This window comes from Cinclus cinclus, chromosome 5, assembly GCF_963662255.1.
Source record: "Cinclus cinclus chromosome 5, bCinCin1.1, whole genome shotgun sequence".
In the NCBI taxonomy this organism is placed as follows: Eukaryota; Metazoa; Chordata; class Aves; order Passeriformes; family Cinclidae; genus Cinclus; species Cinclus cinclus.
In genome coordinates this window covers 62,939,944-63,000,891 of record NC_085050.1, presented here as the reverse complement: position 1 = coordinate 63,000,891, position 60,948 = coordinate 62,939,944, and the positions used below count along the sequence as shown (strand labels likewise).

General features: G+C 42.7%; 2 protein-coding genes across 6 annotated transcripts in view; one reads left to right on the top strand and one right to left on the bottom strand.

Annotated features, from left to right (window-relative positions):
- Positions 1 to 248: 248 nt before the first annotated feature.
- Positions 249 to 22,616, top strand: SMARCA5 (SWI/SNF related, matrix associated, actin dependent regulator of chromatin, subfamily a, member 5). Of its 3 annotated transcripts, XM_062493096.1 has the most exons (24): positions 249 to 623; positions 2,948 to 3,022; positions 5,276 to 5,442; positions 6,062 to 6,162; positions 6,817 to 6,917; positions 8,901 to 9,080; positions 9,436 to 9,591; positions 9,693 to 9,824; positions 10,091 to 10,159; positions 10,528 to 10,637; positions 10,914 to 11,140; positions 12,604 to 12,725; positions 12,814 to 12,966; positions 14,182 to 14,318; positions 14,770 to 14,914; positions 15,303 to 15,422; positions 15,660 to 15,770; positions 16,320 to 16,433; positions 17,043 to 17,165; positions 18,384 to 18,516; positions 19,485 to 19,603; positions 20,703 to 20,915; positions 21,341 to 21,451; positions 22,328 to 22,616. In XM_062493096.1, exons 1-24 carry the CDS (start codon positions 489 to 491, stop codon positions 22,391 to 22,393), a joined length of 3,120 nt encoding a protein of 1,039 aa, XP_062349080.1. In that variant the 5' UTR covers positions 249 to 488; the 3' UTR covers positions 22,394 to 22,616. The 3 variants fall into 3 exon arrangements, with proteins under 3 accessions (XP_062349080.1, XP_062349078.1, XP_062349079.1); XM_062493094.1 differs by lacking the exons at positions 249 to 623; positions 2,948 to 3,022 and adding an exon at positions 4,861 to 4,887 and having other exon boundaries at positions 14,182 to 14,314; positions 14,766 to 14,914; XM_062493095.1 differs by lacking the exons at positions 249 to 623; positions 2,948 to 3,022; positions 5,276 to 5,442; positions 6,062 to 6,162; positions 6,817 to 6,917 and having other exon boundaries at positions 7,364 to 9,080; positions 14,182 to 14,314; positions 14,766 to 14,914.
- Positions 22,617 to 56,762: 34,146 nt separating this feature from the next.
- The window catches only part of KLHL8 (kelch like family member 8), a 14,474-nt gene continuing 10,288 nt past the window's right edge, over positions 56,763 to 60,948 (bottom strand). For all 3 annotated transcript variants that reach the window (XM_062493908.1, XM_062493909.1, XM_062493911.1), the window contains 4 exons: positions 60,776 to 60,944; positions 59,857 to 60,016; positions 58,693 to 58,894; positions 56,763 to 58,289 (listed from right to left, as the gene is read on the bottom strand). In XM_062493908.1, the coding sequence (XP_062349892.1) occupies positions 58,166 to 58,289; positions 58,693 to 58,894; positions 59,857 to 60,016; positions 60,776 to 60,944 (655 nt within the window). In that variant the 3' untranslated portion in view covers positions 56,763 to 58,165. The remainder of the gene's footprint in view (positions 58,290 to 58,692; positions 58,895 to 59,856; positions 60,017 to 60,775; positions 60,945 to 60,948) is intronic.

Here is a 60,948-nt window from a genome sequence, read left to right as displayed (position 1 = left end):
AGTTACAAGGACGACTTCCGCTCCCTGCCCGGCCTCGGGGCCCCCGCAGGCCCGGCGGGATCGATCCCGACGGATCCCAGCGCGTTCCGTCCCGGGAACTCCCGGCAGCGCGCGGCCAGGCCGGGCCGGGCCCGGCAGCGCCCCCACCGCCGGCGGCGCGCGCGCCTCGCTCCCGGCCGGCCCCGCCGCGCGAGGCGGGGCGGGGGAAAGGGGGGAAGTCTCGCGAGCGCGGGCTCGCGGCGCGGTTCGCCTCGCGCGGTGGTTGGCGGCTCCCGGCGGGACGGGCCGGGCAGGGCCTCGCTCCCTCCGCCGGCCGCGCTCCGGGAACCGGGAACCGCAGGCCGCCGCCGCCGCCTTTTCTTCCTCCTCCTCCTCCTCCTCCTCCTCCGCCGGCATCCCGGCTGCCGCCCGCCCCTACCCGCAGCGCGCAGCCCCGCCGGACGCCAGCGCGAGCCTCGGCGGAGCGCCGTTTCCTCGCGGCAGGGATCATGTCCGCCGGGCAGCCGCCGCAGCCGGACGAGCTGCCCGCGCCGCCGCTGCCACCGGGCGGCAACACCGGCGAGGCCGCGGGGACGGGGCCGCCCTGCGCCGCCGGCTTGGCCGGGGGCGACATCAAGATGGAGGTGAGTCGGCTTGGCCCGGCGGGGCGCCCCGCTGCCCCGGCGGCAGGTGGGACACCCCGGGCCGCGTGGGGCCGCGGGAGACAATGGAGGAGCGGCCGCGGGGCCGCACCTGGCAAAGCCGGGCCGCGCTCCCGCCCGGCCGCCCTCCCTCCCGCCTGCAGCGCGGCCCGGCGGGGTGGGGGTGTCTGGGGAGGGGGTCCCAGCCCTCCGTGCCCCCCCTCCCCGCCGCGCAGGGGGCCCCGGAGCCGCGCTGTTCCTGCCGCCGGGACACGGGGGAGGAGGCGCTGCGCCCGGGTCACGCCGCTTATTTGTTTTCTAAAAGGGGCGGCCGGAGCCCCCCGCGCACCCGCAGGCTTTCCCTCCGCTCCTGCCTCCCCGAGACCCTGCCCGGCCTTTGCGCTTCCTGCTCCGGCGGCGAGCCAGCCCGGCGTCTATAAGGCACGAGCGATGTTTGTCTGCTGAAGTGCTTAAAAACTTTTTTTCCTTTTCATTTTTTTTTTGGGGGGGGGTTGGGCGGAAGGCGGTTTGAGGGTTGTTGGAGGGGTTGTTTTGGCAGCAGGTGCGTATATTCCAGAAATTTTAAGGAGTTGGAAGTGATTGCCTGGAGATGCTAATTCTATCGCAGCGATTGTTTCTTTAACGATAGCAGGAAACTGGTCGGTCCTGCTTTCAGTGCTGGGTGCCTTATACTCTGAGTCACGCTGGGCTGTTCAACCTACTTGATCTAAATAAATTTGCAAATGCCATGTTTTTCGGCTGAATAAGTAGCCAAAGCACTGTGGGAAATGAATCTTGCTCGAACCTGCAGAAATAGGGCAATTCCGGGCTGGAGCTTAGCGTGTGGAGGCTGAGAAAAGCGTGCTCTCCAAGCGCCCTTATGCGAGAGCTCTCTGTGCTGCCAAGTCCGTTCCTTTTTTACCTTGGGAAGGGATTTCCTGGCATACAGTGAAGCTTGAGTTGGAATGCCTTGGAGTCGTGAGCATCTGAAAGACTGCTTTCCATGGTCTCCAGCTAAATTGCAGGGTTTTGTCATCTGTGCAGCAGATGATGAGCTCAGATGCTCCGCTGCTGTGCTTTCCAGGTTAGGCGTTGTGGGAGAAAGGGGAATTTCGAACAGAAGTTCCAACGGTCCTCTGCCTGTGCTCGCTGGGTGTTGGCTCAGTCCAGTGAGGGATGAATAAGAGGCTTTGGTTATGACTTTAGAAGAGCTTTAGCTATAACTTCTTATGCTCTATTCTTTGTTTTGACTAGCAAATTAAACATAACATTGTGTTAGGATTTTTCAGTTTCCACATGTCTCACCTGCCAGAGGTTTGTGAGGAAATACCCACTGACAAACATCCTGTTTGTTGCCAGGCTTTGTTTCATTTGTTTCTTAACTTTTCCTGTTCCTTTGTTCTGTGTTGGCCAGTGAAGATTGAATTTAGCTCCATTCTTATTTGGCTCAGTTAAACAGATGGTTAATAAACACTTGAAAGCATCTCATTTCTTTCATTTTCTCACCCTTTCAAGAGTTGTTTTGTAATATGTTACCTTAGCATTGTTTATCAGGGAAGGATCATCTCACTGCTTTTAGTTTTAACAACAGAAGATGAGAATACATATGGGAGGTGATGTGGAAAGTGTTAACCTAATGGCAGAAGAGACAAGGATAAAAAAAATCCCTGATCCAAAAGAGTAATTGAAGGTAGTATGTTCAGGAATTGGCAGGAAAGGGAATGAGGGAGGATTGCCCTCTCCCAGCCAACTGGTTTTTCTGTTGTCAGTAGTACCACGGGTGATAAACATTATTTGATTTAGTAAACTGCATAGGAGAAAAATACAGTTTCCTAAATTCCTCCTCAGCTTTCAGGACAAAACTGCAGTCTGGGTTCTTGCTTAGATTTATTCCTTTGATACAGAGTGATGATGGTTTGGGATAATCTGTCAAAAACCTCGAAATTGCCCTCACTTAGGAGGGAGGTGGTGCTTTCGCAGTGTGCCCCAGAGCCAGCTTCAGGAGGGCTTGGCTCAGCACCCTAGAAGTGGCACACTGATCTCCCGGACCACAGCTGTCTCCCTCATTCATGTTGATGTGATGCTTTAATGATGGAGCTAAATCGGATTACAGAGACTCAGCTTTGTCCCTCACCCTGTGGCAGGGATCTTTGATCCATCTCCAGGTAATTGTGTAGGAAATAATAGAGAGCTGACTACTATCTATTCACGTCAGGTGCCACAGCCAGCTTTTGCTGCTTGGTACAATGTGAAAAAAGCTTGTTCTGCTTTACGTGGGTATCTCCCCTTTTTCAGAAATATTTCTTTTTAATTCTTTTTCATCTCAGGAGTCTTTTGACGATGCATCTCTGGCAAAGCAAAAAGAAATCCAGGAAACAGATCCTACATATGAAGAGAAAATGGTATGTAATATTTGGGGCTGTGTACTATTCAGTACTTAAGCACTTGCTTAAAATAGATTTGAGTTCTCTGTTTGTTATATTCTGTTTGAAATATCTTAACTGGATTTATGAAGATTTTTTTAGGTGTTAAAAATATTTAAGTAACTTGAAACAAAAAGTTTCCAGAAAAATGCTCCTTGGACCGTTCTCCTTTCCAGCATTTTAAAGTTACTTGTAGAGCACCCCATCCTGTCAGCAAGGGAGATTGTAAAGAGTTGAGCATTCAGCTTCTCAGTCAGAAATGGAAAGATTCTCTGGGAATCTCTTTGTGAAGCTTAAATTAGAGTCCTCAGGTTTCTGAAGATTGGTAGTGATTCTGTGCTTCACATGTTAGCAAGGAGAAAATTTGCTGTTTTCCTCAATTTTTATTTTTTCATAGTTTATATAATGTAAGAGGTGGAGTTGCCCATTCCTCACTATTTCATAGCAGTTTCTTTCTCAGTTGCTCCCTGTTTGCCTTTCTTCCTGTTTGTAATTCCAGTGTCTCTGACTCCACGTGGAATTTCTTCATAGGAAAGTGAAACTGATTCTTATAATTTGCTGCTTCCTGTGTTATTTCTTCTTGCCACTGAAAATAACTCAGTCATCTTCTGCATATTTCTTTGTGCTACTTTCTGGCACACTGAAGGAAGTGAACTTGGAGTTGTCTCCTTTAGTCTCTAGACAGACACAATAACAAGGGCAATTGTTTTAGAGATGCATTGAAAAAGAAAATGGGAAAAGTGTCTCCATTGGTATAAGGATAGCTCAGGGTTGCAGAGTACAGCCTGTTCTTTTCTGTGTCCTGTCTAAAAGACACAGATGATGTTCGTTAGTCCCGTAAAAGAACATCCTCAAGTGCAGTGCACACAAGTGTGGGGATGTGTGTGCAAGGCCAAAGCTTGCAGAAGATTCCTCACTAAAATTTTAGAATCGGGCACCTTCTGCAATGCAGTCTGTATCTCTTCTGCTTCTCTCTTGAACAGCCAGTAAGAAAAAGAACTTAAAAAGAAGGGTCGGCAATTTGGATGGTAGTGAGATCTTGCCTAGTTAAAACCTTATAAAAAAAAGAAATGCTTATAAAGTAAACAAACAAAACCGATGAAGAACAGGCAGGAAAACTTAAATTTACTGGATGTAGATTGTGGCTGTGTCACTCAAGCTTAAAATACCCTTAGAGTGAGTCTGGGTCCTCTGTGATACATTGAGACCTCTTTTGTGGTCTCTTTGTTCTCTAACTCTTTGTCTTCCCAGTCTCTTCCATCGTGCGGGATCTGCTTACACTAAGGAAGAAAACACTCACAGAGCTGCCATTGCTTAGCAGAAGCCTGGAACATATGTTCCTTTTTACTATGAGAACTGACTTCCTGTAGCTGTGCTGCAAGTTGCTAAATACTAGGTTATGCTGTGGCAGCTGGCAGAATGTCAGAGTGGTTACTGTTAGCCTTGGAGCTGTTTTTGGCTTGTTTGTCTGTTCAAAGTTTTGGTGTGGCCTTGGCAAGGTGTGTTGATTCCAAATGGAACCTGTCTCAAAGAAGCTGAACCTTTCAGATACTAATATTGTCTGCTGTAATCTTCATTTTGCAGCAGAAACAGCAGCTCCTATCAAAGGGGGCAGGCCCGGTGAGTTAGGCTGGGCATGTCTAAGGTCTCTGCTACTGAAACAGATGTTCTGGCTTGTTGGCTATGAGCTGCTCTGCTCTTACTGCCCCCTTTGATGCCAGCTCTGTTGCTTATCTGACAGCCCAGGGAGGTGCTGTACGTTGCTGAGCAGGCAGGTCAGCAGTGCAGTAGGGAGCAGCTGTTGCCAGTCTGGTGAGAGATGAATTAAAACAATGAAGAATCAGGTGTGTGATGGGCGGGGGGAAATTTCTAGGAGTGGGGCTATCACCTTTGATAGGAGAAAGTGGTTAAGGGGACTTTGGCCTTATCTAGTGAGACTTGTGCGATCTATGTGCCAAAGTCAGGTTTTAGTTAGATTTTAGTCTTGGCACAGGTCTGTCTCACAGCTTTGATCTTGTTGCATAGCAGTGATGAGCCTTGGCCCCAAAAAAAGAGTATTGAATCTGTCAGCAGCAGGTACACTGATGTTGCTCGTGTCTTCTTTGGTGTTGTAGTGATGTGTATAAAGTAATGTGAACATCTATTTCAAAAGTATTTGTTTGTTTTTTCTTTTGAATTAATACATACTGGAGTGTCTCACACTTGTTCCATTTAATTTTCCCTTGTCACCAGCAAACAGACAGAGCAAACAGATTTGAGTATCTGTTGAAGCAGACTGAGCTCTTTGCTCATTTCATTCAGCCTGCTGCTCAGAAAACTCCAACTTCACCTTTAAAAATGAAACCTGGACGTCCACGAATAAAGAAGGATGAGAAACAGAATTTACTGTCAGCTGGAGAGTGAGTGATGACACATAGGCCAACTTGTACTATAAATAAGATTTTATTGTACTTCAAAAGTGGAAGTTGAACTTGCTAAGCTTTTGTCCTGTGTCAATGTGTATGTGCCCTTTTTTTTAATTGCCCACCTGTAAGTTGAGGGTTACTTAAGAATTCAAGGAGTTGCAAGAGGTTTGTGCTGATGCTAAAGCTTTCCAGCATGAGGAAAAGCAGGGGCAGAAAAGTAAGGCGGTCGTGGCTCTAAATGGTAAGAGCTCATGGAGAACATCACACCCTATGCAATGTCTTGCAGGCTGCTTGAAAACTGTGAGTCTAGAAATTTGGATTACCTTCATTGCAGCTTGTTTGGCAGGTGCAGCAGAACTTAGATGCAGTGTTATCCCCTATCTTGTAATTAAAGGCCTGTAATTAAGTTCTGATGCACACATTAATCCCTTTCCAGTCACTTCAGGCTGATATTTGAGCGTGCTGAACATAAATTCTAGTAGAGTCTTGCTAGAAATTTCTTTGGGTGGTAGCATTCTGTATTGCAATATATACCCTAATATACATTAGATTTTATTTCGCAGCAACTTGATGTCTTTTCAGTCTCTCCACAAACTTTCTTGGACTTTTCCAGCTATCGACACCGTAGAACAGAGCAGGAAGAGGATGAGGAGCTGTTAACAGAAAGCTCCAAGACAACAAATGTCTGCACTCGATTTGAAGAATCTCCATCATGTATGTTTCCTTCAAATTTTTTTTTTCTTTTTTCCCCTGTTCTTTCAAAATGTTTAAAATTAACTCATTTTGCATGCTCTCTAGGGATAGTGAAATAATTTGGTGGGACAGGAGAGGGAGGAAAAAAATCCAGCACCAATCTAATGGTATAAAATATATTAGTGAGGAACTGCTTGTTTTTATTCAGGCTAGAAAGATGGTGCAGTGAATCTTGTCCTTTAGAAATCCAGTTGTTATATTTCAGTTAATAGGAAAGAGTTTTTAAGTCTGTCACCATTTTTGCATATATAACCTATATTCTGATATCATTTAAAGCACCTGACAGCTTCCAGTTCATTTAATGGAATTCAGTATTCTGTTGTAATGTTTGACTGTATTCTGATTTGGACAGTGATGATAGACTTAGAATTTCCATTTGCTTTGGTTTCTTGCAGAAAACAAAGCTGTTGGAGCAGCTTGCAGAAACAAAATTAACATGTTGCTGTCTCTGTTCTGCATTGTCCTTGAATTTATTACTTGATTTTGTTCTGTAGCTTTGTTAATCACTGTTTGTGATCAATTGATCACTTTGTTAATCAATTACTACCCAACAGGTGGTGAAATTCTTTCCTAAGTTTTTGTATATCTTTTAGTATATTCTTTGGTATCTTTTAGATGTGAAGTGGGGAAAGCTGCGTGATTACCAGATCCGAGGACTGAACTGGCTCATTTCTCTGTATGAAAATGGCATCAATGGCATCCTGGCAGATGAAATGGTATGCACAGATCCTGTGCTTAGGATCACTTAAGAACACATGCAATACAATGCCATTTTAGTCCAGCAGTGTGTGTGTGTGTGTGTGTGTGTGTGTGTATATATATATATATGGGAATTTTAATAACACAAAATACAATGTTATAGTCTGGCAGTCTTATTTTTCTAATGTGTTTAAAGTCACTAATTTTACAAGTGTCAAAGGCATTTTAATTTAAATAAATAGTGCAGGCAGGTTTCAAAAATAGACCTATGGAAAGGGAATCTGTCAGCCTTTAGGAATATGAAGTTGGTGGAGGGAGGTTGTTCCACGTGTTGACATGTCCTCTGTTTTCTTTCTCTCTAAATTGCAGGTGTTTTGTTATGGTATTCTCCAGCTGCCCTTGTGAGGAGAGTGTCATATATGAAAAGAGCATCAAATACAGAAACACTTCCTATTGTTAGGGCCATGTGTAGATACCAGGATTGAGTGTCCTCTATTGACTGATGTCCACAGAGCAGCTACAGGAGTGGGAATTTTCTGGGAAAAATGATGCAAAGATAGATGTAGCTAGAAAGCTGTGTTAAAATTTCTCATACACCATGACCATGGGCATTTCAGTTGGCACTGGCCATAGTAGCTTTTGCTTCTGTATTTTATTCTTTCCCCCCCTCCAAAAGATAAGGGACGAATGCAGAAGAAATTGTAGTAGTTTCAGAGACAGGTGTTTTTTCCCCTTAATGGTTTTAGATTATTTCTTTTTCCTAAGAAGTAGAAAAGAAGAAACAAAAATGTGAAATCAGATTAATTTCAGTGTATTGCATTTCCTGTAAGTTCTGTATAAGAAAAACTCATTTGTCTCCAACTTGAAGTTAACTTACTGTTTAGTAACATGATTCACTTTTAAATACATCAAGTTCTTTTTAAACATAAAAGCTTATGAATAGAGGAATTTTTTGGTTAAGAGGAGCAGGGTTGTTTTAATGAAAACACCTTGGAAGCTTTATGAGTACTTGGATTTGTGGTATTCCAGTATCCTTTTTGTGTTACAGATTAAATATTGTTATTAAATATTATTGTTTAGTCTTAGGTATTAATAATATTGAAATTATTAATGCATTTCACACATCCTATAAACACTTTTCCACATCTTGTACCTGGTGGATTTTGGTTATTTTGAAGACAAGGACTCGAATTTTAGAACCAAAAATTGTTTGTGCTGATGGTGCTTGGGGTTTTATTTCCCATGCATTTGAACTTTTTTTTTTTTAATTACTCAAAGTATAGGAATGATCTCGTTTTTCAGTTCTTCCTCAGTTTTGTTTCAGTTAAAATTATATGTTGAAGATACTGTGTTTTACCAGACACTCAGTATTTGTTTTCTTCTTTGACATATGCATTTTTTTACACTTGTTTGGCTATTTCCTCACAGGAACTGATGTAATTTCTGACCTGTGGAAGCCTCCTTTTAAAAATTAATTAAGAACATATTTACGATTATAAAGTATTGATAATATAGTACTGATAATATATAATATTACTGTGATAGTGTTAGTAATATAAATTGCTTGATTAATGGAATAAATTAAAAATTCCTAAGTGTTCTTAATTTATTCACTTTTTGTCACGCTTAAGAGAATACCTAAATCTAATTTGTAAAGTTTGGTCTCTAAATAACCTGAGTCAGTCATAGTCTACAAAATAAAGTTTTAGGAAATAATGTTTCTTTGTACTTTTAACAAGTTGTCTTACTTGAAAGGTAAGGCAAAATTCCAACTGCATAATCCAAGGTTTCAAAAATTAAACTCTTGCTACTTTGTTTTAATGAAATGTGGGAAGCCCTGCAAGCTTTTCCTAGCCAAGACTTTGATACCCTTTTTGTATCTCCCTCATTTATTTAGGCTGCTGTGCCTTCCATGCTGTACTCGGAGCCCACTCTTGGGTTTTCTTAAAGGTGTTTTGCGAGAGGTTTTCTTTTTTCTAACACATCAATGTGTCTTGCAGGGTCTTGGGAAGACACTGCAAACGATTTCTCTTCTTGGCTATATGAAACACTACAGAAACATTCCTGGACCTCACATGGTGTTAGTTCCTAAGTCTACTCTGCAGAACTGGATGAATGAATTCAAGAGATGGGTACCAACACTTCGAGCAGTTTGTTTGATCGGTGACAAAGACCAGCGAGTGAGTTTGGATATGGTGGATTTTCCTGTGTATTCCTGTGTAAATCCAGCATGTGATCTTGCTGTCCTTTCCCTTTCCTTCCCTGGGAAGGATGTTACTTGGATTTGTAGTGGGTTAAGACCTAGAGTGTTGCCTACCTGGGGTATAACCAACTTAGAATTCATGTGTGTTGCCCAGCTATTGCTTCATAAGTTTATGTTCATTGTTTCTTGTTCAAAGATTCGCAGTCTCCTTTATGAAGGCAGGACACTGCCTTCAGGAGACTTTAAATAGGAAAATTGTAACAGTGCTACTGTTTTCTTTTTGCTTTAACTTTGACAGAGCCTCAGTAACTAGCTGTCACCTTGTTATCTAGGCTGCCTTTGTGAGAGATGTGTTGTTGCCTGGAGAATGGGATGTCTGCGTAACATCATATGAAATGCTTATCAAAGAGAAGTCAGTATTCAAAAAGTTCAACTGGAGATACCTTGTTATAGATGAGGCCCACAGGATTAAAAATGAAAAATCCAAGGTAATTTATTTTACACCGAAAAAGAAGTTTGTGTGGGTTATTAGGTGTTGGTGTGGGGACTAGTAATGTTTTATATATGCTCATGGCTCAATGTCCTTCAGTTATCAGAAATTGTGAGGGAATTCAAGACTACCAACCGACTGCTATTAACTGGAACTCCACTTCAGAACAATTTACATGAACTCTGGGCACTTCTCAACTTCCTTTTGCCAGATGTCTTTAACTCAGCTGAGGTAAGTCTTCATTTTTGCTAATCAAATTATTTTGCTGGTTTTCCAGATTTGAGAATAGACCTGGATATGTATAATTAGGGATGTCAATTATTGGTAAATGACAGATTGAGTTAGAAATGTTTGTGTTATTGAGCTTTTCATAAAATAGGCCAAATATGTAATTGTGTTCTTTTGGCTATATAAGAGCTGTATTTTTTCACCGTCATTGTGATGCCATTGCACCTTCAAATGAAGTATCTTATAAACTGATTATTTTGTTGATACAGGATTTTGATTCATGGTTTGATACCAACAATTGTCTAGGGGATCAAAAACTGGTGGAGCGCCTTCATATGGTGAGTCCTTCTGCCTTTTGTGCAAGTGTTACGTTTACCTAAGTTAAACCCTAAACAGTTCTTCTAATGCTTCTGTGATAAACTATTAGGATAAGAGAGATTAGTCCACAAATTTTCAGTCAAGCAAATTGAAGTCAAAGGACACAGAACCATATGAAAGATGATTTTGACCTAATCTTTGAGTCTTTCAAAGAAAGTACATGTATATCCCATGTATAGCAAATAATCTCTCCATATAGGTTGATTTTTCAGATGGTCTGATAATAGGTCTGGTATCTGTGATAGAGAATATCTGCTCTGTGTTTTGTCCATTGACCTGATCAGTGTTTCAGTTTCTAAAAATGCATTTAATGCTGAACCTCTTTCAGGTGCTACGACCGTTCCTTCTCCGTCGCATCAAGGCTGATGTGGAGAAAAGCTTGCCTCCGAAGAAGGAAGTTAAAATTTATGTGGGCCTCAGCAAAATGCAGCGAGAATGGTAATTAATGCATGTGCTTGACTGAGCTGTGGTTAAGGCTTAGAAGGAACGTGCTGTTTGTGACTTGAAGGTTGTGTGAAACTCAGTTTGTTCTTTCTGGTGTACTCCCAATTTATACCTATTTCTTTGTGACACTGCTGTGACAGAACTATGCATGTCAGGGAGATTTACCGGATTAAATGAAGGGTAGGGTGAGCTTTTAATAGTATTTGTTGCTTAAAGATGGACCAACTTCATTTTAGAGTGAGCAGGTTTTTTTTCCTTTCTCTGCTGTAGGTATACCCGGATCCTGATGAAGGATATAGACATCCTGAACTCAGCAGGGAAGCTGGACAAGATGAGACTGTTGAACATCCTGATGCAGCTAAGGAAATGTTGCAATCATCCTTACCTCTTTGATGGAGCAGAGCCTGGCCCACCTTACACAACAGACATGCATTTGGTCACCAACAGTGGCAAAATGGTAGTTCTGGACAAATTGCTACCCAAGTTGAAAGAGCAAGGTATGCATCTCCTTTCTGGTGTTTTGAGAGTTTTTGGTTCAGTGATATTTCTGTGTATTCTGAGCAAAAGCCAGCAGACTTTAGCCAGGATTCTTTTTGGTTCCCAGTATGATACCAGCTTGGATCAATAGTCCATTATGGCTTTTTGTGCTGAAGTGTTTTGATTTCTTATTCTGTTTTTCTCATCCCAGCTTAGACCACAGAAATATCATTTGATCAGGGTTTTAGGTTTTCTTTCTAAGTCTTATTAGCTGTTTGAAATGTAATTGTATAGTACTTTAGCCACAGCTTTGATTTGCCGTGAAGGACCATTTCAGATTCAGAGTCCTCATGCAGGGTTAAAGTCAAATCCTTTGTGAAATGTTGGTCTTTCTTCCTCCATGTAATTTTGAGAAGCATCTGAGGTTTTTCAGCGTATGCTGTAAACGCTCAATCATTGAGGGAACTCTTGAGTTGTTTTAAAGTTATTAGATGGTAGGGACAAAGCTTTGAAATGGATTACTGTAAAACTCACTTGCCACAGAGTTTTTGACACTGGAATAAATTTTGAACTCATTAAATAATTTTTTTGAGTGTGCTTCCTGTAGTAACTTTGCTAAAAGAGTTGGGGGTAAGTTTGTGAGTGGGGACATTTTGCAGAAAAACAAAACCACATCCAAACCTCAGTCTTCTGTAATATAAAAGCAACCTGTGCCTTGTATCTAGGTATCATCCAAGAAGCTGTAGCCGTATAACTCAGGACTAAAAACCAAACAATTCAGTGGTTACTGTGCTTTTTTTGATCTTGGTTTCTTCCTGTTATCAGGTTTATTGATGAGGTGTTGTAATTAATACTGGCCTGGTCTCAAATCAAATTACCATCTTTAGCAAAAGAGTTCAGTATTCACCCTTTAGTCCAAAGGACAAAAAGAAGTTGAAGCTTTGTTATATCCTGTGTTTTACTTAAATTTCTCCAGTTGATTGGAAATGGTTGAGTGTGTGTGCATAAAGTACTGAATGTTTGCTTTTCTTTTTTTTTTTTTTTAAGTTGTTCTTGGCAGGTAAATAAACTGACAAGTCTTTAAGAAGAACTCACTTCATCTCTAGAGATCTTAAATCCAAAACTAACAAATAATTCAAAATTTTCTTCTTTATACTTGATGCTTTTTTATACTTGTGTTACCATCTTACTCTGCTGTGTCTGGGACTTTTTTGTTAAGAAGTACAATACAAAATAAAAGGGAAAAGGCAGCCATTAATTAGACAGTGACATATCAGAGTAAGACAAACATGTCCCATGGCATGGACGTGCTGTCACAGCAGCAGCTGTAGCCCTGCATTGTAGTTTGTGATCTGAAATTCGCACTACTTTTCTTCTTAGTACATGGAATTGCCCTTCTTCCTTTTCTGGTAGTGCAGACTTGCAGAGTTTGGTAAATTTTATGTTTTGGAGAAAGCATAATTAACCTTTTTTACCCAAACAGGCTCAAGGGTTCTAATCTTCAGTCAGATGACAAGAGTCCTAGATATCTTGGAAGATTACTGTATGTGGAGGAATTACGAATACTGCAGACTGGATGGACAAACACCTCACAATGAACGACAGGTGTTTACAATTTTAAAGATTGTATTTATGTAAAAATACTACTTGTAAAACAATTTGTTTAACTGATTTGTTCTTTTCATTTACTTAGGCTTCCATTAATGCATTCAATGATCCTGACAGCTCAAAATTTGTGTTCATGTTGAGTACACGAGCAGGAGGTCTTGGAATCAATCTGGCTACTGCTGATGTTGTAATTCTCTATGATTCAGACTGGAATCCACAAGTAGACCTCCAGGCTATGGTAAGAATCCAGATGGAAATTCCGTTTTTCTTTTATTTTTCTCCCAAAACTTTGCTAGAAATGTGTAATTCCAAAATAAATCAGTGTTTTCCCACTTTAGCCCAGGAGTAGGATTTGTAAGGCAAATTTTCAGTTTAAGTGCAGCTTCCACTGTGTGGAACCATTAGTCCTTAGTTACATTTGGTTATACAGTGTTTCATGCAGTGGGAAATGCTGTGTGTATGCTACACCTCTTAGTATAAATTAATGAAGATAGCCCCCTTGATTAAGTAAAAATGAAATAAATCTAGGTTGTTAATCCCAAAACTATAAAGAATTAAAACTTCACTGTTGTGGGGAGTGGAAATGAATGTATTTGCACTGTTTCTCCTGAGATCTTAAAAATGAGATAAAAGAAAAGTTGAATTAAACTTTTCAAAAACTGCTTTTATGTTGATGGTGATGGAAGGAGAAAATTAGAATTTTAGCAACTATCTTTAGGGGTTTTTTAAAGTAGATTTGCATGCATCTCCATCCTAGATACATGTCAAGGACGTTAGTGACCACCTAAGAAAGCAAAGCCATTTAAAAACTGCCAGTGGTTTTTTTGACAAATGAGGCCTTTCAGTAACAAGTTTTGGAAACCTTTTTCAGTTAACCTGTAGTGTCTCAAGTACTCTAGCAAAAGTTACTTCCAAAAAATGATGGAACTGATGTCTAGAAGCTCAAGTGAGGCAGTACCAGCTACCACTACAGGTGTATGTTGAGAATACTGATTGGCACAGTGGTTCATATTTTGCTAGTCAGGAGAGGGAGGGTATGGTATTTTTGTTGAACTATTCATGGCACTACAGAAGGAGTTTCAGAAAGGCAGCTTTTGATCAGCACAGAGATGATTTCTTCATGCTTTGATTTTGCAGAAGGTTGCTTAAGATCAGAAGCATCCAAGTCTTCTCCCCGGTGTGATTTAATGAAAACCCCCAAAACCTGCTCTTTTTTAGCTATGACATGTAGAGACAGACTCATTGTGGATGTTATTGAAAAAAATCCCCAAAACTTGCAATGTAGATTAAAAAATGTAGTATCTTGGATAGCCATGGATAGCTATAAACATTTAAGTGACCTATGCTGTTCCATTTTGTAAATCTGTGTGCTGGAAATAATGAAACTCTTAAGCCTAATGATGTAGTCATGCCGGAAGGCAAGTGCTGAATTTTTTGTCACTGTTTTGGGCAGGATCGAGCGCACAGAATTGGGCAGACCAAGACTGTGAGGGTGTTCAGGTTCATTACAGACAATACCGTGGAGGAGAGGATAGTGGAGCGTGCAGAAATGAAACTCCGCCTGGATTCCATAGTCATCCAGCAAGGCAAGTGTGTGAAGGCACTTCATATCTAGGATGAAATTCCCTCTTCTCTTGTTGTAAACCATGGTGGAATCAGCCTGTAAGAACCTGTGGGTTCTTTTTCCTCAGCTGAGCTCTGAAAAGAGGGTGCAAAGGCCTTGGAAATTTATTTTACTGTAGGAGAAGGCATTTCCTCACTAACTTTTTGCTTACCTTCCAAGTGATATGTGCATGAAAGTGGATATAGCCAGATTTGTTTTTTTAAAGCACTCAGCTTCTCCTTTAAACTGGGGAAATTAATACCTTTCCATTTTCTAATAGGTGGAGAAAAGTAAGGTAACCTTGGCTGGCTTGGTTGGAATCAGTAATATATAGCTTGTATGTGGAAATATGAGGGGGAGAAAAATCCCATATTGCTTCTTCCGTAACAAAAAGTCTTTAGTGAATTGCTATCCTGAAGTGTTTTTATCTTTAGGAAGACTGGTGGATCAAAACTTGAATAAACTTGGAAAGGATGAAATGCTGCAAATGATCAGACATGGGGCGACACACGTGTTTGCCTCAAAGGACAGTGAGATTACAGATGAAGATATTGATCACATTTTGGAAAGAGGGGCAAAGAAGGTGAGGTGGTTTGAAAAGGGGAAGCCCACGCATAGATTTAAATGTGTTGGCAAGATAATAGTGAGTCTGTGGATGATAACTTGCTTCCAAGCTGGAGAGAAAAGGGGTTTTGCTGTGGAGGGTTTTCGTGTTGCTCAGTTGTGCTTGTTTTTTCTGATGTTGTCAATAAGATGTTTTATAGTCAAGTACCTTCTAGAATGGCTCCTCTTCTTTCTGGCAATGGGATGTTTTAAAATGAAGTACCTTGCAGAGTGGCTCCTTTCTGGGAATGAGGTGTTTAATAATGACGTGCCTTCCAAAATGGCTCCCGTTCTATCTGGGAATGAGATGTTAAATAATGAAGTACTATCCAAATGGCTACTGTTCTTTTCTGTATCCCCCGTCCAAGACTGCGGAAATGAACGAAAAACTTTCAAAGATGGGTGAAAGCTCCCTTAGGAATTTTACTATGGATACTGAATCTAGCGTGTATAATTTTGAAGGGGAAGACTACAGAGAAAAGCAGAAGGTAATGTTTTAAGTTTCTTTTGGAGGAATGCACTAAATTGCATGTTTTAATCATACTTATTTAAGAGGTTTTGCGTAAAATACGGTGTCTTCTATGATAATAGTTTAAATAAAAACATTTATAACACTTATAATGAAGTAGATGTAGATCTAATTTTGTATAAAACTTGTAGCTGGTCAGATGATCTTGCAAAACTTAATTTTTGTTTTTTGGGGCGGTGGGTTTTGTTTTTTATAGTTGGCATTCACAGAGTGGATTGAACCACCTAAAAGAGAAAGAAAAGCCAATTATGCTGTGGATGCTTACTTCAGAGAGGCTCTTCGAGTCAGTGAACCAAAAGCACCCAAGGTGAGTTGACTCATTAAAAGAAATAAATTGTTTAAATATGCATGATAAATGGCTAAAGCTGTAAGCAACAAATAGGTCTTTAGTCATGAGAACTGCTCTGTTCACTTTTATGAAGTGGAGAGACTATTTAAATTTAGAAAAAGAATTCCAAAGGACTTGAGACAAACTTCTCTGAGAAAAAACGTAACACCAGTATGAAACTCGTAAGGTCTTAGAAAGGTAAGGTAAGCTTTTTCTAATTCTTATTGAAGCAACTGTAAATTTTCCTGTGGAAAATTGATGTTTTAAACATGTGTGACTTTTTCCCCAGCCACCTCCTCCTCCTCCTCCTCCCAAAAGACCACTCTTCTCCTCTCAGTGGTCTTTAGCTTTTAGAATTCTTTGTGATGGTTGGTGTCTCTTGCACGGTGTGACTTTTTTTCCCCAAGTTAAGACACTGCATTTTTGTAAAAATAAAGCTTTTTGTTTGCTCATTAAACTTAAATCAGTTCTTACAAGGAAGCAGGATCTGGATGTGAAAGGGAACCAAATGCAAACTTTGTGTTTCAGGCTCCACGACCTCCAAAACAGCCAAATGTACAGGACTTCCAGTTCTTTCCTCCTCGCCTGTTTGAACTATTGGAAAAAGAGATTCTCTACTACAGGAAAACAATTGGTTACAAGGTAACTGTAGAATTTTCTTGACCAGAGGGATGGAGCACCTCTCTTAAGAGGAAAGGCTGAGAGTTGGGGTTGTTCAGTCTGGAGAAGAAAAGGCTCTGGGGATGACCTGACTGCAGCCTGTCAGTACCTAGAGGGGGCTTACAGGAAAGCTGGAGGGGGACTTTTTACAAGGGAATGGCTTTAAACTGATAGAGGGCAGTTCAGGTGGGATATTGGGAAGGTATTCTTCACTGTGAGCTTGGTGAGGCACTGGCACCATTTGCCCATAGAAACTGTGGATGTCGCATCCCTGGAAGTGTTCAAGGCCAGGTTGGACAAGGCTTTGAGCAGCCTCATCTAAGTGGATGAGTGCCAAACCCCATGGTAGGGGGTTGGCAAAGAGGTGATCTTTAAAGTCCAGTCCTTTATGTGTGATTCTCTAAATTCCCACAATGGAACTGCTTAATGCAACAGTGGGAAAATACATACTTTTCCAGTCTTTCACAATAATTTAAATGGAATGAAATAATGTTCAGCTGCAGAAAATATTAGGTTATATTAACAGAAAGGTGACAATTAGTATTATCTGTGAAAAATTAATTCAGTCTTACAAAGTGCAAAACCTTTCAGGTACCTCGTAATCCTGATCTCCCAAATGCAGCCCAAGCACAAAAGGAAGAGCAGCTTAAGATTGATGAGGCTGAACCTCTTAATGATGAAGAACTAGAAGAAAAAGAGAAACTTCTAACCCAGGTATTGTTGAATCTTCAGTGAGACTGAAATCAGCTGAGGGCTTCTTTTGTATTTCACAGCATTATGGAACATTTCTTGGTCACATTGTTAACACATCTGCAAATTTTGGTTCTGACTGAAAAGAGTTTCTAGCATTAGGTTTGTCATAGGCCTCTGTCATAGGATATATTTGAGGAGCATGCACCAAGTTAGTGCATTTGGATTTTCCTGAATCCTAGTCTGGGACTGACTGGACTGTGATGTCTTTCCATGGCACCTTGCAGAATGGCTGCAGAGCTGGTTGTGCTGCATTCCACATTATTTAATTCACATCTTCTGCCTTAGTCTCACACCCATATGGAAGTGAATCTCAGAGTCTGAATGGTCAGTTTTCCTAAACTACATCTGGTAGACAATAGTGCCCCTCCCTAAAAGAGGGAGTGAGCTGAGTAGGTATGTAATTAGGAAGCGTGTATATTTAAATAATTTAAAGCAGGTGAATGCCTGATATGCCTGATTTGGATATTATATTTACACATTGTATTTTGGCAGGGGATCGGAATTACAGGACAGGATTTCTTGCTTGCGTAGTAATGAGCTGGAACAGCTCACTGTGGAGACACCAGAATCACAGAGGTCAGGAATCAGTACAGTCCAGTAAGCTGTGGCTAAATCACGACATGGCTGGCAAAACTTGCTACTTCCCATTACTTGTAAAAGTTACTGGTAATATGAAATGAACCTACTTTGGCTGGTAACTTCAGCAGTGCTACTTGTGTCCCTGCTGAGTAACATCATCACAAGATAGCTTTAGTGCTTCTGAGGGAGAGTGACCAATGGCTGAGGGTGTCTGTGAGGCACTTGGGGGGCCTTTTTGACAAAACAAAAGCCTTTATAGACACTGCTTGCTTCATTCGAGCCATTTTTTTTTTCTTAGAAAGCAATCCTATGCAGAGACTATTAGGAGGAGGGATTAATTTATCAGCTGAAAACTTAGCAGAAATTACTAGGTAACTAAAGAACTAGTGCTAGTCATTATGCAGTATTTAAATGGATAGACTACAGTGACTGCAGTATAAAAACATTTCTTCTACTAAATTAAACTGCAGAGAAAGAACAGGTTTGACGCTGTGGAATGATGGAAGTGTTACAGGCAATTTAAAGAAACCTGTTGAATCACATTTGGAGATGGACAAATCCTGAACCTCTGTGCAATGTTTCCTCTTGATTGCTGTACAGGGCTTCACTAACTGGAATAAGAGAGATTTCAACCAGTTCATCAAAGCCAATGAGAAGTGGGGCCGTGATGACATTGAAAATATAGCACGAGAAGTTGAAGGAAAAACCCCAGAGGAAGTCATTGAGTATTCGGGTAATCTAGTTCTGTTCTCAGCTCTGAGATTATCTGCTTGCCTCGTTTGAGCTGCCTGTGAACATGGTAACATCTTACTGCTGAGAATTTCTTACACTACTATTTAAGATTTTTGGGCTAGAATTATACTGATGGATTTTGGATCTGATGATCTGGCTTCTATCATTAGATAAGGCTGTACTAAAATGCATAGGTAAACTCCTGCTGAGCCACTTCACTATATCTTGAATCTAACTAGGTAGCACTGTCTTCAGTTCTTGTTAATTTTTGCAAAAAGCAATGCTGAGAAACACTGCTTAGCTGGAGAGATTTCCCTTTTCCTTGTACGCACTAACCAGAAGTTAACCTTTACCTCCTCCTCGAGAGCAGGGCACATTAAATACATCCTGATTGAACATACAGTGACCACTGGTTTTTGTAATCTGAGACCACTTAGCTACTTACCTCTCATGTCTCAGAACTTCTTTCCACTGTAGTGTAGTTACAAAGTCCTGGCACTACATTTCTAAAGGTATAGAGCAGGTTGAAAATGTGAGAAATTCTTCTAAAAAAACCCCTTATTTAAATGCCTAATTGTCTTTTAGGCACTTGCTTGTCTTCAGGCACTCAGTTGGTCTCTTGCTTCTCTTGGTAAAACTGTATTCTGGTAATCAGCTTCCATTTGAAGAAGCTTTTTTTTTTTTTTTTTTTTTCCTCTATAAGGAGACTGACAGACAAAAACCTTTCTGGCCTGTATTCCACCTCATTTAAACTGAAGATTCCCATATCCACCCTCTTCAAAATAGCATTTGTAATACTGCAGCACATGGTAGCTGGAAGGGAAGGTTCCTTACCAGCTAAAGGCATGTCTGTTGTTACACAGCAGTAAGCTCTGGTAAAAGGAAGGAACAGCTAACATCCTTTTTGAAGGTTAAACCTCTGACTTTTACAATGCATTATAAGAAATTAACCAGATTTTCCTTCCTTAGCTGTGTTCTGGGAAAGATGCAATGAACTCCAAGACATAGAGAAGATCATGGCTCAGATTGAAAGAGGAGAAGCCAGAATTCAGAGACGAATCAGCATAAAAAAGGCTCTCGATACGAAGGTGAGTTTGCTCAGGTTCTGGCTTTGTTTCCTGGTGCCAGCGAGGGGAGATGCAGGATCCCTGTCTGGCCAGTGCTGCTGGTGTGTGAAGACATCTTGGGCATGACATTGGTCTCTTTGCATAACACTCAGCAATTTCTTCCTATGGCTTTTCCATCCCATGGGAGTGCTGTGATGACAGCCTTAGCCGTGGCACACCCTGGTGTTTGAAACAGTCTTCTGTATTACAGCACACGGTTTAGAGCACTGTGTAACAAACTGCACATAGTGCAGGCTTTGGGGAGCAGCACAGTTCCTTCTGGACACTTGTAACTGAAAACAGGAAAGAGAGAGGGATAGAGAGAGAAATGGGGAGAGAGAAAGGGATAGAGAGATGGAGAGGGAAATGGAGGAAGAGAGATGGGGAGAGAAAGAAAGGGGTGAGAGAGAGAGGTAGAGAGAAACAAAGGAAGACAGGTGGAGGGAGATGGAGAGAAGTAGAAACAGGCAGAGATAGTGAGAGACAATGGGAGTTAGAAAAAGAGAGACACCTGTTAAGAGCACTTAAAAAAAGCCTTACCCAACAGAGGAGGCTTTTGTTCTTGTCTGTGTTTCACCAAGCAGTATTTGGTAATGAAGAGATGTGTAGTTAATTAAGACATATTTTATCAGAATTTTCTCTCCACTTCAGGTTTGCTGAGTTGGTTCTAGGGAAGAAGTGTCAGACTAAACCTGAATGCAGCTGAACCATGTGCTAATAACTCTCATGTACCTTTTTACTCTTACTCTGATTTTACCAGTTCCTGAGGATTTGTGTTAAAAAGGATCATTGCCACTTGAATCCTGACCTGTCTTGCCTGTTTTCAAAGGTGGTGAAAGTCTGCCATTAGTCAAAGGATTACAAAGCTGCCTATTGTCTAAACCAGAATTTGCCAGTTTAGATAGCTTTGATACATGCACTTTCCTGAACCTACAGTCCCTTTCTTATAGTGGCTTAGCATGGGAGATCCTAAAATATCTAGTTTTCTGTTTTCCTATGATTTACTGCTCTCATGCAAGAGACTTCCATGCTAATTCTGACCTATTTCTTAGCTTTATGTGGTCTTATTTGTTTTGTTCAGATTGGGAGATATAAAGCCCCTTTCCACCAACTAAGAATATCCTATGGTACTAATAAAGGGAAGAATTACACTGAAGAGGAGGATCGCTTCCTAATCTGTATGCTTCACAAACTAGGATTTGATAAAGAAAATGTCTATGATGAATTAAGACAATGTATCCGAAACTCGCCGCAATTCCGATTTGACTGGTTTCTCAAGTCCAGAACTGCAATGGTATATATGTATATATTTTGCTCTTTTTTGTCCATGAATGTCTATCACAATATTAAATTAATCAATTAAATTGCTGCTGAAATACTGAGGTAGGTGTATGGGAACAAGGTTTTACCTTTTTATATATTTCCAACAACTGCACGGGTGTCAAATGCGGCCATGGCTGCAAATGGGAGGAGAAGTTGAAAATTCTAAGGTACCCTTTTCCAATGAGTTAAATACAAATGCGTTTTACAAAACAAAAATCTGCAATCAAATCCATTCCTGTGAAGCCAGCCAGTAAGTATCAGGCAACATTTCATTTTTTGTTACTCTGACAAGATCCAGCAGAACACTTAGCTACTCAACAGCATTTTAATGTTTTAAGGGGATTTTTACATTAAGTGGCTGCCTAAGGTACTGATTGAATATGTTGTACAATGCAGGAGCTGCAAAGGAGGTGTAATACTTTAATCACTCTCATTGAAAGAGAAAACATGGAACTGGAAGAAAAGGAAAAGGCAGAAAAGAAGAAACGCGGACCAAAACCATCTTCGGTAAGATTTAAAAGGCATTTCTGTGAAAAAGCTGACTTGAAAACAGTGTTTTTCCAAGTGTCTAGGACAAGTGGTATCTAAAGTTATTTGAAACCAGCAACTTAGAGAGCAATGTTAAAATCTGCCTAAAGTTCATGTCAGTGTTCATCTAATGCAGTTGAGGACATCATATAAAGGAAGAAAGCTTCTTAAGTGTAGTTTTGAAGCAGATAAACTTGTTATGTTTTGAGTCATTGGGTTGGTACACTGTAAATTTACCCTAGTAGACACACCAGGGATGTATTTTGATTTGTAGAATCTGCTAAATCATCCATGGATCTATTTAAAAATGGGTCTCTAGAGCTAGATATGGGAAAACGGCACATCTGCTTGATGGCTCTCTTTGCTGACTAAATTCAAAATATTGCTAATATGCAGGCCTGTTTTGTAAATAAAATACCACTTTTACCCATTTTCCTACCTCCATTTGTTCAGGTTGTTGCCTAGAGCTGTTGTAGCAAACACTTAGAAGCACAACTTACTTGACAGATGTGAAGAAATCCGTAAGGTTTATAGTGGTGGATTATTAAAGTTTCTTTGACTTGTTCACAGAACATCTAAATGGGTATTTAGAAGTACATTTTCAAAAGAAGAAGCTTTATAACATCCCTACTTGCTTTGATGCACTTTTTACCTCTGTGAAATCACGCTCTTCCAGATTTGGAGAATGAAAAACAACAGCAAAGATGTGCATTTTTACCATATGCCACATTTGCAGTTTATCACATTTTAAAGCTGCCAGGTGTCAGTCTTCTCAATCTGCTTTGTTTTGAAGCACATTGCTTGCTTACAGCCTTTCTGTATGACAATAACTTAGTATCAAATCTTCCCTTGCAGGCACAGAAGCGCAAAATGGATGGCACTCCTGATGGGCGTGGGAGAAAAAAGAAGCTAAAGCTGTGAATGCAGAATTTTTTTAATCTCTAAATTTAAGAAGTAGTTCTTTAATTTACGGGTCTTCATAAGATGTACTGTATAATGCTTAACTGTTTTAAAGAACATTGGGTTCATCTGTTTATTGAACTAGAACATAGTACTTAATTGTAGTTTCACTTTTTTAAATGCAACAGCTGTGCTGAATTTTTTTTACCATTAACACTTGAAGTAATAAATTGTCTTCATTTATTAATAAGGCTTCTTGTGATCTTTATTTTCATTCATGTTTACACTCCAGTGCATAATTATTTAGTCGTCCCCTAGTTTGTTTCCTCTTAGGGTGTTAGTCGTTTTCTTGGTACAAGCCACCACTTAAACTCTGTTTCTGGAAATTTTGTGGCTCTGACTTTACTGAATTTACTGTACCAATACATTCAATTCTTTGAAATTTGTGGAAAGGCTGGTTATTTACTTTTAGAATAATGATTGGAACAAAACTAAAGTAAAAACTTTCTGCTTAAAATCTGAGCCAGAAGACAGGTTGGCAAGTCATGCATTTCTTTAGAAATGGCTTAGGCATGGCAGAATTGGGTCTGTTGGCAAACAGCCATGAAGTCAGAACAGGAACAGTGATAATTTGGGAATTGTCATTTGTCTCACACACTCAGCTGTGGTAAATGCAGAGATGGTTGTGGCTGGAGTGAAAGGAACTGGTGCTGGCTCCAGCTGTGCACAGCTGTACTTAGCAACCCTCACTCTGCCCTGAGCCAGTCAAACAGGGCCATGCACGAGAGATCCCTACATTGTCCCTATTGTCCCTTCCCGGTGCTGTATCTGGCATCTGCAAAAATGCCATCATCTAATGTAGAATACTTTTGGAATTTGCTAGGAAAACAAACCAAAATGAAGCAAATGCTCATAAGCTCTGATCAGTTTTGGCCTGGTAAGAACACAAGTCTAAAAGGCAGCAGTTTTGTGTAAACAAAAATTTTGCTCAGGACTCCCACATGCAGCACAGTTCTTAGTGGCACAGGTCATGAGGTTCTCTTTGTGACTGATTTGCAAACACCTACTGAGAACAGACTGAAAAAGTCCAAAAACATGATAATGTGTAGCAGTGTTAACAGCCAGGCCACAGCATGTCACACATTGAATTGTCCTGGCAGCCCTCAAAGAAACCAGCTTAATTGCTTTAACTTAGCATACCCTAAAGAAAAATGCTTTAATGCTGAAGCCTTCTTAAAAAGCATCAATTTTCACCAAAAAAATAAAAAAAAACCCATGAATATTTGGTTTAAACTAGTCTAAATAAACACTTTTAGAGCAAACAGAAGGGAAAGATTTATGAAGTAGTTAAGCAGCACTTCATTTGCAATGATTGTCAAGCGTCCACAGGCAGTAGTGAAAAGAACTAACCTTACCCTCCCAAATGGTGTCCTACAAGTTAGAGAAAATCCCTTTGCTTTCAATAAGTAAGTAAAACAAGCAAAATATTTTGCTTGGAGAATATTCAAGTCTTTTCCCAGTGTCATCTGGAAAAAAAGCAAACTGCCTTTTCATAAGTGTTGACCTGTATTTCAATGTTATTGCCAAGCAAACAAATAGGCGATTATATTTACAGTATGGGAAAGCAGTCATTATTGTTGTTCTGAAGTGATAGAATCTTTAAGAATGTTTGAAAGCACTCAAAGCATTGGTATATTATTTGTCCAGTGTGGCTTTACAATACAGTTTTAATTCTCACCACTTGCCATGCTCTTCTTGTACACAACTGCAGTTACAGCTTTACCTGTGGGAGCCTCCTCTCCCTATGGCTGGTCCTCATTAAAATTTGAGGAAGTGCTGCCTGCCACCTCAAAAAATACACCCAAACACATAGAAAGCACCAACAAACCAGAACCCCCCTCATCCACATTTACTATGAACTAGAAAACACCAAGTGTCAGATTTATCCAGACAGAAGTCCAAGTCTGCTGTGAAATACGAATCAACAGCAGATAGAGGCACCTGGAGAAAGGATTAATCTTTCTTTAAGGCAGACTGCTGAAGTAGAGCAGATAAAATACCTTCTAAAACAGCTTATTTCTCCTTAGAGTGGAGTGCAGAAAGGCTATTGCGTTTATCTAACAAAACACGGGTCTAATTTAGACAAAAACTCCACTCCAGGAGACCCAAAAGAGACTAGGGGAATCTGAATTAATCTGATTTAAGGCCGCATGCATGGTTCTCTCCTTTTATTTCATAGCATATACACACCAATATTTATTTTTTTTTAAGTTGCAAGAAAATCAAGTCTAATTCCTTAGGTTTTTTTCCTATGCAAAAAGGCCCTCAGGATCTAAAAATCTGCCTGCTACCATCCCATGCATGCTTTGTTCACGTACCAGGATCTTGAATCCCGGTGAGTCAGCTGGGTGCACATCCCAAATATCCATCCTATTCCTGGTGGTCTGGCTGCACTTGGGCACCGCCCAGGGTAAAGGAACATTCCAGTGTTGCAGCTGAAGGAGACACAGAGATTCTGAATTGGATCCACCCATCGATTTCAGGTCCTGGTAAAGCAGATTAGCACCTTTTGCATTGGGACAGACAAGCTCAAATTATTAAATCGAGTTGTTACCAAGCTGTTCTCAAAAACACTCAGGAGAGGAATTACCTAACTTTAAGTGTATTTATTGTTGTATGTGAAGACAGTGTGTCCCATGACTATCGCTACTGGTTTATCATGGGGTTTAGTCTTATTTTCTGTTAGAATTCGTCCTGAATTGTGGCTCTTACAGTGCAAGTTCTCCCTTCTCTTCACTAGAGGGCAGCCCACACCCACATATAAGCAATTACCAGCCTGATAACATTACAGCCGGCAAAATAAAGTTCTTAACAGGACAGCTGAGTTTTAGACCGATGAACCAGAGAACAATTAAAATTATTAAAACCCAGCCTCGTAGTGTGGTCCCAAAGCTGAGGATTCGAGATGTGCCCTCAGCAGTGCCGAGTACAGGTGAAGTCCAGGTCAAAGAATCATAGAATATTCTGAGCTGGAAGGGATCCTAAAGTACGCCCAAAAATTCTCACAGTAATGTTCAAATGTTGGGACCAGCAGAAGAAAGGAAAACATTTTTCATATCAGAGCATCAAACAATCTGAATTAATAAAATTAAATGAAGAAACAGACTGAGATGGAATAAACCTAATTTAGTTCCATATTGCTTTCCATCGTTTTAAAACTTGGCTTTATGCGATTGGTTTTTAACATTTTTTACTTTTCTTGAGTAGAAATGAAAAGGTTCATTTAAAAATAAAACCAACATGTACCCACCACTGGCTGTGACCAAGCCCATCGGTGATGGCAGTAATGCCTCTGGGATAAAATACTCAAGAAGTATGTGTTTTAAAACAAAACTGTACATTTAAAAAGTAGAAAATTTTAGAATTAAGACTGAAAATACGCAAAGTGCAGCTGAAGCTCTGATTTTATTTCCAGTGACTGTAGCTGTAAAGTTGAGACTAGGAAACTAGATTAGGTGGGAAAGAGGCTGGGCAGTAAGTATTGTGTCTCTGATCAGGGCAGGCAGCAACGCTGCTGGTACTGCTGTGGTTGGAAGCTCCCTTAAAGAAGAACCTGAGAGGGTATTCCCTCTTTCCTCGGAAAAGTTTCTTTTGTAGATTTGCGGTGTGACAATAAAACGCAAAAGAGGATTGTAGAGCTGGAAGGTAGGAAGAGCAACTGAGCTGCAGGTATCTGATGTCAAGACAAAATCATCTCCTTGCTATTTTCAGCATATCAGGAATTCTAGAAATCGATGATTTGTGTCTTGTCCGTGATGTGTTGATTTTGCCTGGTTTTTCAATTAACTGTTTGTATTTGGCAGAGATGATTTAATACCGTGCCCTCACTCTGATGGAGCTACCCACGTGCAGTAAACCCTTCTCACATTAAGTCTTTCAAGAACTCTCCCTACCCAATAGAAACACGCAGAATTTCTGAACGATATAGATTAATTGGGTTGCTGTGGTGTTCTGATTTTATTTATTTATTTATTTATTTATTTATTTATTAGCTTTATTTATTTGTTTATTTATTTATTTAGTTAGTTAGTTTTTATTTATTTATTTATTAGCTTTATTTGTTTGTTTGTTTGTTTATTTATTTAGTTTTATTTATTTATTTAGCTTTGTTTGTTTGTTTGTTTGTTTGTTTGTTTGTTTTTAAATTAACCTTAACAAATAACAATTTACTCATGAAATTCCGGTTGAAGAGTCCCCAGGCAGGGTTCGGTGGCACTCGGGGACAGCCGGGTAGGACTCGGTGGCACTCGGGGACAGCCAGGCAGGGTTCGGTGGCACTCGGGGACAGCCGGGCAGGGTTCGGTGGCACTCGGGGACAGCCCGCGCCGTGCCGCTGCCGGGGCTCGGTGCCGGTTCCGTGCCGGTGCCGTGCCCGTTCCACGCCGTCCCGTGCCGGTCCCGTGCCTGTCCCGTGCCGGTCCCGTGCCGGTCCCGTGCCGGTGCCGTGCCCGTTCCACGCTCCCCGTGCCCGGGACGCTCCGTTGCCAGCCGGGCGATGCCAACGGCAGAGCCGGGTTTGAGCTGCGGCAGCGCGGAGCTCAGCGCGGCCGCTCCGTTCCCGGAGCTCTTCTTTGCCCTCAAATCCTGCTCGCAGAGCGTTCGCCGCCACCACCGGGGAGCCAATTCCTCGCCCGCAAAGCCGGCTTGTGCCAGGTAATTCTGCGCTTGGCTGCCAGGGGGGAAAGCTGGATGGCCACGGATGTCCGTGCTGGACAGCAGCGCTGGGTAAAGCGGGAGCGGCTTCTACACCGGGCTCCTGCTCCCGGCCCGGCAAGCGGGCAGCGGTTTGCGGGGAAAGAGCCGCCGGCCAGGGAAATCGCCTTTAAGGCATTACTGGTGCGGCGAACATTTAGGATGGTTTCTCTCTCTCCGGTTTGCAGCGGGACAAATGAGTCTCGAGTGGAGGGGGCGAGGCTGATTCAGGTTGGAGCCCCCGAGCGCCCCCCGGCCCAGCAGAGACCCGGGAGGCGCGGAGCTCCCTCGGCTCCGCCTGCCCCGAGCGCTGACAGAGAAAGGGGCAGCGCTGCCAGGGACAGGGCGGGGGGCACGGACGGCACAAGTGCGGCACGGGGAACTCGGCTTTCCTTTGCCTTCTGTCTTTTCTGAACTTTTCTTTCCCTGTCTTTTCTTTTCTTGTCTTTTCTGAACTTTTCGGAACTTATCTGAATTTTACTGAACTTTTCTTTTCTGAACTTTTTTCTTCTTTTTTATTCAATTTTTTCTTTTTTAATTTTCTTGTCTTTTCTTTTCTTGTATTTCTTTTCTTTTCGTTTCTTTTCTTTTCTGAACTTTTCTGAATTTTACTGAACTTTTCTTTTCTTTTCTTTTCTTTTCTGAACTTTCCTGAACTTTCTTCTTCTTTTTTTATTCAATTTTTTCTTTTCTTTTTTTCTTTTCTTTTCTTTTCTTTTCTTTTCTTTTCTTTTCTTTTCTTTTCTTTTCTGAACTTTTCTGAATTTTACTGAAATTTTCTTTTCTGAACTTTTCTTTTCTGAACTTTTCTTTTCTGAACTTTTCTGAACTTTCTTCTTCTTTTTTTATTCAATTTTCTCTTTTGTTTTGTTTTGTTTTGTTGTCTTTTCTGAACTTTAATTTTCTTTTCTGAACTTTTCTGAACTTTTTTCTTCTCTTTTATTCATTCTTTTCTTTTCTTTTCTTTTCTTTTCTTTTCTTTTCTTTTCTTTTCTTTTCTTTTCTGAACTTTTCTGAACTTTTCTGAACTTTTCTTTTCTGAACTTTTCTGAACTTTTCTGAACTTTTTTCTTCTTCTTTATTCAATTTTCTCTTTTGTTTTGTTTTGTTTTGTTGTCTTTTCTGAACTTTTCTGAACTTTAATTTTCTTTTCTGAACTTTTCTGAACTTTTTTCTTCTTTTTTATTTTTATCTTTTCTTTTCTTTTCTTTTCTTTTCTTTTCTTTTCTTTTCTTTTCTTTTCTTTTCTTTTCTTTTCTGAACTTTTCTGAACTTTTCTTTTCTGAACTTTTCTTTTCTGAACTTTTCTGAACTTTTTTCTTCTTTTTTATTTTTATTTTTTCTTTTCTTTTCTTTTCTTTTCTTTTCTTTTCTTTTCTTTTCTTTTCTTTTCTTTTCTTTTCTTTTCTTTTCTTTTCTTTTCTTTTCTTTTCTGAACTTTTCTGAACTTTTCTGAACTTTTCTTTTCTGAACTTTTCTGAACTTTTTTCTTCTTTTTTATTCAATCTTTTCTTTTCTTTTCTTTTCTTTTCTTTTCTTTTCTTTTCTTTTCTTTTCTTTTCTTTTCTTTTCTTTTCTTTTCTTTTCTTTTCTTTTCTTTTCTTTTCTTTTCTTTTCTTTTCTTTTCTTCTTCTCTGAACTTCTCCTCTCTTTTCTCTTTTCTCTTCTCCTCCTCTCTTCTCTGAATATCTCTTCCCTCAACTTCCCTTCCCTGCACTTCCTTTCCTTTCCTTTTCCTCTCCTTTTCCCGGGCAGTGCCTGCAGCAGCTGCTCCAGCAGGGATTGCCCCATTGGGAGTGGGAGCAGCTTCCAGGGGTTGCTCTGAGATTTGAACTGTGGCACCCAGGGACACCAGGGGGAGGGGGCAGAGCCCCTGTGGAAACACCCACACCCCAAACTGAAGCCAAAGCCATTGAGTTCTTATTTTTCCAGTTTCAAGGCTCATGGCTGTTCTAATTACAGTGGCCTTGTGTGTATTTTCAAATATTCTATTTATGTAAGTACAACGGCCACCAGAATATTTGAATCATTCAAGGCCAGGTCTGACAGGCTTTGGAGATACCTGGTCTAGTGAAAATTGTCCCTGCCCATGGCAGAGGGCCAGAATCTGGTGAAATTTAAGGCCTCTTCCAATGTAAAACATTGTATGGTTTTATAGATGTATGGTTCTCTGGTTCTACAAATCCAGTGTGTTCCCTGACTATGTCAAGTTTTCCCTTCTAATATATATATATGTATAGCACCAAGCTTTGCCCATGAAAGTGTCATGGGAAGGTTAGTGATAGCAACATTTGAAGGAAAAGCTCTTGAGATGGGTACATAAGGTTTAAGCCTCCCATCAGCTCCCAAGCTTCCTTGTTCCATTAGAGTAGCTCTTTGCCTGGGGCTGGATGGACAAGGCAGAAAGAGAAGCAACCAAAATTTGTCCTGCTAAGGGATGCAGAAATGAGCCTGGCCCGACACAGCACTGTCCAAAGCTTGTAGGAATTCCCATCAGGGTCACTTGGGTACCTGCTTTCTGCTCCAGAGTGAGGGAAGCTTGTGTTCAGAGGCACAGCTTGGTTGCAGGAGCATTTGTGCCTTGTGGGAATAGCGTGGCCAAAAACCCAGCCCTGTCAAGGGCGTTTGCAAAACTTTTTGACTGTTTAGTGAAATCTAGATTTTCTTGCTGGCCACTTGTGTGCCTTGTGCCCATGTCAAGGGTAAGCTGGTGACAGGTGACAGGGCAGGTTTCCTTGCCACGCTGTTTATTCACGTGTGTGTGAGCATCTCTCTCTGCCCGAGTTCTGCCAATGCCAGGTCCATTCAGCAGACGTGGGAACAAAGTTGGAATGACTTCTCCCTGTATGCACTTCCTACTTCTCCCACCCTCCTTTATCTTTGAATTCAAGTGGACACCATGTTAAGGCTGTTTATTTCCCAGCCAATGTCATGGTTTTCATGATTGCAAGGGAGGAGCAGAGATGCAGTGTTTGTTTTCTTCCAGGTCTGTCCTCTTAGCTTAGTGCCAGTGTCTCTTCTGAGGCTTCCCAGCTGCAGGGGGAGGTGGGGCTCTGACAGGATCCCCATCCACAGTGTCCCATGTCCCTGTGGCCTGCAGAATGGTTCCCTGCTGGTCCCTTCCTTCCCTGGGGTTAAAGCCATGGCCTGGAGCTCAGCTACTTCAGCTCTTCCCCAGGTGTCTGTGCTCCTGTTTCATACCAGTTGTCCTAGGTGGGGTGGTTCACAAGACTTGACAGAATGCTCCTGTAGCCTCCTCCCCAGAGAGAAATCATTCTGCTCCCTCTGGAGTGTGAGATGTTGTAAATGAATGTCACAAATTAAAATGTAAATATTTTAAGTCCTATTTTGGCCTATTTGAGATTTTTTTTTTTATTTCTGCTGAGGGGATCTTGTTACCTTTTCATCTAGAGCTTTCTTCTTAGGGCTTTATTTCCTTCCTTTTCTTTCCTTCCGCTTTCCACAAATGCTGCCTTTCATGTGTGGTTGTCTAAAGGCAGGGTTCTTAGGGCACATTTATTCTTAAAATGTAACCAAATGTCCTGGAGCCTGTAGCAGTGGCCTGGTTTGTCATGCTCTTGGCCAAATCTGGAGTTAAGAGCTGACCTGAAATGCAGCATCACCACTGGGCGAAGGGGGAAATGGATCTCTTGGTTCTACCATTCTCAGCTATGTGTAATCCCCACATTTGGATCATTTATGTTTAGGACACTGCCAGTCAGGCACTCCAGGCTCTGAGGGTGGCAAATCACCTGGAGATCTTGACCTCTGCTTTAGGCATGAACTCGTGCAGATGGTGAATATCTTTTTGTTCTCTTCCAGAGAAGCTGACTCATACTGAGGCTCCAAAATGGAACCAAGACCCAACCAGAACAGCAACATTAGGTAGGAATAAATTTGATGTAATCTTGGCTCTCCAGGCGCTGTGATGAATGTTGAGATGGTTTAGAAAAAGAATCCTCCCCCCAATGCAAGAATCAGAATCTCTGAGTGGGAGAAGTGAAAGAAATATTGTCCTGTCAGTGAGAGTGGTTTCAGAGCAATTTGGGATTTTCAGAGCTTCTGTTACAGACCCAGGCCTGGATGATGTTTTGGGTCAGGGCAAGTTCTCTGCTGGACTTTCTGAAGCCAATCTCTCATTACTGGGGCCAGGACACTCCCTTCTGCACTTTGGGATGCTTTGGGCATAGGATTATTTTCCTGTTTCAGTCTGTAGCAAAGCACAGGAGTTGTTTTTTGGGGGTGGGTGCAAGTTCTTATTTCTTGTGGAACATTTGGAGATGATGAGGACTGAGCTCATGTTTCAGGGCAAACTTTCAGTTTCCTCTGCCTCTTTGAACAGTCGGGGTGTTGGGGTTTTCCTGGTGACACATCAAGTGTTGCCCAGCTGCAGCAAGTGCAGCACTGTTTTTAACTCTCCAGTCCTGAGCTGCTTTCCCCCTGGAGATGGAGAGGGTGGGACTGTGGAGTTTCAGTTCCCAAAGCTTCCAAAGTTCCCTGAACTTAAGGGAACTGCACAGGGCCATGAGTGGCAGCAGAGCTCAGGTTTGCAAAGGCTTTGAAGAGCATCTTGACAAGCACATGGTATCTGCAGGGCTGAGAGACACAGACTGTCCCAGTCTGTGGATACTGAGAGAGCTATAGGCTTATCTTAAAAGGCTGGGCTTTTCAGTAGACAGCAAACACTTTGTTCTGAATTAGGACTGACATCTAGTGCAAAATCCTGATTTATCGTAAGTAATGGCACTCAGAATGAGATGAGGCAGCTGTGCCTCGGCTCTAGGGATGATTAAACTTTCAGGAGCTGATTATTGGTGTGGTATTGGAGAAAGTGTCACTGCTGGGGGAGACAAGGCTCTCCCCTTGCAACTTGTGGCACTTGGGAAGTTGGATGGGCAAAGAAGTATCTAGGAATTGTATGTATAAAGCAGACTGTGCAGTAGAGTAGAAATAGATACCTGCATCCACTGTGCCTGCATGTTTTCCTTCTCCAAAACGTCCACAAATACCAGAGGCAGTTTCCCTCATTTTGCAGTAGTCTTTCACAGACCAGGGACAGTTTAAAGGATCTGGTTTCCCATGATGGGACACAGCTTTATTGGTGTTTTGATGTGGGGCTGGTGGGATTGAATACACACATATGTGGCTGAGGAGGAACAGGGGGACTTGATCTGGTGTTTTCTGAATGTCTGAGATCTCCTTCCTGATTGCATTGATGGGATTGCTTTAAATACAGCGACACAGTTTTCTGTGGAAGCAGCTTTCCAAATATCCATTTAAAGTAGAAAGTGAATTTCCAAGGCTGTTTATCAAGTAGACAAAATTCAATCCTTGAAAGTGGCAACACCTTCAAAATAGAGGATTCTCTTTGACTCTCAGGGGAGAGTGGGGGGAGAGGTCTGAAGGAGAACAAGAATGGCAGTTTCTCCATTGATGATTGCAAGTGGATTTGCCACCTTATGTGCTGACCACCCTCCGTGACTGCTTCTCCATTTGTTTTACAATGAAATGGGGGGAGAATCTTTCCCTTCTTACCCTACTTGATGTCTGGGATGAGGAGTAGCAATCCCTGAGAAGGATGTGTGCTGTCCCCTGTGTGTCTCATTGCTCTGGGGCACAGCACACACTGGACAGAACTGATCTGGATTTCAACACTGCTTTTCTGCTGGACATATACCCTTGTGGGAAAGCCTCAGTTTCTGCACAGAGTATAAAAACAGGGGTTCAAGTGTTAACTCTCCTTTCTCTGTTTCCTTCTGAAAGCTGGAACAACAACAGAGACTTGCTCCGCCGTCTGGAGCAAGAGAGGCGGAAGAAAAAGGTGGTGGGAAAATACATATTCTGGGATGAGGATCCTGTCTTTCCCACATCCTACAAGGTAATGGGAGTGGGGTGCAGGCTGGAAGGAGAGGAGGAAGGAGGCTTAGGGTGGGAGAGGAGAGCTGTGTCTTCTGCAGGGGCTGTAGCAGATTTTAGCCCAATCCCTGCAAACAGACAGCATCTTCCCACCTGCTCCACTGAGCTTGCCTAACTCCCCTTGTGGGGATGCATGGTGATTCCATGAAGATCCCGAGCAACGTCTCTTGCTGAGCTGGGTCTCTTGCCTGGTTGTGTTTGTGGCATTTCCCCGCTCTGTTCCTGTGTTGCAGACCAATAAAGAAGATGAGCTGTCACGGCGCATTAAGCACCAGATGGGAGAGTGGGACCCCAAGCTGCTCCCGAGGGAAGAGTCCCCTCCAAATCCTTTTTGGATTCCAGAAAAGAAATCCAAGTCACAGACCTACAGTACTGGTCCGGCCTCCTGGAAAAGAAACCTATATGAGGACATGAGGAGGGAATCCTCACTGAAATCACCAGACCTCAAGCCCGACACTGCGCAGAACCGTGATGGCTGCAATGAAGGTGTCTCAAATCAGAGGTCAGAAGCCAGAGCTCCACAATCCAAATTCCTTCCTGAGCCTGTCAAGGTGAGTTCAATTGTTGGGGCCCTCTGTTGTTGGCCAAGGGGCCAGACCATGAGCCCTGCCTGGCTGGTGGCTCAGCCTCCCCAGAGCTCAAAGGCACGTTGTTCCAGCTGTGTTTTGGGGTTTTGCCAGGCTCATCCTTCAGCACTGGGATGTTGCTGTGCCCTATGGAATGTAGAAATTCACAGTGCTGAGCCATGGCAGCTGGGCCAGGAGAGCCATGGAGATGGTTTTCAGACTGTGTTTGGCCTTTGGAAGGAGAAGGAAGAGCTGGAGGCTTCAGTCAGTTTTCCCTGGAAAAGGGCATTGATCAACTGAGAGGACTGTGGGCAATATCTTGTGGAAAATCAGAGTAGGCTGAGAGAAATAAAGCAGTTCTGGGCCTTGCTTTCTGCAGGAGCCATTCTTCAAATGTAAAGTGTCAAAAAGATAAAGCACCATTCCTGGTCTCAAACTCTTGGGAATGCAGAGCGCTGCAATCAGCCCTCAGGCCACCAGCAATGGGCATGGATTGCTGCTTGGATGAGTATGATTTCATTTGAGTGGATGACAAATGCTAGGGAGTATCAGTGTGAAGAAAGGAGCAGGGATGCTGCATCTTCCTTGGAGAATGTGGTGAGGGAGGGGAAGGAGGGAGTGTCCAGGAACAGTTGGGAGGGTTGGAGTCCCTGCTGGCTTCTGCCATCCACTGGGAGTGCACTCAGCTCTGGCGGGTAGCCCAAAGCCAACTTCTCCCCAAAATGTGTCTCTGGGCACCCCTGCAGAACATCCCCAGGTCCAAATCTGGCTGCTTTGCCAAGCAATGGGAGAGTGTCAAATGGTAGTTGGGGATTTGCAATTCCTGCAGGAGAAGAGGAGGATGGCTGAAATCAGCCAGAATTTGCATAAACTGTGCTGCATCTTTCCAGATGTGTCAGAAGTCTGTGTCTTGTCCAGATTGCTGTGGCCTTTAGAACAATAAGGAGTCTCATTTTATTTGGATGAATGGGAAATATTCGTCTTTCTCTAGAACTGGCTTAGAAGAATTGGGAACTATTATTTCTGACTTTTTTGTTTTTTAACTAAGGAAGCTTTTGCTCAACTCTTTTAAATGCAGAGGGAGCCTGTGCCTTTGAAGGCAAAGCTTAGCTGCTTAAAAAAAACAGGGAGAAGACTGCACAAACATACCTACATAACAACAACAACAAAAACAGCAGCAACAACAATAACAACAACAACAACAACAACAATAATAGTAATAATAATAATAATAATAATAGTGAGTAGTAGTAGTAGTAGTAGTAGTAGTAGTAGTAGTAGTAGTTTAAGAATGGAAACAGGGTTTCCTTGCTGCCAGTTTCCAAAGGGAACACAGACATTTTTCTCAGAGGAGAAGGTGACTGTGGGGATTTCAGGTGGTTTTCCACCTGGCCTCCATTATAACTTCCCTTCAGATGAGCCTTTTCATCCTTATTGGCATTTTATTATCAATGGATTTGCATGACATTTGTAGAGCTGTTGGTAAGCAAATGCTGGCTGAGTGTATGTCAATTAGTAAAAAACCCAAACAAACTTTTCCTGCCTCCCTCGTTCTTGTTTCAGGAAAAGAAGCCCATTGATATGCCATCCACTGAAAAAACTTCGAAGGTTGGTGCTCTTCAAGAATAGATCTCCGTATTTGCTTGCTTTGCATACATTAAGGAAATGGGTGGGGAAAAATTAGATTGCTCAGCTCCTGTTCACTCAGCAGATGTTTCCCTCCCTGGAAGTATGTTTTGGGCTGGGCTGAGGAGAAGTAGAGATAAAAGCTGGAGTTGTCAGATCAGCCTTCCTCTCAGTCTGTAACACTCTCTAGAGCAGTTCAAGAGCCAGACTGACAACTCATCCCAGGCAGCCAGAGCTGCTCCCCCTTCAAGCTGGGGGTTGCCTTTCCTGAACTCCCCTTGTCCAAAGGCTCTGGACCTGCTGGCTCATGTCTGGGCTTCCGAATTTCCATTGCCAACAAAGGGAAACCAGCATCCAGTGCAGGGTGTTACAGAGACCCAGATGCCACTGTGCTCCTGAGTGGGCCAATGTGGCAGCAGTCTTCTCTTTCCTCTTTTCCATTGTTTTCAGTAGGCTCTGTGTTTGTAGAGCTGTAACGTGTTTGAGCCAGAGGAGACAGGTGAATGGAAAATGCTTCAGGGACTCACACCTTTGTAACAGCTGTGATCTCCAAATGTGATGTTTTTCATGAACCTCTGTGTGGAAGCACAAACCCCATTTTATCTTGATTGTCAGCAAAAGCATTATCTGAGTGTGTTGGACAGAGGTGGGAGTGCAGAGAGTGCTGCCAACCAAGTCAGGTTTAGATGGTGCCTACGCCAGGCACACAGATCTTCAAATCCTCCCCACTTGTTGCACTGTGCTGAGCTCCCTGAGCTAACCTTGCCTCTCCTTCTTTTTGTTTTTGTGAACAAAACAGGTTGTGGAAAAGCCACCTCCTTCACTTGCTCCTCCAAGGTACAGTTGTGTTCCCAAAGGACCCTCTAGACCAAACAAGGGGAAAGACAAAACTACTTTTCACACGAGGGAGTGATGGGAAGGGGTTCCTGGCTTCTCTTGTAGCTACAGGCTTTGGCTGGTGGCTGCCTGGAGCTGCAGTTGAAATCTGGTTTCAGTCTTGTGGGGTTTTCAGGAAAGCTCCAACTAGGAATGAATAACCCAGGCATGCTGGAGTTTGCCTATGAACCAGACATGTATTTCCCCAGGTGTTCCCTTCTTTTCTCCTCCTCCCCTCCTCCAGTGTGTCTGTAGATCCTATGTTTTTGCCTTAGCCAAGGAACATGGATGAACAAATGAAAACTTAAGGGGAAGAATAAAAAATAAAAAATAATTAAAAAAAAAAATCCAACCTGAAATTTGTTAACCTCTACTGGAAATTTTCCTTTGAAGGTTGTTGCTGGCAAGTTTTGGTGTTTTGGGGTTTGATTTAGCTTTAGTTGGCTGAATACAGGTTCACAATGTAACAATGAGATCCTATTTACATTTTTGTCTGGCCAGCTGTGAGTTTGATTATTCCCCCAGAGGGTTTTTATGCTGGTTCTTTATTTTTGGAGTATATTATAGTGTGCATATATATATAGTATATGTGGAGTATGGTTCCTCTGGCCTTCTCCCCTCTGCTCTCAGTGCCCAAGCACAAGGTTCAGGTTTAGTTTTGAGCACTGCCATGTCAGTGGAATAAGTAAGTAGCCTTCCCCCTTGCTGCTGTCTAATTTTGTCTCCTGGTGACCTTGCAGAGCTCTCCAGTCCCAGCACAAGAGGGTGGCACCAGCTCAGCCCAGCAGATGGGAGGCATGGTTCTCCAGGGACTGCCACAGCTCTACAGCCTCTTCACATCCAAGAGCACCAGCACCCAAGGTGAATGCAAACTGAGGGCAGTCAGGACAGGAGACCTTAAATCCTGTCACTATTCAGGTGTCTGCTTGAGATCTCTACAGCAGCATCAGGCATTTCTTGGCTTCCTTTATGAATTTGTCAATAAATAACCCTTCTTGGACTTCTGGAGCCTAACCTGGCAGTGTTCCCCCTTGTCCTTTGGCATCACTGTCCAGTCCTTCTGCAGTTTTCACTCCAGGATTAGTCCATTTTGAAGCTGAGAGATGAAACTTTAAGTGCATATGTTGAATGATACTTCTCTGCAGTAGGGATCTCTGGGCTGTAGCCCCTGAGTGACTGATTTCTGTTCGTGGCTGTTTTGGACAATCGCTCTGTACATGAAAAACATTCATCCTTTCATTTTCTGCTTCTTTCAGTCCTGTCGATATCCAATTTTCTTATTTCTGCTTGGTCTCAAAGATGAACCTGTCTTTGATAATACAGTCCTGCAGTGCTGAAGGCTGGAGCCAGCCTGAGTTACCTGAGCAGGAGCAGTGTTCTGGAAGCCAAGCACCAACTGCACCTTGCAAGGGTTGCATTTCAGCCAGGGCTGTTTTTTTTTTTTTTTTTAACTTCAGAAAGATGAGTATGATTTTATTTGAGTGAATGACAAATGTTCCTCCTTCTCTAGAACTGAACTGGGAATTTTTCTGGAATTGGGAGCTATTATTTCTGTTTTTTCTTAACTAACAAAACTTTTTTTGCTCAACTCTTTCACATGCAGAGGCAGCCTGTGCCCTTGCAGACAAAGCTTAGCTGCTTCAATAGAAACGAAAGTGATATTCAATAAAGGGAGCAGACTGCAGGAGCATACTTTCTTAAGAATAATAATAAAAAATCAGCAATGGAAACAGTGTTTTCTGACTGCCAGGGAAGCCAGACATTGATCTCACGGGATGTGACTGTGGTGGACTCAGCTCTTGCTCTGCCTGGTCTTTGCTCCCTTCAGATGGAGCTGCTAATCCTTACTAGCATTTCTATATGAATGGACTTGCATGACATTTCCAGAGCTGTTGGTCAGCAAATGTTTGCTGAGTGCATGCTTGCCTGCTATCAATGAGGAAAATACCCCAACAAACTCACAGTGTTTCCTTCTTTCTTGTTTCAGCCCATCATGCATGTTTATGTGCAGTCCATTGAAGGAATATTGAGGGTGAGTGCTCTTCAATACCAGATCTCCATGGGGAAGCCTGTACAAATCCATGAGGGGGTGGAACCCTCTGACTCTGGAAGGCTGAAACTCCCCGTGTCCATCAGCAAAACTCCTGAGAGCTGCTTCCCTCCCTCTTTTTCCAGGAAATGAGCAGCCCCCTGCCACCTCTCCTGCCACCTCTTCAGTCACCTCCTAGAACAGAGACTTCCAAACTTCCACTGGAGGCAGAGGTAACCCAGCCCATCTTTGCCAGGGCTTCTGATGAATTACAGGAGATTCTTCTGCTGAGCAGAAGTTCAGTCTTGGCAGAAGGAGCCAGCCTGGAGGCCAGCCTGAGTTCCCAGTGTTGTGAGTTGGAAGCCAAACACCAAACTGCACCTTCTGTGGGGCTGTATTATAGCAAGGCTGGTTTTTTTTAACTTCAGTACAACAAGGAGTCTGATTTTATTTGTGTGAATGAAAAATATTCCTGTCTCTTGAGAACTGGCTTAGAAGAATAGGGAACTATTATCTCTAGCAAAAAACTATTGGGGGTATTTTTGTTTGTTTGTTTTTGTTTGTTTGTTTTGTTTTGTTTTTAACTAATCAGGCTTTAGGCACAACTCTTACATGCAGACAGACTCTTACTGTTTGCAGGCAAGGCGCAGCTGCTTCAAGAGCAACTTAGGGAAAGTGCAATTCCATAAAGGGAGCAGACTGCAGTAACATACCTATTGAAAAGTAGTGATAATAAGGATAATGATAATGATGCTAACAGGTAGTAGCAGGAATACTAGCAGGAGTTTAGAACTGGAAACCGTTTTCCCTGACTGCCAGTTTCCAAAAGGAAAACAGACATCTCAGAGGAGGAGGAGTTGACAGTGGTGGCTTCAGCTCTCTCCGTGCCTGGTCTCTGTTATTAACTCCCCTTCAGATAGGTCTTTTCATTCTTATTTTATTGTTAATACACTTGTAAGACATTTACAGAGCTGTTGGTAAGCAAAGGTTTGCTGAGTACCTGCCAATTACTAAAAAAACCCAAACAAATTCCTTCTGTTTCCCTCGCTCCTTTTTCAGGAAATAAATTCTGAAATTGAGGAGCCACCGACTGAGGAAATTTTGAGGGTAAGTGCTGTTAAATAGAAGATGTCTGTGTTTGCTTATATTTTGCATACATTAAGGAAATAGGTGGGGACAAAACACATTTTGAGAGCTGCTTCTCTCCCTCTCTTTCCAGGAAATGAGCAGTTCACTGCCACCTCTCCTGTCACCTCTTCATTCACCAGCTAGAGCAGAGACCTCCGAACTTCCATTGCAGGTGAAGGTAACCCAGCCCCTTTTTTGCCAGGGCTTCTGATAAATTACAAGAGATCTTTCAGCTGAGCAGAAGTCCAACTCAGCTCTTGGGCAGTTCTTAGAATGTTTTAAAAATATTTATTCAAAAATGCACATGCCCCTAACATGCCATTAACACAGTTTTGGAGTCTGTAGATGTGTTGTTAAGCTACATGCTAAGCTACTTTGTCCTTTAATTCTAGGAATCCCAACCTGATGGATCTGCAGCACAGAAGCAGGGTAAGTGGAAACACAAAGAAAACCCAGTTCCTTGTGTGCTGACAGGTAATTTTGTGTGCTATACATGGCAGAGACCATCAAGTCTTCACTGATTAAGCAGCATGATTTCCTCTGATTTGCTGAGCAGGGATGAGTTTAGGAATGGCTTAAGGAACTGTGAACAGTCATTACCTAGAACTCAAGATAGAAGTTCAGCAGAGGACAAGCAGTATTTTGTTAGGAAACTTCCATGTGGAGTGATGAACAACCTTGATGGCAAACCCTTCCTGGAAGAAAGCACCTCCCTAATCTGGTGCTCAGAGACCACAGGGTAAAAATGTGCTACAGGTCAGGCAGATACACACAACCTCTTCATTTTTGATTTCCAGAGCAGGCTGGTGCAGCTTCAGAAATGTTGCTGAGTTCTGAGCCAAGAACGTCGTAAGTAACCCCACTCTGTTCCCGTCTCTGCTGGGCACTTACTTAAAAGAACCTGGAATGAACAGAAATTTGGGTTATCGGTCAGTTTTCTCTCAGAAAACTTCAATGCACGGAATTTTCACCGACAGAATAGTTATTACTTCTTGATGGACTCGTGGAAAAGATCTTGAAGATCATCAAGTCCCACGGTTAACCCAGCAATGTCAAGTGCACTAAACCATGTCATAATAACAATGACTGCATTTAAAACCAAAACAAAATAAAAGCGAAGAAAGAACCCCCAAGTCTTCATGTACCAGACTGCAGTTTTCATCTTCTTTTAATCTCTGGTGCTTAACACCACACTTTGTGCTTGTCAATCTACTAATAATGCCTTTGACTGAAATAAATGCTAAGGGGTACCAGCTGAATCTCATCATCCCTGGATATGGTTTTGAAGTCTGGCAGGACTAGTAAAGCTAAAGCTACAAAAACTGGGAAGATCTAGCAGTGAAATTTGAAAGCAATCTCCTGTGGCCAAGGAAAATATTTCTAAGAACTTTTGTAATGATTTTATTTTTATTTAAAAATAAAGAAATATAGTATTTTACATGGACGTTCTAAAAACCGCACTTTATATGCTAATAGTGCAGCTGGTTGCAGAGTGGGGTGAAGTTGAAATTTCTGTAGCCTACTGGACTTGTGTCTGTTTAGCTGGCTGGCTGTGAGTTGGAGTTTTGAATATTCCCCAGGGGATTTTTATTCTGCTTTATTGCTTTATTTTTGGAGTATAGCAATATATTCCTCTGGCCTTCTCCCCTCTGCTCTCAGTGCCCAAGCACAAGGTTCAGGTTTAGTTTTGAGCGCTGCCATGTCAGTGGAATAAGTAAGTAGCCTTCCCCCCTGCTGCTGTCTAATTTTGTCTCCTGGTGACCTTGCAGAGCTCTCCAGTCCCAGCACAAGAGGGTGGCACCAGCTCAGCCCAGCAGATGGGAGGCATGGTTCTCCAGGGACTGCCACAGCTCTACAGTCTGTGACATGGAGGTCAGCTCCAGGGACAGGGAGGAGGAGCTGCCAGCACATGAGGTGAGTGCAGAGACCATGGACAGTCCCTGCCCATTGCAGGATGATGCCTTAGGAAGGAAGCAGATGTTGTACTTCTCTTCTGTTACCAAATTCTGCCTGGTGTGTCCTGCAAATACTGATTTGTAAGACCCCTCTCACTCCAGTGAAGGCTTAGTCTGTTCACCACAGGCTAGTTTATGGCTTTTTATCCATCAGACATCCATCCATGGTGCTCAAGGAGCAGGTTAGTGCACATGGCCTGTTAGTTTAAAGTCAGTTCTTCACAGGCCAAAGCCCAGACTTTACAACCCCTGGGCTCTGGTGAGATGTGCTAGGACAGAAACAGCCCATAAAGGCATCAGTCTTGAATCCTTCTTTTCTCTTTTTGCTGGCAGCATGAGCCACCAACTTACAAAAAGTGGAGCCTTGATAACCTGGTGACCCAGGCAAAGCCAGGAGCAGTGCCAGGAGAGGGTCCCAGGAAAATTTCCCGTGGGAGTGGACATGAGGAGGGTGAGAAGCAGGAGCAGGATATCAGCAGCAGCTCCTGCCAGCAGCACTCCAAGGCAAGGGAGCCTCCTCACAAGAGCTGTGACCAAGTGGCCAAGAAATCCCAGAAAACCTGTCACCAAGTGGCCAAGAGCTCTCAGAAGAGCTCTGGAACACTGGCCAAGATGTCTAATAAAAGCTCTGGCCAAAGGGCGGAGGATTTCCACAAGAGCTCAGGTCAGAAAACAGAGGATTTCTGCAAGAAGTCCGGCCTGCTAAAAAAGGATTTCCAGAAAAGCTCTGGCCAGATAACAAAGGATTTCCACAAGAGCTCTGGTCAGGTAAAAAAGGATTTCCACAAAAGCTCTGACCAGGTAAAAAAGGACTTCCAGAAGAACTCTGGTCAGGCAAAAAAGGATTTCCAAAAAAGCTCTGACCAGGTAAAAAAGGACTTCCAGAACTCTGGTCAGGTAAAAAAGGATTTCCAAAAAAGTGCTGACCAGGTAAAAAAGGACTTCCAGAACTTTGGTCAGGTAAAAAAGGATTTCCACAAAAGCGCTGACCAGGTTAAAAAGGACTTCCAGAAGAACTCTGGTCAGGTAAAAAAGGATTTCCACAAAAGCTCTGACCAGGTTAAAAAGGACTTCCAGAAGAACTCTGTTCAGGTAAAAAAGGATTTCCACAAAAGCTCTGACCAGGTTAAAAAGGACTTCCAGAAGAACTCTGTTCAGGTAAAAAAGGATTTTCAAAAAAGCTCTGACCAGGTAAAAAAGGACGTCCAGAAGAACTCTGGTCAGGTAAAAAAGGATTTCCAAAAAAGCTCTGACCAGGTAAAAAAGGACTTCCAGAAGAACTCTGGTCAGGTAAAAAAGGATTTACACAAAAGCTCTGGTCAGGTAACCAAGGATTTCCAGAAGACCTCTGACCAGATAACAACGGATTTCCAGAAGAGCTCTGGTCAGGTAACCAAGAATTTCTACAAGAGAGTTGAACAGATTATAAAGGATTTCTACAAGAAATGTAGCCAGTTAAAAAAGGATTCCCACAAAAGCTCTGAACAGATAACAAAGGACTTCCAGAAGAAATCTGGTCAGGTAATAAAGTATTCCCACAAGAGCTCTGAACAGATAAGAAAGGATTCCCACAAGAACACTGGTCAGGTAAAAAAGGATTTCCAGAAAGGCTCTGACCAGATAACAAAGGATTTCCACAAGAAGTTTGATCAGGTAAAAAAGGATTTCCACAAAAGCTCTGAGCAGATAACAAAGGAATTCCAGAAGAAATCTGGTCAGGTAAACAAGGATTTACACAAAAGCTCTGACAAGGGGAAAAAGGATTCATACAAGAGCTCTGACCAGATAACAAAGGAATTCCAGAAGAACTCTGGCCATGGAAAAAAGAATGTCCACAAAAGCTCTGACCAGACAACAAAGGATTCCCACAAAAGCTCTGACAAATTAACAAAGGATTTCCAGAGGAACTCTGGTCAGGTAACCAAAGATTCCCACAAAAGCTCTGACCAGGCGATAAAGGATTTCCACAAAAGCTCTGACCAGATAACAAAGGAATTCCAGAAGAACTCTGGTCAGGTAACCAAGGATTCCCACAAGAGATCTGACCAGGTGAAAAAGGAATTCCCAAAAAATTCTGGTCAGATAGAAAAGGATTCCCACAAAAGCTCTGACCAGATAACAAAGGATTCCCACAAAAGCTCTGAGCAGATAACAAAGGAATTCCCGAAAAACTCTGGTCAGATAGAAAAGGATTCCCACAAAAGCTCTGACCAGATAACAAAGGAATTCCAGAAGAACTCTGACCAGACAACAAAGGATTTCCACAAAAGCTCTGACCAGATACAAAAGGAATTCCAGAAGAACTCTGGTCAGATAGAAAAGGATTTCCAGAAAAGCTCTGACCAGATAACAAAAGATTCCCACAAACGCTCTGACCAGATAACAAAGGAATTCCAGACGAACTCTGACCAGACAACAAAGGATTTCCAGAAGAACTTTGACCAGATAACAAAGGAATTCCAGAAGAACTCAGACCAGGTAACCAAGGATTCCCACAAGAGCTCTGAGCAGATAGCAAAGGATTTCCAGAGAACCTCTGAACAGATAACAAAGGATTCCCACAAAAGCTCTGACCAGGTGAAAAAGGATTTTCAGAAAAGCTCTGAGAAAATAACAAAGGATGTCCAGAAGAGCTCTGGTCAGGTAACCAAGAATTTCTACAGGACCGTTGATGAGATAGTAGAGGATTACTACAAGAAATGTAGCCAGATGAAAAAGAATTCCCACAAAAGCTCTGACCAGATAACAAAGGATTCCCACAAAATCTCTGAGCAGATAACAAAGGAATTCCAGAAGAACTCTGGTCAGATAGAAAAGGATTTCCTGAAAAGCTCTGACCAGATAACAAAGGAATTCCAGACGAACTCTGACCAGACAACAAAGGATTTCCAGAAGAACTCTGACCAGATACAAAAGGAATTCCAGAAGAACTCTGGTCAGATAGAAAAGGATTCCCACAAAAGCTCTGAGCAGATAACAATGGAATTCCAGACGAACTCTGGTCAGATAGAAAAGGATTTCCAGAAAAGCTCTGACCAGATAACAAAGGAATTCCAGAAGAACTCTGACCAGGTAACCAAGGATTCCCACAAGAACTCTGAGCAGATAGCAAAGGATTTCCAGAGAACCTCTGAACAGATAACAAAGGATTCCCACAAAAGCTCTGACCAGGTGAAAAAGGATTTCCAGAAAAGCTCTGAGAAAATAACAAAGGATGTCCAGAAGAGCTCTGGTCAGGTAACCAAGAATTTCTACAGGACCGTTGATGAGATAGTAGAGGATTACTACAAGAAATGTAGCCAGATGAAAAAGAATTCCCACAAAAGCTCTGACCAGATAACAAAGGATTCCCACAAAATCTCTGAGCAGATAACAAAGGAATTCCAGAAGAACTCTGGTCAGATAGAAAAGGATTTCCTGAAAAGCTCTGACCAGATAACAAAGGAATTCCAGACGAACTCTGACCAGACAACAAAGGATTTCCAGAAGAACTCTGACCAGATACAAAAGGAATTCCAGAAGAACTCTGGTCAGATAGAAAAGGATTCCCACAAAAGCTCTGACCAGATAACAAAGGAATTCCAGAAAAACTCTGACCAGACAACAAAGGATTTCCAGAAGAACTTTGACCAGATAACAAAGGAATTCCAGAAGAACTCGGACCAGGTAACCAAGGATTCCCACAAGAACTCTGAGCAGATAGCAAAGGATTTCCAGAGAACCTCTGAACAGATAACAAAGGATTCCCACAAAAGCTCTGACCAGGTGAAAAAGGATTTCCAGAAAAGCTCTGAGAAAATAACAAAGGATGTCCAGAAGAGCTCTGGTCAGGTAACCAAGAATTTCTACAGGACCGTTGATGAGATAGTAGAAGATTACTACAAGAAATGTAGCCAGATGAAAAAGAATTCCCACAAAAGCTCTGAGCAGATAACAAAGGAATTCCAGACGAACTCTGACCAGACAACAAAGGATTTCCACAAAAGCTCTGACCAGATAACAAAGGAATTCCAGAAGAACTCTGGTCAGATAGAAAAGGATTCCCACAAAAGCTCTGACCAGATAACAAAGGAATTCCAGAAGAACTCTGACCAGACAACAAAGGATTTCCACAAAAGCTCTGACCAGATAACAAAGGAATTCCAGAAGAAATCTGGTCAGGTAACCAAGGATTCCCACAAGAGCTCTGACCAGATACAAAAGGAATTCCAGAAGAACTCTGGTCAGATAGAAAAGGATTTCCAGAAAACCTCTGAACAGATAACAAAGGATTCCCACAAACACTCTGACCAGATAACAAAGGATTTCCAGAAGAACTTTGACCAGATAACAAAGGAATTCCAGAAGAACTCTGACCAGGTAACCAAGGATTCCCACAAGAACTCTGAGCAGATAGCAAAGGATTTCCAGAGAACCTCTGAACAGATAACAAAGGATTCCCACAAAAGCTCTGACCAGGTGAAAAAGGATTTTCAGAAAAGCTCTGAGAAAATAACAAAGGATGTCCAGAAGAGCTCTGGTCAGGTAACCAAGAATTTCTACAGGACCGTTGATGAGATAGTAGAGGATTACTACAAGAAATGTAGCCAGATGAAAAAGAATTCCCACAAAAGCTCTGAGCAGATAACAAAGGAATTCCAGAAGAACTCTGACCAGACAACAAAGGATTTCCACAAAAGCTCTGACCAGATAACAAAGGAATTCCAGAAGAACTCTGGTCAGGTAACTAAGGATTCCCACAAGAGCTCTGACCAGATACAACAGGAATTCCAGAAGAACTCTGGTCAGATAGAAAAGGATTCCCACAAAAGCTCTGACCAGATAACAAAGGATTCCCACAAAAGCTCTGAGCAGATAACAAAGGAATTCCAGAAAAACTCTGGTCAGATAGAAAAGGATTCCCACAAAAGCTCTGACCAGATAACAAAGGAATTCCAGACGAACTCTGGTCAGATAGCAAAGGATTTCCAGAGAACCTCTGAACAGATAACAAAGGATTCCCACAAAAGCTCTGACCAGGTGAAAAAGGATTTCCAGAAAAGCTCTGAGAAAATAACAAAGGATGTCCAGAAGAGCTCTGGTCAGGTAACCAAGAATTTCTACAGGACCGTTGATGAGATAGTAGAGGATTACTACAAGAAATGTAGCCAGATGAAAAAGAATTCCCACAAAAGCTCTTACCAGATAACAAAGGATTCCCAGAAGAAATCTGGCCAAGCAGTGAAGGATTCTCAGAAGAGCTGGAGCCAAATGGCCGAGCATTTTCCCAAGAGCTCTGGCAAAGTGGCCAAGGAATTTCACACCAGCTCTGTCCAAGGTGCCAAGGCTTCACAGAAGAGCTTTGGCCAACTTCTCAAGACTTCTCACGGAAGCTGTGGCCAAGTGGCCAAGGACCCTCACAAAAGCTCTGGAAAAGTGGCCAAGGATGATCATAAGAGCTCTGGCCCCCTGGGAAAAGATTCCCAGCAGAGCAGTGGCCAGGTGGATCAGGCTCCTCAACAAGCTCATCTTCAGAATAAGAGCTGCCTGGAGCCTCCTGGGCTCACCAAGTGGTCTGTGGGTACCAAAAGGCCAGGAGAGCCCCTGGACCATGACAAATCCAAAAGAGTGCAGAAGGTGGAGTGTGAGCCTGATCCTTTGGAGGTCACAGACCAGTCCTGCAAGGATCAGCTGGAAGTCAAAAAAGTAGAGAAGCCAAAAACCACCGACAGTAAAGACCCAAAGCTGTCATTTCACGTGCCCTCTCAGGAGAGAAAGGACAAGGGCTCCCCCCAGGCCAACACCAAAGACTTTTTGGGCCCTGAACTCCTGGGAGATGCTCAGGAACGTGATGCCCTCATCCCCAGTGGTCACAGGCCAGGGGATCTGCACAAAGGGAAAGTGCCCTTGTCTCCTGGGGAGAAGAAATTGTTCTTACCTGCCAGGAAGCCAGACTTGAAGAGAAAAGAAATGAAGAGTCCTGAGGAGTCCCCTAGAAAGAAGAAGGTGAGAGGGGCAGGGGGAGGTGGGTTTGGACAATGACCAAGGAGGTGTTTAAAAATCCATGTGGAGTTTCCCTTCATAGGTTTGCACTAGAGCCATGATCCTTCTCCTTTAAAAGTAGTTCCAGTGTATTATTTTTTCTGTTTTCAACCAGAGCCTGTCAAACTGAGCTGTACTGGTCTGTACCTTATGTGAACTTTCAAGACCTGACTGATTTTTTTCCTCTTTTTCCTTTCTTCCTTTTAGAGGGAAGACAAGGGGGATACTCCCAGGAAGAAAAAGGAATGAGAAAAAAATCACCAACAAAATAATTTCAGCCCTCAGCAAACAAAGACTCTAGCAAATTGAAGTGAGTATGCAGTGGTGGGATGTGTAAATCTAAGTCTCTCTTCAGAAGGGTAAGATGAAGAACTCTATCTTCTGTCCAGACACATGGGAGTTTGCTTCTAACATCGTGTGCCTTCAACTTGAACTGCTGCAGATTGGCCTTTACATGCTGGAAGCAACCAGTGCAGAAAGCAGCTCTGTAGGTGTGGGTGGGTGAGGATAGGGAGCCTTTCCCTTCTGACATCCTCTGAAAGCTCAGAGGTGATGGGGCTGGTGTTTGGCTGGGGGAAGGGATGTTCCAATTGCGGTAGGAATTAAAGTGGTGGCTTTAATTCTGGAGTTCCTTCCTCCCTTTTCCTGAGGGAAAATAAGCAGCTGTCTTAGTCATGTGCTGGCTTTTGGAGTAGGAGGGGTAGGAGGTGATTTTGGGCAGAGAGGGCTCTGGATCAGGTCAGGGGTGGTGCTGTGCTCTCTGTGTCAAATCATCCCCTGTGCAGCATCAGCTGTGCCGAGGCAGAGCAACTGGAGAGCATGGGAACCAAGTAAGGACCAAAGCATGGGAAAGGTGGGTGCTGAAAGAGGGGAGAGGATGGTCCCATGCACAGCACAGTCAGGCAAGAAGTGCAGCCCCACATCTGAGCCTTCTCACTGTGTTTAACTTCATTTCCTCCTCTTCTGATGCTCCTGTCCGTGAGCTGGGATTCACTACTTGGTTTACTTTTGGAAACTGAGAAGCTGACTAAAAGTGGTGGAAATGAGCAGTGGTGAAACAAGGTTGAGAGCTACTTGGTGCTGCTTCTTGCTGCCAGAGTTCCCTGGTCATTCTGACTTCAGATGATCAGAAATCTGCTAGGCTACTGTGTTATTGAATGTTAAAGTCTCTGCCAATTGAAAGTCCCTCTCTCTTGAAGTCTCTCAGCTTTGGAAGTGTTGTCTAGTTGAGACACTGGCAAGAATTGGTACAGGATGTAGCCAAGTTTTTAAGAAATCCTTACATTACATGTGCATCATATTAATGAATTTCCTTCTCTTGTCCAGAGCATCAGAAGCTTTCATTCCAAACTGAGAGGACAAATGTGGTGCTGCCACCACTGCTGGACATGACTGCTGCACAACGTGCACAAAACCGGACCATGACAACCCAGAAGTGACCCAGAACTGAGACTGACAACCTGGACCTGCCTGCCATGGATAACCCTGCCAGGAACCAAGATCCTTTGTTTCCCAAGCACGGGAGAGTGGAGGAAGATCACAAGGAACTATCCCAGGGCATCAACATGGGTATCCAGGAGAGCTGGCGGGAGGATTCCTGCAACCCACACATGATGTGTGATTCTCTTCAGGAACATCCTCTCAGATAAGTAAACGTTTCTGATTGTAGGCAACTGTAAATACAAGAGTAGTGTAAAAAGGAGTGTGTTTATAAACACCAAAGGTGGTTTGTTTAAAAATAAGAAACAACAAACCTCTTGGTGTGGCTGCGACCTGGGCCTGAAGTTTTATAGCTAGCTTACAAAATTGTCCATAACCCTTGCAGCTTTGCATTTCTGGGTTATAAACTTGGATTTTACTGGCTGTTTGTTAAAATTTGGCTCTTTACGGTTGGCTTGGGGTGTGGGATTTAGGATGGTTGGGGGATAGTGGGGCTGTGAGTTAAGCCAGACTGTGCACACTGTATTTACTGCTTTCTAATAGTTCAATTTTTCCCAATAATTTTCCTGGTTCCAGTCTTCACTGCTCTCTCAGCCACTGAGCAAGGAAACCTGCTGCTGAATTTCTCCGTGCTTGGGAAAAGTTTAATGGTTACAAAGCATTGTGAGTTGCCAAGTGAGAAGACAAGGTTCCACTTCCATTATTGGAGGGATTACTGCGGAAGAAGGCGAGAGGGGGAGAGCCTGGAGCATAGACCATGCCTGGGACAAATGAACATTTTCTCTGCAAAGTCAGGGAAGCCGGGCTTTGGAGTTGCTTCAGGCATCTCTCTCTGATCATCTTTCTCTCTGTGGCTTTTCAGGGATCTGCAGGGGATGAGAAGAATCCTTTCCCAGTGACTTCTCTGCCAAATGAAGACAAGACAAGAAGACTGTGAAGCTGGAACAGTAAGTGTTTGTTTCACAGCCCTGCCTGTTGTTTCTGAAGACACCAAACAAGGTTGGCACTGCAGCCACCCTGGTTTCTGCTTCCTCATGAGCACTTCTTTTGGGAGCAAAGAGAGAGGGAGGGATGGGGGACAGCTGCCCCATCAGGGCAGCACCTCCTAAGTAGCTTGGCTACAGCTGGGCAGAACTTGAATTTTTGACTCCTTGCTGGGCTTGTGATTAGTATATGCCAAAAGGAATTCCTAGAGTTGCTGGTACATTTTTGACTGTACAGTTTGGTCATTACAAATACTGGGTTGTCCTGTGGTGCAAGCAGTGGGGAATACTCAAAAGCTATAACCTGCCATCCCACGGGGCCTTTGCAGTGTCATTGTCCATAAAACACAAAGTTTTGTGGGCCCCTCTGGGCAAAGGGATGCATTGCTATGATCTGCTGGCAAACTTGCAAAAAAAGCCTATCTAGAGGTGCCTGACAGAAGGGCTGGGAGGCCGTAAAAATCCTCTCCATAAAGAGGCAGCTGCTGAAAGTCAAAAATCTTTGCAGGTCCTCTTTGACTCAAATGACTCCAGTCATTGACTGTCTTCTGCCAGACGTGCCTGTTGGATCAATCCAACCAAACGTTTTCTCTATTTCTCCTTTTGTTCCAGAGATTTCTGCTAAAGAAAGCCAAGAGACGTGACCAGGAGCCGGCCTGACCTCATACACTGAACGCGACACAATTTACAATGACTTAGACTGGAACCCAAGTGCCTTAACTGGGTCTCCAGGATGTATATAGTTCCATGTTCTCTGTTATTTTGGAGCCTTAGAAACAGTTTTGTTTTGTTAATTTTCTTTCTGTTCAATGCAAAGCACCTGCATACTTTTTTTGTTTGTTTTAAATACAGTTACAAGTTCTTTTTGTTTACCTTAGAAAAACTTTGTGGTTTTTGAGGGTAATGCTTCTCTGCCTTGTGACAGAAGAGATGGAGGGTGGTACCAGCCTTTAAAATGACCAAGTGCAATGGATTTCCTGAATGGCCCAGTGTGCTGATGGTCTATAAATGTGTCTATTATTAATGACCAACAGGACAATATTCACACGTTGCTGACAGGAAATCTGCACTTAGACTGTAACTGAGAGTCTTGCTCAGTTTCAGCCTTGTCAGACCCAAGTTTGGGTGGTAAAATGATACCCAGGGTGTGGTTGGAAACAGATCTGCCTGTGTCCTGTGCTGGAGGGGTGGGATTCACAGGGAATGATGGGCTGATTTTTGGCATTTGGGTTGGTGAGGGTGGGAAACTGCAGTGGGTTCTGGGGATTGCTTAGTCATTGTTGTGAGTCTAAGAGCTTCCAGGTAGAGGGAATCTTTTCTGATGAAGGAGGGATTAAGTGGCTGAATGTGGAACATAAGGCACATTTTGCATTTGGGTATTTGCCTGCAAGCACTGGTAGTCTCAGTGAGTGTCCAAGAGCAGAATTTGGCACCAAAGTAGGGTGTCCTTCCTGTGGGAGAGGACTTGGGCTCTCTCTGCCACTGGAAGCCACACTCCGGGACTCCCAGTGACTTAGAAAACTGTCAAGGGAGCTCAAAAGGGAATAATGAACTGTTTGCAAGCACTCCTCCCTTGTCACACTAACAATGGAGGCAGCATCCACAGCACTGCTGTACTCAGTTGACACCCCTCTCTTCCCAGAGATTTTCTGGAAATTAATCTTGCAGTCTGGCTGAAGGGGTTAATTTTTTTCAGAGAAGTCATGCTTCTGTGAAAAAAAAGAAAACCCCAAACCCCTCCAAGTTCTGCAGTCACCTTTCAGTTGACTTGGATTGGCTTTGGATCAATGTATTTATATAAGATATTTAGAGTCAAGTTGAAAAAACTGTTAAACAAAAAGCTTTATTTGTACAAGTGGTCTCATTGTGCCTCAAACACAGCTCAGCAGCTTCCTTTCTACTGTTGTATTCCACTGTATTCCCCTGTATTCCCCTGTATTCCCCTGTATTTCAATATCAAAACAATTTTTTTGCAATGGTCATCAAATTGTCAATAAAACATGGATGCTTGATATCAGTGAGTGACTCTAGAATCTTGATTTATCACCATGTTAGTCCAGTGTGTTGACACCCTTGTCTACCCAAAGATTCCCTGTTGTGTGACAGCAGCATCCTGCCATGGTGTGCTTGCCTTAGCCCTCTGCTGCTGTCACATCCCTTCCCTACCTCTGACAGGCCTGTGAGAGTCAGGAGAGAAGGATGGTATCCCCAAATAATTCGGCTTACAAGAAAGAATTATCTCCCTTTTCCACACCATTTCATGATGAAGAAACAGGTCGGCACATGTTTAGTCATACCCCCTTTGTAAAATACCTATTTGTGGGTTTGAGGCTCAAGAAAACAAACAGTAAATACATAGCAGCAACATTGCTGCATTTCCAAAAGGGCTTTCTGTAGAAAGGGCTCCTGACTGGAGTCATTCTGCCTTCTGGCCCTGCAGGACCACTGGGATCATGGCTGGGTCTTCCTGCATCTTCAAGGAACTGGCCTTTTATGTCCACTATTAAAAACCTTAGTGCATTGCAGGGATAAGCTGCCCTAATGGGTGGAAGGAAGGTTCATGTTCTCCCTCCCTATTTTACCTATCAAACCTTTTTTACTCCTAGTCCCTGAGTTATCCCTGCCCATAGCAGGAGGGTCAAAACTAAACCGTCTTTAATGTCCTTTCAAGCAAAGCCATTCTATTATTCTATAAAATAATGGAAATTTTTAAAAAATCTGTTGTATTTCAACCTCAAGCCAGGTCAGGGGCCTGCAAAGGGTTAGGAAAGATGCTCACTGTTTTCACTTGGGCCTATTCTAGGACATGAACGAGATGACTTTTTTACCTGTCCCTTTTGTCTGCCAGCTTTGACCTTCTATCAGTGAGGAAAACTTTAAGGGCAGGAACTGACCTTCTGCTCAAAACCAGTGACAAGTGGGTGTGAATCAGCAGCAGACAAGCAGAGGGGTGACTTTTTTACCACTCCCAGGAACAGCCAGAGCTGCACAGCTGCCTGCTTAGAGCAGTTGCATTAAAATGCCACAAAGTGGCAGCAACACCAGCCTCAAAGACTAAGCCACAGAGAAATTACAAGTAAAAGTTTCATCTCCTGGCTGACTTTGCTTTATTTGCTACCAGTTCCAGTAGAGGAAACAAAGCTTTAGAAAACAAATACAGATGTGATAAAAGCAGCCAAAAAAAAAAATAGACTATCTGGAACAGAGTACTTGGGTTTGCAGAACTGCACTGCAGTGATGCTGAAAATTGCTCCAGTCTAAATAAGGACAGGAAGGCCCTTTTGACTGTGGGAACAATTTAGAGTTAAGAATTTCCCAGTCATTTGTTCTAATTAAGCTTGAATGGGCTAATTGGCTGAATTTTTATCAGCTGTTGACAACTTGTTTGTGAAATGAACCTCGGTGTCATTTGATGTGGGAATCCCAGTCTCATCACAAGGGATTCTACTGAGCATCCTGCAGCTGTCCCAGCAGGCAGCAAACCAGGTACTGCTTCTTGTTCCCATCCCGGCTTGGGACAATTGGGTTGGGCTGCAGTTGGGAAACCATGTAGTCAGTGTTGCATTCCGAGCACCTTGATTTCATCTTTGGCAGACCTTTGTTTACTCAGGAGTTTCCCTGGCTTGGTGGGACCTCAGCCCATTCCCCAGTGACTGCTGTTTGTAGATTTTTTTTTTTTTTTTTTGCTTCTTGATGTGTGTTTGGTGCAGCTTGTTTCTGACTCCTAGAAGAGATGGAAACACTCCACAATGAAAATGTTGCAAGTGGAAGTGAGGATACAGAACTGAGGTCCTGCAAGCAGGACATAGGAAGACACCCTGATTTTAAGTAACTGCACACAAAAAGCTCGTGGCAGCAAACTGATCTCATAGAATCTGGTGCCTTGATAGCCTTAGACCTGCCTGACTGTCTGCATCACTGTTGCTTGCCCTTGAATGCAAACATTAAATTATTGCAATGCAACTATTTAATTCGCACTTCTCTGTAAGAGTCTTACCAGATCACAGGCAAGGTTTCCTTGGCTTTGATGAACAAATTGTTTCTGACACGTTCCGTCTGCCCCCTGGGCGTAGTAAATTAACCCTACAGGGGCTCCCAACACTGACACTGCAGTAACTGCCCCCAAATCCCACCGCATCCGAAAGATCCTGGTGACAGGCAGGGTATCCCTCCCGGCTGGGATCACTGCTGCCTCCCGCTGTTTCTCCCGTGCGGAATCCCGAGGCCACTGGCTGATGCTCTCTGGTTATGTTGATAAACACAGTGCGAGCAGAGCTCTTTGCCAGGGCGGGCTGGTTTTCCACAGGGCTGCATCCTCCTCTGCAGGCAGGCATTTCTAGCTGGAATAATTTTCCCAGCCGATGTTCAAACAGGAGGGAAATCTGCAGCCTTTCTTATTAGGAGTGCATGCATGTATTTGGTTTATATTTTGAAATATGCAGGTATCATATGATCTGCCTTCTAAAGTTTTCTGCTCTTAGCTGAGTATTTTAGCAGGATGCCAAATCCAAAGAGTTTTGCTGCCAGCATGGCCCTGTTAGGAATGAGATTGTGTTGGGAAATAGGAGTATTAAGTAGTATTGGAAGCTGGGAAAGTATAACCAGATGGACCACAATTCCCTTTGAACATAAATAAATAAGGTGTGGAGGGTAGGGCATCCCATCACTGTGCGGCTGCAGTGTTCTTCAGCATGGATTGGGGGGGATATTCCTTTGTCATCGCTGTCCCCTTGTCGGAACTTAGAAGCTTGGAAGGTTTGAACTTTTTGTGCTGTTTGACACCGACTCTTAGGGGAATACTACTTTTGACTTAAGGGCTTGGAAAAGGCTTCCAAATTTGAGTAATAAAGTCACGGGTGTGTAGTTAGAATAGAAGTGTGTGGCGTCACATGGTGAAGGGTTTAGAATTTAGGGTTTTTAGAATATAATAATAGGTATGGGACAAGATGGAAGTTCTTAGGCATTATTTCTTTCCTCCTTTTGTCTCCTTTTTCACGCTTTCAAGTAGTAATTGTTAGATAGAAAATCCTGCAGTGCAGGTCACAGGTGTTTGGTTATTAGGTCAAAATGTAAAAAAATAATACAGCTGTTAGCTTTTAACTGGACTGTTTAGATCTAAAAAAACCTTGTAACTAACTAGATTAATCTCCATTTTGATAACTTTTAACTAGTAGCTAGAAGTGTTGCAGAACTCTCTGTACTTTAGATAGTATTTAATAAACAACTATGTGCAAATGAAAAATTCATCTCCTTTGTGTTTTAATCCTGACTCTAAGTGAAGACAAAAAAAAAAAAAAAAAAGAAAAAAACAAGCCACTAATTAAGTAGTACAACTAAGCCCTAACAGGTGGTGTTTTGTGTAAGGACTTACATGAAGAGTTGCAACGTTTGTTTTTTTTTAACTTTTGATTTTCAGTTTCTAGAAGTTTTTTGTTTTTTTAAGGTGCTTGTTTGGATTTTTGTTACATGTTGAGGAGTACTTATTTTGCTGTATGTCTGTTGTTTGGGGCAGGGTTGGCCGTGGATCAGGCAAGGTACTACTTGTGTGTTTGCACTTTTTATTGGAATTTGCAAAAGCTAAGCTTTGAAGTAGATGGGGGTGTGCTATTTCATTACTGTACTGCATTTTTATTGCTTGAGTTAGGTGATTTATGAAAGAAGTGAATAACTTACATACTTTTTGTTTTACTTTTGTATAAATGCCTTTTGAAACTTTAGTGTTGGATTTGTGTAATGTTCGAGTTGTATTTTTGATATTTGAAAGTACATCTCCAGGCAGGGCCGTTGCTTGATCTTGTGGTTTATCATGAGGAGCTTTTTTATTTTTTTTTTTAATAAGAGACTTGCATATGGAATTTTGGCATAGGATTTTTAAAATTTGGTGAGAGCTCTTTATTTGACTTTTTATAACACGAATTATGCATTTGTTAAAATTGTTATAGTAACACATATGTAGTTAAAAAGTACCAAATTGTAATTATCGAATATGCTTTTTAATAGTTGTTTGAAGTATGGAGAGTTTTAAACTATTTTTTTTCATTGTTTGTCTTAGGTCTTTAATTACATTGTGTGTCAGGAGTGCTCATTTGGGATTTTTATTTTTTTTTAAATTGACTGGCATGGTTATTAGTTGTATTGATGCCATGTTGAATTTTTCTTTTTAACTAACAGCTTACATCCCCTTGCCAGCAGAGGTGTTAAATCACAACAGCTTTATGTGCAGTCAGGTCACTGCAGTTTGTCACCACAGTAATCCTGTATTTTTATTTCTTGTTATACTTTGTCATCACTAGCACATTTCCAGCAATAGCAATTCTAAAAGCAGTTCTGTACAAAATATATTTAGCTGTTGGTGCCATGCAAGACTAACGACGTGGGACACCACTGTTCTGGGAACAGGGTTGTTCCTTGTAAGCCTGCTCTGCAGTTTTCTTGCCAGTCCTTAGGGATACGCCTCCAGAGCCCTGAACACGAGTGTTGGGGCGGGGGTGTGCATTGAAATACAAATGAGGTGCCTGTTCTAGGATCCTGTTCAGAGCTGGTACCATGTGACTTCCAGCTCTTCCCACACAGCAGAATCCCAGAGCTTTTGCTGTGACCTGATTTCCCCGCTGAACACTTCCCCACGGGTGCTGTGGTCACTGTGGTCCAGGCACATGAGGCACCCACAGGCTGTACCCACGGTTGTCACACTTTTCTACCAAGAAGAGAAATGGATCAGCTGGCAACCTGCACTGCTGGGCTACCTGATTTCACAGTCAGGGCCAATTGGTAGAAAACTCAGGGTTTTTGTTAGCCAGTACATCCATTTGGTCCCAGAGAGGGACCCTTGATCCCTCCTTTCCACCCCTCAGTCAGGTCTAGAGCCACGAGGTAACCACATCGCTGTGAGGAGGGCAGCAGGGTGGTGCAGCCCACGGTGGTAATGCAGGATTCTCTCTGATAACAGAAGCTTCCTGTTGAGAAACCAAATAATACTAAAGGCTGTAATGCTTCCCAGAACCAGCATGCTCCAGACATACAACAAACGAGGTGCTTTGAAGTACAAATGTTTTATTGCAATGTTTCATTATTTACAGTACCGTTCACTTTGTCCCTGGGTGCTACCAAAGTGCAAAGCCATTTTGGGCAGGAAAGCCAAAGGATGGTAACTCAGCAGAAAAACATGGCTGTGCCTCCTCACTCCTGCTGTCCTGCCTCTTCTTGGTCCTGAATACAGAGAAGTTTGCTGCTCCCCCTGGGCCTTTGGAACAACCTGGTAATTGTGAAACTTTGGTCACAAAAGATTGTCAGTTGCTGGTCTGATCAAGGTGATGTAGCAACAGGAATCTGCAGTCTTTCCAGCAGGACTTTACTCAGGATTCAGGATTTGTAATGGCCTAACAAGACATCTGTGTATGCATGGCTGTCATGTTGTTATCTCAATTTTTGATGGAAGTACTGATTTATTCCCAATTATCTTTCTTGCCGGCTCTCTTTGGTTGATTCAGGGTTTTGAGGTTATTTATCTGCTCCCTTAAAAGAGCATGTAATTCAAGGCTGTTACCAGAGTTGCTACTGGATACTGAAATCAGTCAAGTCTTCTAGAATTGCACTTAAAAAGTTTTACAGAATGCCACAAATTTTATTATGCATTTCCATTTTGTATAAAAATGGTGATTCAAACACCACTGAAGCCTACATTTTCACACACTATCATCTGAAAACAGGACAAATTACACTGGTTACTTCAGGAAGGACCTCTCAACAGAAACTCTCCTTTGGAAAGGGGGTTAGTAACTACAAATTTATGGAAGACTAGAGAATGCCAGTATTCCAGTGGCTAAACTCAGGTCAAGAATCTTTCCAGCTTTCTAACAAGTTTATTAGCTTGAAAAAGTACTTTGAAAGACAGTTTTCAGACAGAGTCCATGCAATTTCCACTGTTGCCAGCATTCCCTTGGGAGGTGAGCAGTGAACTTCTCTGCCTCAGTTATCTCAGTGTGCATCAGGGATGTCATTACTTCTAAAACTTGAGACACCTTCTGTTACAAAGCTCTTGTACAACTGGGAAACATTTAAGACTCCATTCCAGAAAATAAGTTAAATGAAACAGCACTCAAACCCTCCAGAGAACATGTAGCAGGGCTGCTGGGGGAAGCTCAGCACCAGTAGCTGCTCCTGCTTTCCTCACCACATGCCTGATTTACAGTTCAATATTGAGTCCTTGCAACAGCTGCCTCAAACGATTCTGAAATTACAGCTTCTCAAAAAATGGGATGGTTGCAGTTCTTGGCAGGTTTGTTCCTGTGAGTCACATTTTCATTCCATGTTTTCACAAGCTTTTCCATATCACTATTGACAGAAAATCACCAAAAGCTTTACAGTTGCAGAAGATACCATTTTCACAAAGCAAATGTGCTGGATTTTTTCCTTAACCTACCATACAAAACACAGTGTTTAGAAGCTCTGCAATGCCTCCCTTGTAGTGTTCCTTTGGAATTTAGAGGAGGCAGCAGAGCTCACATGCAGTCCACAACGTTGCTGGATCCTTGGCCCACATCCCGGATCTGGCTGCTGAGACAGGAGCACACGGCCACGCCCGCCCCTGCCCTGCAGTGTGACACTGAGCCCACGAGTTCCCACCTACAGGAGAGAAGGAAAAGTAAGTTCCTGCCCTTCCTGAGCAACCTGAGAGTATTTTCTGCGCCTGAAATTCTACTACGCTGCCTAGCTGCTCACTCTGCACAAAAATGCACCCCGTTTAGTGCAAAATCAGACTGAAACAACCAGAAGAATGTAGATTGTTACTGAATTAAAGGGGGATAACAAGGGATGGAGAGGAGCAGAGGAGGAGGAGGTGCTTAAATATTTACAAGATTGCCCTAGTGATATAAGCAGCAGCCCTGCATTGATAGTCATGGATATTACTCACTTATTACCAGGAAACCACAGCTAGGCTCCTCCTGCACACTGCTTCTATGCTGCTGTGTTTTCACACAGGCAGATTTCCTTGTCTTATAAGGACAAACAAAGCATTTGAAATTACCTGTTCACTATGGGATCAAATGCTTCCACTGTGTTCAGGTACACGTTGCCATTATGACCTCCAACTGCAAAAATTTTTCCCATCAGTGTTGCTATGCCAACACCACCCCTCGGAGTTGTGAGCTCTGCCACATATTCCCATTTGTTACACCGTGGGTCAAACCTCTCCACCGAGCTCAGGGGTGAGTTGTCATCAAAGCCACCTGCAAACAACCATCAGAGAGTCAGCTTTTGGCATTCCTGGTGCAGGGGATATCCAAGACTGGCATTATCAGATTATTCTCAGCATTCAGGGGATCCTGTCCAGCTCTCTCTTTACCAGAACTTTACAAACTCCTAAAAATTAAACTAACAGCTCACCCTCTTCTCACTGCACAAGCCTCACCCAGAGCAATTACTTTCTTCTACTCAAGTTGCAAGGATTCTAATTTCATTATTTTGCGCCCTGAATTCGTCATACTTATAATGAAACAGCTTCCCATTTGGAAGAGAAAGAAACCTAACACCAGCAAAAGGATGGTCTCAATCTTAAACTTATTTTACTTTATGCAAAACACACTGAAGCAGTGTTCTCAAATTACAGTATTGGCAAATATTTTAGTAGAGAAAAAAAAATTCATATAAGACTCAGTGATGCATTCCCCTTCCTGGGGAAGCTGTCAGAGGAACATTTTATTCAAAACATATTTAAGCACTTATGATAAAACACAAGTCAGAGCTTTTTAAACTATCACTGTGGCACACCTACCTGGCATCTTCCTCTCTCAGGAAAGCAGGTAAATGCAAGGTAGCACACAAGAAGCTGTGGAATAAGTGCAAAAAAAGCTACTGTTGTCTACACTCAGAACACAACTGGAGTGCTTTGAAAGCATGTGAACTTAAGAATTGTTTCCTAAAAGGAAACTCAAGAGTAGTGAGTTTTGAGAGGATTTTCTAATTACAGACATATTGTCCTGAAATGTGGGTTAGAAGCTGCTTTTCATTTCCTCGCTAACATACCTTCGTTTAAGCATGCCCTGGTTGTGCTTGTGTTCTTCTCCTGCCCAAGAACAGCAAGTACAGGTCAGCTCTATCTGTTCCCAGTTCCTCTAGCAACAACAGCCTCTTCCAAAGCCCAGCACTTGGCAGCAGCAGCAGCACTACAGAACGCCACATCCCTACTCACCCACAACATACAAGCAGCCGTGGAGCTCGCTGACACCGTTCCCAGCCCTTCGCTGACCCATCTCTTTCACTTCTATCCACTTATCCAAGTGGGGATCATATTTCTCCACACTGGAAAGAGATGCTACGCCATCATTGCCACCCACGGCATAAACGTGGTTCTGGAAAACAGTTGTACAAAGATTGTTTGTGATGTAGTTGCCTTTACTCAGTTCTTCATAAGCAGTGTTAAAATCATAGGAAAATGTGCTATAGCCACCTCCATTTAAGAATTCCAAAAACAGATTTAACTATCTAACATAACAGCTATCTTTTCCAATGAAAGAAACACATCAGTTTAGTAGTGTTGCAGCTGTTTTTCAGAGCACGAGGGGGATTAAAGTAGACCATGAATTTGGTATCTTTCAACAGAGTTAGCACGACAACCCAGTCAGCTGAGTGAGACAGGAAGCACTATTCATGTCACTAGGAAGGTACTCCTCCCAGTACCTCACAGACTGTTGAAACAGTTCAATTTCCCTCACTTTTTGCACGGGATTTTGATGACCAGAGGCGCTCAGACCCACCAGCTGCATTTTGTTTCACACCTTGTGTTCTGTGTCTTGGACGCAGCTTTGAAAAGCAGCTGGGCTCCTCAGCTGGCCCCAGCCCCGCTGGGAGGAAGCGGCGACTCACCACCAGGGCTAGGACTGACACACCACCAGGGCTAGGACTCACCACCAGGGCTAGGACTGACACACCACCAGGGCTAGGACTGACACACCGCCAGGGCTAGGACTGACACACCGCCAGGGCTAGGACTGACACACCGCCAGGGCTAGGACTGACACACCGCCAGGGCTAGGACTGACACACCGCCAGGGCTAGGACTGACACACCACCAGGGCTAGGACTCACCACCAGGGCTAGGACTCACTCACCGCCAGGGCTACGGAGCCCACGCCTCCCCGGGGAGTGTTCATGGAGGCCACGGTGCTCCAGCGATCCGAGTCGATGTCGTAGCGCTCCACGTCGCTGAAGCACGTGTTGTCATCCAAGCCCCCGATGGCATAAATGGGGCCTCCCAGGGACGCCAGGGCGATGCCTCTCCTAG

Excerpts from the sequence above, each read along its gene's own strand:
- SMARCA5 (XM_062493096.1), top strand. The coding sequence starts at position 489 with ATGTCCGCCGGGCAGCCGCCGCAGCCGGACGAGCTGCCCGCGCCGCCG. Across the intron at positions 9,592-9,692 it reads TTAAAAATGAAAAATCCAAG|TTATCAGAAATTGTGAGGGA; the intron begins GTAATTTATTTT and ends AATGTCCTTCAG. Across the intron at positions 19,604-20,702 it reads AAAAGGCTCTCGATACGAAG|ATTGGGAGATATAAAGCCCC; the intron begins GTGAGTTTGCTC and ends TGTTTTGTTCAG.